This window comes from Pseudoliparis swirei, chromosome 22 (genome assembly GCF_029220125.1).
Source record: "Pseudoliparis swirei isolate HS2019 ecotype Mariana Trench chromosome 22, NWPU_hadal_v1, whole genome shotgun sequence".
NCBI classification, from domain to species: Eukaryota; Metazoa; Chordata; class Actinopteri; order Perciformes; family Liparidae; genus Pseudoliparis; species Pseudoliparis swirei.
In genome coordinates, this window is record NC_079409.1 from 16203888 (window position 1) to 16264616 (window position 60729).

The 60729-nt window shown below is 43.3% G+C and overlaps 2 protein-coding genes across 6 annotated transcripts in view; both read left to right on the forward strand.

Annotated features, from left to right (window-relative positions):
• The window catches only part of mal2 (mal, T cell differentiation protein 2), a 4601-nt gene extending 3310 nt beyond the window's left edge, over positions 1–1291 (forward strand). Inside the window, exon 4 of the mRNA XM_056444917.1 lies at positions 1–1291. This exon is cut by the window's left edge and continues 113 nt beyond it. The gene's annotated coding sequence lies outside the window, so the exon portion shown is untranslated.
• A 5363-nt stretch (positions 1292–6654) lies between these two features.
• LOC130212724 (protein MTSS 1-like) lies at positions 6655–59680 on the forward strand. Of its 5 annotated transcripts, none has more exons than XM_056443867.1 (17): positions 6655–7144; positions 8888–8949; positions 13565–13638; positions 37177–37261; positions 38669–38760; positions 39062–39136; positions 40174–40185; positions 45056–45210; positions 45472–45579; positions 45965–46062; positions 52062–52326; positions 53835–53948; positions 54348–54599; positions 54800–54985; positions 55230–55389; positions 55521–55778; positions 56074–59680. In XM_056443867.1, the coding sequence occupies exons 1-17, from the start codon at positions 7073–7075 to the stop codon at positions 56619–56621; spliced, it is 2616 nt and encodes an 871-aa protein (XP_056299842.1). In that variant the 5' UTR covers positions 6655–7072; the 3' UTR covers positions 56622–59680. The 5 variants fall into 5 exon arrangements, with proteins under 5 accessions (XP_056299842.1, XP_056299845.1, XP_056299844.1 ...); XM_056443870.1 differs by having other exon boundaries at positions 52197–52326; XM_056443869.1 differs by lacking the exon at positions 53835–53948.
• The last annotated feature ends 1049 nt before the right edge of the window (positions 59681–60729 follow it).

The following is a 60729-nucleotide window of genomic DNA, read 5'->3' on the forward strand; positions in this document are numbered from 1 at the left end:
TGTATTCAAACATCAGTCACACCGTCCAGATCTCCACTGACAGTCCTGCTGTTCAGTTCAGTGCAAACTTTGTTATTTCCCAATGGAAAACTAATACCATCAGATTTCTGAACAATGATAACTCTGGAGGAGTTCTACTGCTGTGCTGTTGAAAGGTTCAGGTAGTCACAGTCTGGGCTGTTAACGGTATTTTGATGGCAGGGTTAAAGATCCTAACATTTACTTGTATGTACATGGTTATATAGAATAATTTTGCAAGTTATGAGTGATACTAGATATGGTTTTGTTTGTTTTTCCACTTTGTGAATTATATAGATATTGCCCCATTTCCTGAATAGCATCCCCATTGGAGGGAACACTTCCCATTTCCCAGAACACAAAATAATGCCTATGTATGCTACTTGTAGGCTATGCACTGCAGAATATTTATGTGATGGCGCAATTTAAAACCTGAATATTGCCCCATTTCCTGAGTCACATCCTCATTGGAAAAAATATTTCCCCTTTCCTATATTAGAAGAAAAACGTGCCTATACATGCTGCTAATGGGTTATGCACAACAGAGCTTTAATGTGATGGTGCAATTTGCCTGAAAGAGCATAAAAGGCCACATGAGTGTGTCCTCCGTCCTCTGGTTAACGTGTTGCTAAGGAGCTGTAAACAAATTGTAGATTTAACACAACTGATTACAACAATCAGTTGTGAGCTGATCTTATATTTAAATGTCAAAGTTGTTATTTCTTGTGTGAGCTTTTTGTAAAATTGTATTATCCAGCATCAACAATGTAAGTATTGTACATTCCAAGTCAACAATAGTCACATAATAATATCTGCTAATGTTTAATGTTTTTCTCACTGCTGTCCTATGTGGCTAACTCCACTGTGGCTTATCATTTAGACCAAGACTTTAGTTAAACAAATCATGCTATTAAGTTCTACTTGAAACTAATCACTTAATCTTACTTTCAAGACAAAAAACCTTTGTCAACTATCTTATTACAAACAGTGATCATGATCTAGTAATGAGTCATTTAAATTTGTATAGTAGTGTGTGTGTAGGGTCTAATCGTTTTTGTAGATGTGTTGATGCATCATAACATATCACAATTATTAACTATCTTGCAACATCATTACTTGTAGGCTACTTACAGATTATTTGTGTTTGCATCAGACTAGTAAATGTTATTGATTTTAAAATATGTCTGTTTTTTGACACCTACTTTCTGTTTGTTATTGCCATTTGTAATGTCTTTATTTTAGAGCTACATGAATAAAGTCTTTGAAAAAGAAAGCGCTCTTGTCTTTGGATCATTACAGGGTGCATTGTTTTCTGCCACAGTGTCATTCTGTCTGCTACCACTAGGCGGCGCCAAAGTCCGAACATTTTATTTCCTACAGAGAGGGGCTTTATGAGAGCAGACTGTCCCGGGCAGTATCGATGCCCACACTTCCTCAGGTTGCACAATTCAAAGACTTGGCCAAGTCAACAATGCCCCTTTGTTTATCTGTGAAAGTAAACCTTGGACTATAAATAAGAAGACTGAGCTCGCGACTTGTTTTCATTTCGTCCTTTCTTTTGCAGATGTTTTGACTTATTTCAACTGTTTTCAACCTTCACTTGAATACAGGAAATGTTCAATTAATTCAGTACTACAACAGGAGTTAATGTGGCAAACTTTGAAAGAAAGGTCAGTTTTTCAATAGAAACGGGAATGTCCTCCTCCTGTGTTTGGATTCACGTTCATATATCATGTTACATTTTAACTCACTGCAGTACTTTCTTATAGCTACTAGATGTCGCCCGTTATCACCAGCTGCTGAACATGTTTATACAGAAGATTCAAGATTCAAGATTCAAGATTCAAGATGTTTTATTTGTCACATACACACACAGGGTGTGCAGTGAAATGAAAGTGGCAATGCTCAGCAGGAATGTGCAAGGGCAACAAGTACACACTATTTACAAATAAAAAACAACACAATATTTACAGTAAGTGTGTGTGTGTGTGTGTGTGTGTGTGCCTAAGAGGGGCAGTTGTGTGGGTCTATGTGGGGGTCCTGGTGAGGTCGGAGTTCACAATCCTGATGGCCTGAGGAAAGAAACTCCGTCTCAGTCTCTCTGTTCTTGCAGCGTGACTACGGAGGCGCCTGCCTGACCGCAGCAGCTGAAACAGTCTGTTGTTGGGGTGGTGAGGATCCTTCATGATCCTGCCGGCTCTGGTTCTGCACCTCCTGGTGTACAAGTCCTGCAGGGTGGGAGTGTAGTTCCAATAGTGCGCTCAGCCGAACGCACTACTCTCTGCAGAGCCTTCCTGTCCTGAGCGGAGCAGTTGCCAAACCAGGCTGTGATGCTTCCTGTCAGGACGCCCTCTACAGCTCCAGAGTAGAAGGACTGAAGGATCCTCTGGGAAACTTTAAATTTCCTCAGCTGCCTGAGGTGGTAGAGGCGCTGCCTTGCCTTTCTCACCAGAGTGTCTGTGTTTGTTGACCATGTCAGATCCTCGGTGATGTGGACTCCCAGGTATTTATACCGCTCACCCTCTCCACAGTAGTCCCGTTAATCCCCAGTGGTGAGTACGTCCTCTGTTGTTGTACCTTCCTAAAGTCCACAATCAGCTCCTTAGTTTTGGTGACATTCATGATGAGGCTGTTGTCCGCACCAGAGTGACAGATCAGCAACTTCCTCCAGGTAGGCCTTCTAATGGAGATCAGGCCCACCACCACTGTGTCATCCGCAAACTTGATGATGGTGTTGAGCTGAACCTGGCCACACAGTCATGTGTGTACAGGGAGTACAGTAGGGGCTGAGGACGCAACCCTGGGGGATCCTGTGTTCAGGGTGAGGGATTTGGAGGTGTCTGCCCACCCTGACCACCTGTGGCCTGGCGGTCAGGAAGTCCAGGATCCAAGCACACAGGGGGTGTTCAGTCCCAGCTCAATCAGCTTGCCGCCAGTCTGGAGGGACTATGGTGTTGAAAGCTGAACTATAATCAATGAACAGCAGTCTCCCCTCTGGCTGTCCAGATGAGAGAGTGTGGTGTGCAGTACCTGGGAGACAGCATCATCCGTGGATCTGTTTGGGCGATAAGCAAACTGCAGCGGGTCCATGGAGGAAGGGAGGAAGGCGCAGATGTAGTCCTTTATCAGCCTCTCAGCATTTCATGACCACCGAGGTGAGGGCCACCGGTCGGTAGTCATTCATACATGCTGGAGAAGCATTCTTGGGCACAGGGACAATAGTGGATCTCTTGAAGCAGGCGGGGACCACGGACTCAGCCAGGAGAGGTTGAATATTGTGGTGAACACTGGAGCTAGCTGGTTAGCACAGGTCTTCAGTACTCGCCCAGATATGCCATCTGGACCTGCAGCTTTCCTGGTGTTCACCCTCAACAGAGCCCTCCTCACACTGTGCTCGGTCACAGAGAGTGTGTGTTCATCCCCAGCGGTAGAACTCACCTCGGCTAACGCTTAGTGTTGTTGTTAGCCGGCGAGCTAGCGCTGTTGTTGCTAGCCTCAAACCGTGCATAAAATGAGTTCAGGTCGTCCGCTAGGGATGCGTCGGCACTCACCATTGCGCGGGGTCTGCTCTGGTAGTTTGTAATAGTCCGTAGCCCCTGCCATAGGCGCCTGGTGTCGCGCTGCTCCATCTGTGATTCCACTCTGTCTCGGTACCTCCTTTTGGCGTTCTTCACCGCCCTCCTCAGTCCATAGACCGCTGCCTTGTACTCGTCCATGTTGCCGGATACAAGACCGGAGTTATAGGCAGCAATGCGGGCTCACAGCTTCACGGATGGATCTATCAACCCACGGCTTTTGATTAGGAAAGACCCTAACTTTTACCGTGGGGACGATGGTGTCCGTTAGCGTTGTTATGAGGCTCATTGCTACTTCCGCCACTCGCTGACGTCACTGGAACTGGATTGGATCATGTCCCAGTCGACAATACTCAGAGCGTCCTGTAGCTCAGCCTCTGATTGGTCAGACCACCGCATCGTTCCTCGTCACTACCGCTTCCCGCGATCCTTTGTTTATACTCCGGAAGCAGAAAAATGGCGGCATGGTCTGATTTCCTAACGGAGGAGAGAGACAGCCTTATAGCCTCTCTTGAATGGCGATAGCAGTGGTCCAACGTTCTTTCCTCTGGTAGCACACGTAATGTGCTGGTGAAAGTTCGGCATGACTTTTTAGGTTTGCCTTGTTAAAGTCCCCAGCCACCACCACAGCCGCGTCGGGATACTTGTTCTGATGCCGACATAACACATCATGTAGGTCCGATAGTGCTACGTCGGTGTCCGCTTGTGGTGGAATGTAGACGGCTGTGGTGATGACCGAGCTGAACTCCCGGGAAGGTAGAATGGACGGCATGAGATCGTCAGATGTTCCAGGTTCGCGAGCAGGAACGAAAGAGTCTTAATGTTCTTGAGGTCGCACCACATGTTGTACATGATGAAGCAGACCTCTCCACCCTTAGATTTACCAGACTCTTCCGTTCTGTCTGCACGGAAAACAGAGAAGGACTCGGTTGGACATATGACTCGATCCGGCACCAGCGGGTCAGCCAAGTTTCCGTCAGACAAAAGATGTTACAATCCCGCATGTCCCGTTGGAATTTGATCCTTGCCCTAAAATCATCCATCTTATTTTCCAGAGACTGGACGTTAGCAAGAAGGATGCTGGGCAGAGGTGGACGGTGGGCTTGAACTCTCAGTCTGTTCCGATCCCCCTCGATGTTTTCGTCGTCCCCGTAGTAGCGGCTCCACTGCTCCTGTTGTGGTTCGCCACGATCTCTGCCGGCCACGCTGGATCGATGGAAAAAGTGGACAAAAACCCTTGTTTTGCGCAAAAGTTTATGTCCAAAAGTGTGCTGCGGTCGTATGTTGTTAGTGCCGATGTGTTTGTGGCAAAGAAAATATTAAAAATAAACACAAAAACTAAAAGAGCGCACAATCTCCGCGGAGCTGCCGCGACGGCGACTGGACACTGCCGCGCCATCTCAGAAATAGTAAAACGTTGGGATTATCAACAACAACAAAGTTTGAGGAACTTTGCAATATTGTGCTTGTGTCATATAACCTCAAAACTAATGAAGTCAGAAAAAACTGGCAAGGAATACAACACTGTTTAATTATACAATAGTCTGATACTATAGACCACTAGTTCGAACATATCCATCAATTGTTTAATCGCTGTTGTGTGCAGTTAAATGCACATTATAAAAAACATCAAGCAACTTATGAACGCGCTTTACTTATCATGCGCTCGCTCCTGCTCACCTTCACCTCCCATCGTCGTGGAGTCAAGTCAAACAGAGTATTACAGAATGTATTGTGCTATTCCTTCACAATAAAAAACAACAACAAACTAAATATTTTTTACAAATCTATAAAATCCCTTTGAGATTATCCTACTAGAATTACATCTGTTTTACTGACTGCAAAATACTTATTTTCTAATGTTCGAGTTAAATTATATTACAAAGACTGTCAAAATGCCGTAAAAGTCATTAACACAACAACAAAAACACAGTAGGCTACAATAAATCATCTCTGGCCAAATCAATCAACTCAGCTATAACACCGTAGTTTGTTTGTTGGTTACATCTTCGCACTACTGTTTTGTTTTGTTTGTTCATTTTATATTATTATTATGTTATGTGCATTTTACTTAATATTATATTCTATTCTTTTTTATAAATTGTAAAACAAATTATATTGTATTGCTTAACCTGTATGTACAAATTCAACTGTAGCGGGAAAAAACTTCTATCTATCTATCTACATACCTGCATGCAAACTCATGAGGGGCGAAAAAGGCGACAACGGGGGAGAGCGCGGGTGCAGGTGGCTTTTTTTTGGTCTCCACACCACATCCACGTTGTTCGATGACACCTCAAAGATTTTATAACTACGGTCTTTTGATTGTTCTGACCGCAAATCTAAATAATAATAAACATTTTAAGAAAAAAAGGTCCTCTGAATAATTCAGTGATCGGGCCCTAATAATAGTAATAACAACTTTACATTATCATTATATATAATATGGTTAAAGTCATTCATGAACCAACTTCCTTTTATTTTACTTCTGTGCTCTGCTAAGCTTTGAGCCTGTTCCATGATTCTGTTCCATGATTCTGTTCCATGATTCTGTTCCATAAACCTGTTCATGATTCTGTTCCATGAGCCTGTTCCTTCGACGTGTCCCATCAAAGATGTTTTATTGCGAAGATCACCACATCGCATGTTCTCCTTGTCTCACTCCAATCTCATAAACGCCGGCCGTCCAATGTACCCGCCCCCCCTACCCCAAAACAAAAACTCTTCGGATCTACACTATTCACGTGGATGACCTATTTTGATTTTAAAACGGCGAATTTCGCCGAAAGGTGACACGTTTGCAGGTATGTATCTATCTATCTCCCTCCCTCCCTCCCTCCATCTCTGCCTACCTACCTATCTGTCTACTATCTGTCTGTCTGTCATCTATCTATCTATCTATCTATCTATCCATCTATCCATCTATCTATCTATCTATATGTTTTATTTTGGTGGAACCGGAAATGCATCTTTCCCTTAATTCCGGTAGACTTGACTGCTGTTTCTTGACCCGTTTTTCTCACACTCAGTCAGTGTTGAGAAGGCGGTCAGAAAACTCGTGAGCGTCGGCATTTACCTGTCAAGATACGGAATAACGTTCCAAGCCGAGCATTGGGAATATTTCTAGTTTCGAATAGAAAACTGCAAAACAGTAGGTTCACGTCCCAGCCATCGGTATGAGCGGGACGGCGTGGAGGGGAGAGGGGGATTTAAATGTCTCTTTCGCCCCTGCTACTACCTCCTTTGATTTGAACTAATCGGGGCACCAGAGCAGAGCCGAGCTGCTTTTATGCTGATTTGAGCGTTTGACTGAGATAAAAGTTGGTGTTCGTCGATTACGGAAACAACATAATCTTTACACGGAACTTGGTCCGCTTTTGTTGGTATTTCGGGGAGTATTTGGCTTCCCTGGGAAGCAGTGGTGGTCAACGGAGAGCGGCTCGCCGAGTCGGGACTGCCCGCTGGAAGTGGTCCTGAAAATGGAGGCTGTTATCGAGAAGGAATGCAGCGCGCTCGGAGGACTGTTCCAAACTCTTATCGGAGACATGAAGGTAAGCAGAATTAACTTTTTTTCCCCCCAACACATCGTATGTCACCGGAGAGACAGACGGACACGAACGTCGGGTAACTTCTCAAACAGCGGTGGAGTTAGCGGTTCGCTTCGGCAGATAACGTGACGCTATTCTACGTGAGTTAGCCAGGCGGACTTCTGGAGAGCGTTTCGCCTCATCTCTCCTCAGACTTCTGAACCTAGAAGTCGGTGAACAAAATGGAGTGACGTGAGAGTCGAGTTCACTTGAGATATTATTCTCAGCTTGTATGTTAGTTTACCTGGTCTCAGGTGAACCTACGGACGTTTTCGTTTTGTGGTGACGTCAGCTAACTAGCGTGCGTTATTACAACGTTATATATTATGTATTACGCATACTATCTCCATTAGTTTATACTATTAGCCATTCCTTGCATTCTAATCGCAGGAAAACCGAAAACAGGTTAGGTTTTCTCTTTTTTGTTGACGTCCATTTGTCCCAGTGTGAAGTGGAGGCAGCAGCCATCACTGGCTGCGCGGAGCAGTCGTCACTCGTCAGTCTCGATGTTATGTTGCTGTTACATCTGAGCTCGGTCGATGACACGAAAATGAGCATTTCTCCAGCTGTTGTAACGTTTCTTGGAATTGGAAAAGGAATTCTGGGAATGTAGCTATCAGGGTAGAAACCGACCCGCGGGGTCTCCAGGCTTTGACATGTGGAGGTCAAATGGCCAGCCATCGGGTCTCCTGGAGCCAGGGCGTTTGTTATGAATACTGCTCAGACATTCAGCACTTCTCAGCGTCCCACGTCTCACTTGACTGGGTCGTCATGCCCCCCTTCGTCTAACCACGCTGCCAGGAAATACAGTGAAAATCAGCAGATGCTTAGTGTATTTGCTTTGCCTGGACTTAAGCCATACTCACTCTCACTGGTGTCTTTTATTTGAAAGCGCCACGGACCGGGCTGTGCACTCGAATACACAGGGATGGCTCACTCAACCCAGGCTGTCAACAAGCGTGTTTGATATCTGATGGCGATGGCCACGACAGAGGGAGGCAGAGTGAGCTGACACAGGGATACGCCACATGCAAAGAGGTGGCAGACATCAAAAAGTACAAGAGTGATGTCAGGGGCAATGGGGGGGGGGGGGGGGGGTACTGTAGGTAGAGAGAGTTGAGCTGGTTGTTGGGTGTAATGTTTGACAGAATCACTTGACATTCCTCAGACCCCTGACAGTAGTAGCACATCAGTGGCGAGCGTGTGCTCATGATATTCATCACGTGACCTGGTGCTGTCATGCTGCAGTGATGCAATAGGCCACTTGCTCTCTGTGATGGTTTTTGAGAGAAGGCTCTTCAACTATTTTCAGCCCGGGACCTAGATTTTGGTAAATTTAGAGTCCCATCGGGAACCGGGCCCATTATACCATGAACTAGTGCTCTTGTTGTGTGGGGATCTTTCAAATAGAGGCCGGTGACCCATTTTGCAAGCTATCGCATTACAGGATCTATTCTATTCTCCCATAAGCAGATAACCTAGAATTAAGAACATGTTTAACAAAATAGAGGGTAGGGGGGCGGGGTTGTGTGATAAACTTAGTCACATGGATGGGATAGTCCTTGGACTTGTTCTCTTTAGCCCTGCAGGGGAGGTGAGGCCTCCGTTCTGAGTCATGTTGATTAAACGGTTGTGTAACTCAGGGAAAAATGAAATCTGTCCAGATGATTGAGTCATCCTTGTTTGTGTCTCTTTTCCCCCCCACAGAGCAGCTACCCTATTTGGGAGGACTTTATCACGAAGGCCGGCAAACTGCAGTCCCAGCTCAGGTGAGACATGTGTACTCAATCCGTCAACATACTTTCTACCTTATTTGGACTTTTACATTAGAAGTGAGTCGATTTCCCTCTAAAGAAGTTTAAAGTTGCCACTAGTCCTGAGCCTGACAAGCACTGACGGTCTACATAAAAGCCTAATCGCTGAACAATACCATCCGGGGGTTATTATGTGTCCTTCTCCCTTGTTTAGTCTTCGTTAAGCCTGATTTAATTTGTTTTTAATTGCTGTACATTTTCACACCTGCCAAAATGATTCCAAGCCATCTGTTAACAATGAATGCCAATCCCAGCCACCTCCCCTAGTTGGTTTTAAGTGGCCACGTGTCAGGTGACAAACAATTTATGACAGCTGAAATAATAGCTTATTGTCCGGCAAGTACTGTAAATATGGATGTCCTGTGGTCTAAATTATACTTTGATGAACAATGCATGGCAGTTCTCTAGCCATGTAAGTGTCCACGTGTCCTGAGACAGACTAACAGTGACAGGTGGATAAAGGCTCCGGGACCGAACAATACTATCCGGGGACCACTCAGTGTCCCATTCTTCCATTTCCTCAGTATTAGGCTGATTAATGGTGATATGTTATTCAAGTCTCTCCATCATTCAGGGGTTAAATGTGTGACCCTGCCATGCTAAAGCTCTGGGGATTATCTGTAGCCAAGGTCATGAAAAGGTCAAAATCTTCTTTTTACCATAGCGCGGTCAATTTATATCGAATTGGCATGCAACTAATGCCAAAATGTTCATAATTTAATGCCCAATCTTGTGATATGCGAAGGTATGCGCTCTACCGAGTGCCCGTTCTAGTTACACCACTTCTTTGCTGCATCAGGATTAATCAGATGCTGCTCCCGGAAAAGATCAGCTCTTTCTCTTCAGGATGAGTTGCGTGTCATTGAGATAAAGATGCCCATATTTAAGTATTTTTGGCGTGTGATCCAGGTAGCAGCAGTTGTGGCATATGGCTGTAACGGTGCCCCTGCTGGAGCATGAAGAGTGTGCTATCTGCGCTTGCTCATGGTGACCTACAAAGAGGGCCTTTTCTGTCTGCTTTAAAGCCTGTATCCAGCAACAACAACACTATTTGGCCTCATAATTTCATTAATTAATTTACCAACGTTCCAACACAATGAAACATTGGTATATTATATGATATGTCTTGTGTTGTGGCTACACGTGTGCGACTATCTTCCTTCACACCCAAACTAGCCCCTTCGACGACAGCATAACCCACACCCAAGGACCTCTCTAATCTGCTTGAGGACTAGGCTCCATAGAAGGGCACATACACACACACACACACACAGTAAAGCACAAACACACCCACCTTCCCTCCTCGGCCTGGATAAGTGACTATCCAGCAGTTGTAGCGGCATATGTCTGTGTGTCTAATGACGTCCTAAAGTAGGCTACTCTGTAATTTTCGACCCTCTGCTCCCCTCTCACAAAGCAACTAGGAAATCAACCAATTACAGTGTTGGGCCTCTTCTGTCATTTTTTTGGTCCAAATATGGTGTTTTGTTCTGCCCATTCTGGTTTTAAGCAACACACACACACAGCTTTGAAGAAAGAGGGCAGGGTGGAATATAGGCTAGCTGATTTCTAATCACAGTCCTCTTTTAACTTGTCGGTGTTTGGTCTGTTTCGTGGATCATGGTCGATGCAGCTGCAGAGCAAGGCGTACACGGAGGCCTCTCTTCCTCTGCTCCAAAAGAAGAACATTTTGTGAAAAACAGACGACCTCAAAACTTCAAATTCAGTTTTTGAACTGTATGGCTTTAAAGCGTATTTGGACTCAACTAGAAGCCCTAAAAGTGTAGATGGTAAAAGTACAAGTAGATTGATATGTGGGTAGATCAACAGATACAAATGGTACAAACATACATGCGTAATACAAAAATCTCTCAAAGCACATTATCTCTGTCATGATGATTTCTACGTTCTGTCAAACAAGGGGAGTTAAAGACAACCTCTTTCTATGATTCAGATTTACTACAGTCACATTCCAGTCTCTGTTGATCTAAGAATAGATGGGGGCAGCAGTGCTGGATATATCATTGTCAGAAATAGCAATCTGCTATACTACCCCAGGGTATATGGGGAGTTTAGATTGGCTTGGCCAAGGCCTTGTGGAATAGATGTAAAAGTCGTTTGTCTTGACTCCAGGACGGGGCCGTTTGCAGACTTCCAGGCCGACGGTAGCAGGCAGGTCGTTGTTGGGGCGGAGCTGAAGGCGTGCAGCAGCAACGAGGGGTTTTCATAGCCACACAAGTCATATTTTGTTTTGGCTGACTGTCGGAGATTAAATGAAAACCTGATTATTCTGCCGTTGGTGCAATTTAGTATGTTACCTAATTTCATAGTCAATTCAGCCAGAAAAAGGGAAAAAAAGATTTTGAATGTGTAATTATTTAATGTCTTGTCAAATCATGATTTTTCCATCTTATGCTAACAACCTTTCCCAGGTAATACTAAGGACAGTACTGGAAGGTGTTGTGAATCAGTTTGCGAGTTCCTCTTTTTTCTTGTATAAGAATGAAGCAGATTACAGCAGATGGTCATGGCTAGTCATCGTAAACCTCTGCACATTGTACTTCAGTGGGTCGGAGCCACTAACACTAAAAGTTGCCTTCTGTTAAAACCACGTGTTTTGGATTATTAAATTGACTGATCAAGACATTTGTTGCACGTGCATGTAAATTATTATCAATTGACCAATGTGTACATGGGATATCTTAGTGGAGTTGAAGGTTGCTTGGGTGGCTGCACGGGGCTTTAAATAGAAAGGAATCTGTGTGTGCCCGTGTGTATGTTTCCTTTTCCATTTGCAGGACACACCCTTGGATCTTCTGGTCAGCATTACAACAGCCAATCATATGACGTTTTTGAGTGATAAAAAGTTCCATTATTGACTTAATGCTCAGACTTGGCTGTCACTAAAATGTAGAATAATATTTAGGCCTGAAACTACAGGTTTGTTTATCAGTTGTGTTCTGTTGTTTTTACTTTTCTTTCGGAGGAGGCCCTTCTGAGATGTTAACTGTCATTCTATTAAGCAACTAACACAGTCTTGAGACAGTTGAGGAAACACATTAAATAAACATGCAATAAACCTTGAGTCTATTTGAAAAATGTCCCTTCCGTAAGTCAATTCGAGAGAGCACGACTCAGTGGCTCTGTGGTCAGCACTGGCTCTGGGCTGGAACCAAACGGGCGATCAGCCCCAGATTCTTTTAAAACATGAAGTGCTTAGCCTCAACCGATGTCCCCTCGACGCCTCACTTATACGGCAGTACTCCCCAAGATCTGTAAACAGACTTTGATGTGTTAAACCGATACTCTTCCCCTATAAGGATATCACCTCACCCCAGAGGCCATGCATCAGGAGCACGACTGCAATTGGCTTGAATGTGTCTTCAAGATACACACACAGTTAAAAACATACTCCGTTAACTCATAGAAATAGATGTGTGATGGTGTAACAATGTTCAGGATTTGTCACACTTTAGAAACGCCACCAACCTGTATTCAGCTATTGTTCTGCCCAGTTGTGAAAGCTACCTGTAAAGGCTTGTTTTTGGAAATTCACAAGTTGTGTCATGATGGTTTTCTGTTGGCCCATGGAATATAACAAGTGTTTGCGACTCAAGTTACTCAGGGTTAGAACAAACATGCTCTTTTGGCATGGAATTTTTTTTCTTTCTTTTTTGCATGCATGACTGTTGCATTGTCTCTGTTGTGGAGATCAGGTATCGCACGTGTACGTGCACACACACACACACACACACACAAAGAGCATCCTCTCCATACTTGTGATCCTAATCATGAGAGCGCTGTTGTTTCTGAAGTAGGTGAGTTAGTATTTCCCAGTTAACCAGTCAGCTGGGCGCCTTGTTGCCAGCGAGCAGAGTAACTGGTGAGTCAGGCAGCAGACAGACTGGATACCAGCAAGATAGTATCTATAATGAGTAAAACAGCAAGTAATCCTACACCAAATTTCCACCACTTTTTTTCCCATTTGAGATTGCATTTTAATCTTCAGTCTTTTATGTGAAAGCATTATATTGTACTGCAATGTGTAACGCCTTGGTAAAACATAAAAGAGGACAAAAGCAAGTGTGATCCCGTTTTCCATGTGAGATCAACAGGGTGATCCTACATTGATTTTCCATTGACCTGGAAGAGCAGCAAACTCAAAAGCTGCTCTGCTGAGCCGGACAGATTGCAGCACTAGACTTCGACATTCCTCACACAGCAGGGCCCGTTTAAGTTTGAACTTACTCCGACACTCGCAGTAAATATTATACATTCTTAACATTTCAAATGATTAGGGCTGATGAAGGCTTCATCATCTAACATGTCGTACAGAAGTTATAGATATGCACTCTTGTATCCAAGTGCTGCAGTTGAGCGCCCACCTGCGTCTATGTTGTCTTTGGCGGAATTAAAGCACTGCTTCTGACGTTATTTATAACACCGAGTTTCACATTTTTTACCCACAGTTTTATGTTTTATAAAACTTAGTGCCTTCCATTGTTTCTCCTCAGTAAACCGTGATGTATTTACTTCCAGACTGAACTTCTGTTTCACTCTTTTCTCCCAGGGCGACGGTGGTTGCCGTGGCGGCTTTCCTCGATGCCTTCCAGAAAGTGGCTGACCTGGCGACCAACTCACGAGGTAGGACCACGCACCCCGGTGTACAGGCGCGAGTGTTTGACCAGTGGTCTTCTACTGCAAAACAATCCGTGAACTCTGGAAGGAATCCGTGTTCTGCTCAGTCTTGATAGACTCAGTGTAGCACGGGGCTGAAGGGGTTAAATCGTTGAGCTCACAGTTAAACAGTGTGTGTGTGTGTGTGTGTCTGGGCACCTATGTGTCTGTGTGTTTGTCTGCGTAGCCCTACTGTGCACGTCCAGTCTTTCACCCCACTGTGCCGAGAGGTTTTGTGGCTTGTTTGCTTTATCGTACGGGTAGTAAATCCGTCACTATGCTGTCTGGAAGATCTGCTGCTGGCTTTTGTCTTCGACCTCTGCACCCTTTCCCCGGCGCTCTGCCCCTCACCCCCACACATACTTCACCTCTGCTACATCTGGACTCTCCCGTAGAGTCTGCTTCTACTCCACCACTTTATGTGTTTGAGAAGGAGAAAAAAAAGGAGGGATTGAAAGATCTTATCCTCCCCGAGCTTTGACACCTCAGACCTTGCTTCATATTAATAATACTATTAATAGGAACTGAGACAGGCACACGCATTCATCACCTCACGTACTGTAGTGAAGCATCGCGGGGAGAGAGATGGAGGAGTACAGGGAGTCATCATTCTCTTGCTCCTTTCTTCTCTGTCTCACACACACAGAATGGATGATTCCTGCGAAGGAGTCCGATTCTCTCAGCTGAAGAGCGTCATCTCTCCTCTGCTCTTTCACCACTTTCTCCCACCATGCTCTCGACATATCGTAGGTCAGCAGTATTGTATTACGCCACCGTCGTTTTGGTGCTCTGTTGCTCCGGCTTCGCTGTACACCCGAGCTCCTCGGCACACAGGCGAGCATGGACAATGTGTTTTGGTGCACTGTTGGCTGATACACATCAGAGACAGATAACCTGTCCACCTGATTATCCTACCAGGGTCTTTTTTAAATCTTGATTACAGATCATATTTTCATTTTGGGGCTACAGTTGTTTATCTTTGCAAATTCCTCAGACGTTTGTATCAAACCCTGAACCTCAGACTGCACACTGTAAGGGCAGCACCGTGTTTCCACTACTTAAGCCTGTACGCCTTTCTTTTTTGATTAACATACGTTGTATGAGTTTATGAATGCTTTGACGACATAATACAGCAAGTAGCTTTTAATAAGCGTAACTCTAGCTGTGTTCTTCCTTATCTTTAAATAGTTGCGTTTGTAATGCTCTGCAGACGAGCGGTCCTTCTGTAGCCGCCTCGACCTGGCGAAGCTATCAGTTTACTCTATTGTTCATCGACACAGCGGAGGAGCATCGCGGCTCGTGTGTCCTTGTGTGTGTGCTTGCGTAAGTAGGTTTGATGTTAAAGAGCATCTGCATGGTTTTGTGTCTACATCAGATAAAGGAGAGCACTGAAAGACACGCCGTTTTCTGTCTGCTTATCATGATCGGTCAGAGGCTGCTGCTGCTGCTGCGGCCACAAGACACAAAGACGATGGGCTGCTTTCCTTCATCTTTTCTATCTTCTCCATCGTCTTGCTTCTTCTTGTTCTGTGCGTCTCCAGGTCCTGACCTGCTCCCAGCAGCCATGGACATCATGTGTGTGTATGTGTGTGTGTTTGTGTGTGTTATGGAGCTAAAATTTAAAAAAGGAAACAGAACTTATCTACCCACCACCACACCATAGAGACCGCCAACTGTTAATGTCCTGCTATTATTATAATAATAATAAAGGTGCACTAACATAAAAGTAACCTGCTACTTGACAGTGCACCTGTTGAAGGTTATTCGGGCTCCTAATCAGGAGAACAAGGCTTTCGGTCGCCTTTGGTCAACATTGCTTTATTGTAGAGCTTTGGATATTTTGGCAGCTCATAAAAATTCAAGGGTTGAGCGCTTGACTCGGCAGACTTTGATATGTGACAGTAGTTATGTTTATAGGGGTTTAGATGAAAGTTACCGAGGGACCCTTTTATCAATGTTATCACGGCAGCTGCATCAAGCAGCATGATCAAAAGCTTGAAAAACAAAAGGAGGCTTTTCTAAACCTCAACCGTGGACCGCAATGGTGTGTTCTCATCTACACCTTGATTCATGTTAAAGGCATACCAACCCTTTTATCAGGCCTTTTTTTACACTTTCATTTAAGGACTAGACCATTTTAGATTAGATTAGATTCAACTTTATTGTCATTACACATGTACAAGTACAGAGCAACGAAATGCAGTTTGGCATCTAACCAGAAGTGCAACAGAAAGTATCATAATAAATACATGATATCCAGGTTATAAATAATGCGGAGATATAAATATATATTCCTGGGGTTGCTAAACTAGTGCAAGTATTCAGTGCATATTAACTATATATTATTTTCTTTTCCCTCGGTTCCCAATGTGGCTAAAACCTGGAATAATTACTAATTAAGCATTATTTTGCAATGACAGGTAAACCGAGAGCAAGACCTGAGATGTTCTCGCTCTTCAAGACATGAGTTACAGACGATGCATACGATGTTCTCGCTCTTCTTAAATTCTCTTTCTAAAATACATTTCCAGTCCTTAGTACTAGCTAAATATTTATTTCCATTTGTAATTCATGAAAGGTGGATTCAAGGTCTTCAAACAACTCAATACCCCAATGATTTCTTTAAAATCAGATTATTAACATACATTAAAGAACAGGAAGACACCTTATTCACAGAAGAGGAAACTTTCCTCAAGATTTTCTTTATTATTTATTTTTAAATATGATATAATCTGAACAATAATTAAAATAGCTTTTGATATAAAAGCTATAATTGATTGGTTCATGCGAGACACACCAGGTGTGTGGAACACTCTTCCAGTGTCCCCACCAGTAAAAGCTCTTTGCATAATCTAATCCAGGGTGTCACAAACCCTCGACTGAGTTTTGGACAACAAAAGTCAGTTGCTTCATTTACTTATCAGCTTTGGCATGCTGTTTGTGTTTTTGCATTTGTTTAAGTGATTTATTGTACCTGATTCTTGAAATCCAGATGTATTCATGAGGAGAAAAACACTTTGGATGCTGGGTCAGTTTTGGCATTCCATGGATTAGGTTGACAATGCCCAATTAAACCAAAGTTAGGGTTTACAATAAATGAGGATTAAGATGCAAGGATTATTTTGTTTTGTCAAAAAATAAACTCTGAGTGAGTATCCTTCTTTTCATTGTCAAGATTTGTAAAGGTAAAGATCAGCTTACCAGTTTACAGTTGAGTGAAATATCATAACCGGAATGCCAAGTGGAGAAAGTTTGAATGAAAGAAAGAACGAAAGAAATACTTAAGTTTCCAGACAAAGCCTTTGCTTTCCACTGTTGGGCTCTATTATTCAGAGTCTATTGGAGATTACAGTGAACAGACACATATGAGACGTGCATATATCGCTAAATGTACACACACACACAATGAACAGAGAGCTATGCACTCATAATCATAGATTCTTACAGATCTGTATATTCAAATGTGTTTAGACAAAGACTTGTACGTTCACGGCCACATACACACACACACACACACATACCGGATTAGCTGAAACCACCTGTTTCGCTGTACTCTGTTGCGGTCGGTTCGGATTTGGACTTTTTCCCTGCACAAAGGGCTCACTTTTCTTTGTTTCCTTCTGATAAAGTACATTGCCTCTCGTTGTTTCCCAGCTGTATTTTTAGCCTGCGTGTTGTAGCGTAGGATCTCATTTACCCAGTATTTTAAGTTTACTAACTCAACAATAAGGGCCCAGCTGGCTAGCCCGTTCCTTCACTCCAAAAAACACGCAGGACACAAAGCAAAACACAAAAAACACAACCCGGAATACAGTTCATTCAGTGTCTTTCAAGTTTTATATCGTTCTTCGGGTCAAAAGAAACGAACACTGTCCTTTAACGGAAAACCCGACTCAAAAGGAGTCTGCAGATAACTGAAATATTTCTCTTATCACGTTAATTAAATAACATATCATTTCCAAAACCACAATGAAATAAGTGTGTGGGGCAGTGGGATGTGTTTTTCCGGTTTCACCCACTCTCGCTCCTCGCTCTGGTCACCATGTTGGTTTTCCCCCAAATGTTTGTTGGTTCCCCCCTCCTTTCCTGCTCACAGGTGCTCTAATTTATCAACTTTTAGGCTCCACCCACTTTTCCTGTGGGGGGCGGGATAAGGCTGTCCTCTGCTACAGTGTTTTTCTTTCTTATGTTTCCTGATAAATGTTTTTCAGGTCCATTCTTACGATGTCAGGGTTAACTGTACATACTCATCCCGTAAAATAAAGCTTCTCTTTTCATGATCGTTGTCATGTATCAAATCCCTGGGCGCATTCATTCATCCAGTTGATATCAGATATCAGTCTTTCATTTTGGTGTTGTAAGTCTGTCACACTTTGTGCCCTCTCTGCTCTTCTCTTATTCGTTCTCCTTTGCCACATGTTGCAGCACTTTCCACTCTTTCCCTCTCCATGGGTCACCTTTTCTCTGACCTTTTCACTCTGTCTCTGTAGCATCTATTTCATAACCCTGGCCCCAAAGATGAAACCATTACAAAAGACATGTATCCATCTACTGTTGGCACAAACGCACACCAGGGTGGTCACATCACGCACACACAGAGTTGCTTGCCTTGGAGCAGCGTGCCAGTGTTTGCTGTAATGGTTCTATTTGATTTAAAGTCATGTGATTAAACATGTTTTGGGTCTGACTTTACAGAAGTACTCAGACATCAGGCCACATGGAACACCGTCCAGGATACTGACGAACAACAGGAAAACATAGTTAAAAGTGATGCATTCATCTTCTTGTTTCACATTTTATAAGCAGAGTTTGAGCATATCATATTATAATATTTAGTCGTTGTGCACCACTAAAGCTTTTTTCAGCAGAAATAAACTCTTTTAGCACTTGATGGAATCTGTTCATCGAGCTTGGTTACTTAGGAACTAATAAAGTAAAACGAGCAGCTCACATTGAGTCGCTTCACATTCTGTCAATAATCTCCTTACCTCATTATGACCTCCACCAAATGTTACTTCACTGCAGTATAAAAAAAGTAGCCACTCGTGGAAAGCCATATGAATTTCTAATAAAGTCGTTTTTGTAACTGTTTTAAGAGAGAATCATAAAGTTCTAAGATCCAATATTTTTCCCGCCCCTCCGAGTAACCAAGTGGTTTAGACGGACTGAAGATGGAGCTTTTTAAACCAATTACAGGGTACCACTTTAGGTGAAAGACAGCTATATGCAACATAACCAAAAGGTTATCACAACCCCTTTTACAAGCAATTTTACAAGCAAAAATAAAACAATAATTAATAACACAACTTGGTGTTTTGCAATCTTCATTTCAGCTCTTGTTCAGCTGTTGTCTGAACCATATTATCTCCCTCTGAAAACTTGAAACTGCACTCGTCATTGGTCAAGAATGAGACAAAGCCCTTTTGTATCTGTAAAGAGAGAACAGAAAAGGCGAACGAATAATCCTTTCTCTTGTTTCATCAAGTACTGTTACATTTTCCATGTAGATCCCCTCTTTCCCTCGGTTCTCTACCAGATTATACTTCCGTCATAGTTTCCTTCTGCATATAATGGGTTTGTGTATGTGTCTGTTTACGTGCTTGTGTATGCATCTTTCTTTTCTGCGTGTGTGTGTTTCTGTGTTCATACGAGTACTACCTCTTTGTTGGAGTCCATTCACCAAGTGAGTTAAATGTGACAGTCGGTGAGTAGTGAGATTTCTTTCAAGTCAGCCACGGTTACACAGCTGACGGCAACCATGCTGCCCAGGGAGATGAGGTCATTCCCTACAACAGACCAGACAAGGAGAGAAGATGTTACAAATAACACAGTAATGCCATTTTTACTCTTTTCAAGACGTGCATGGTGTTGGACTAAATAGACAGATGTGAATTATATAAGAGCAAACTCTCAAGGGCTTTAAACTTCGATAAAGTTGAAGGCCAGTATAACCTAGCCAAGGGTACTAGACCATAGTATGTTTCTGGTATGAAGACATCCCATCCTGAACCGAGTGCTTACCATCCTAGGTATATATACGAAGAGCAAGTTTGACCAGTTTTGAGGCTTAATTAAATAGCTTGTTTGAAAGAGTCTCATCTCGGAAACTGGCATTCTTGGTTGTAACATGTTCCAGAACATATTCACAGAGACACGCACGCAACACTGAATTTCCCACACCACCCATCGCATAATAGTTTGTTCAGTTATATAAATAACCGAGCCTGTGTCGCACGCTGGTTGGCAGCTGTCAGGACACTGTCTGGGCATGTTGAGTGAGTATTTGTGTGTGTTCATATAGAGTATGTTAGCATGTCACAGTGTCTACTGTATGTATCTTTCTCTCTCTGTCTGTCTCTCTCTCTATGTATGTGTGTGTGTGGGGTATATTATTCCCACTGGCTCTGTCAGCAGCTAGTGTCGAGTCTGTTTGGACACGTCTGACTCTGTGGAGATGAAATAGCCACCTGCCACGCAGGCGGCATGTAGAAGCCTGTTTGTGCTAATTAGACCTTACAAAGATGATTAAGTTGTCGAAACATGTTTTTAAATACAATAATTACTCCCGTTATTGAGAATCCTTTGAGCAAGAAAAATAATTATACGCATCACATCACCTTCAACAGCTCCTCATCACTAGAATTGTAAATACATGGTCAGATATTGTTGACATGGTATATGCCGTTTGATGTTTTATAAAGTACCCTTGTGTCAACAACAAACAGCGTTTTTTGGGTTTTCCCATCACAATTGTGGAACACGGAATATTAAAAATAAATGATTCTTTCAACAATTAGCTGTTTTTTATATATTAACCCCTGGACAGCCATAGAACACTGTTGACTAAAACATCTGCCTCCCAGAGGTTTACAAGGATCTTATTATCCTGATGTCATTATCTACATCCTGTATGAATACAATAAACCAGTTCTTAACCCTTGTGTTGCCTTAGGGTCATTTTGACCCAAATCAATATTACACCCTCCCCCCGCATTAGGATTAATTTGACCCAATTCAATGTTTAATGTCGGTGTTCTTTCGGTAGTCAACAAACAAACATAAAGTGCCTCACACTTAAACTTGGAAAACAATATTAATTCTAATAATTTTCTGGAGGTTTTAATTGCTGGTGTCAAATTGAACCCAAAGGGTAAAATATGTTAGTAAATATAAAGGTAACAGGAGGGTGAAACATTGAATCGGGTCAAAATGACCCAAAGGCGGGGGGAGGGTGTAATATTGATTCGGGTCAAAATGACCCTAAGGCTACACAAGGGTTAAACACATTCTGTTTGGAAAAAATACATATTTTGTCGTCTTTTCTGCAGTCCTGTTCACATCATACTTGCTGGTATCCAGCAATACTTTGTTACCCCCGTGTCTGTCTCTCTATCTGACTGCACCTGATTTCTTTCTTTTTTTTATTTGCATGTATATGACTGGGGAAACTACCTTTTTCCCTTGGACCAATGTTGAAAAACAAAACGTCAAAACCTCACTCGTACTGTTGACTAGAAGCATGAAGAAGTATGTCAGAGTGAGCCGCGGCCTTTATTTAACTTTAATGACTCGTCTCTCAGTAGACATGGAGGGGCAACGCATGGGGGTTGTGGAGTAGAGATGCTAAATGTCAAAACCTCCAGTATGAAGTCGTGAATTATAATTGTGTATACTGGGAGTAAAGTATCAATCGAGTAAAAATCGTCCGGTGTTGTTTTTCCCACATTGGTCTCGATGCCCTTTCCCAAGTTCTCTCAGAGCTTCATATGTTCCAGCTTGCTTCAAAGTGGCTGTGCTACATCTTTCTGACCTCTAAACACTGCCTAGCTTCAGCCCATTGTATGACCTCTCCCATTAACATCAATGCCGCCCCTCCTTATGGAATAGCTTAGTTCCACTGAGGCCCTTGAGTTCCTTCAATGAGTTCAGCACCTGAAAATAACTTCCACTTTAGAGGTGTGCATGTGCCTCATTTTGAACTATCTGCACTATATTTCTTCTATGCTTTGAAGTAGCATGTATTGGGGGGGGAAAAGGGACAAATGGAAATCCCACGACAGATGACATGCATATTGTATAGTTGTCTGTGCGGTGTTGCTGTGTTAGTGGATATCAAAGGTAAGTGGGGTTGTAAACTCCAGATGTCCCTAAAGATTTACCTTCTACTATTTCCAGTCATCTGGTAATTCACTTGGTGCTAATGCAGGGTAGAAGCTGTTACGAGTGCTATCTGTTATCTATGCCTGTCACTATTACAGGCATGTATGACATATTCACATATCACTCTTTTGAACTTTTCAGCTTAACTTTTAGGTTTGGACGTGAAACATCGGGATGCAAGAAGTCTAAATGGAGATGGAAGGCTCGGTAATTACTGTACACATGAACTAGATACTGTAGATCACTGTAACCTCATCTTTGAATCTGAATGAGTCTCAGAGGAGTAATAAATCAAGTGTGTGTTGATTGTCCAAGAGAGAAGTAAAATGTTCTGTGAAATTATCATGGACACTGAAAAAATCTTCAGTTCCGTGCATTCCAAGTTAGGTTGAGAAAGCCTGAAGTCTAGTTCTGCCAGTGATTTGCTCACTTCTCTAAGCAGACTGAGTGCTCTGCCATGGACAGACGCCCTTACAGCTTCACGAAGAAAAACAATCTGTCCGTTTCCTCATTGCCCTTGTCCGTTCATGGCTTGGCCTCTGTTACAGAGCACCCTTACATCCTGAACCAACCCACTGTCTCATGGCTCCGTCCTGTTGAACAGATCAGACCAAGACCAGCCTGGCTGTTTACATTTCCTGCACTCCGTCCAGCTCAGACCTAAAGCCCATCCCCAGGACTCGCTCTGTGGCTCTCAATCCTCTGTTCTCTTCTGTTCTCTTCTGTTCACCCTGACCCCACCCTGTGACTCTTACAGATCACTGGAACCGGCAATTCAATCCGTTAACCGGTCAAATACACAGACCAACGTATAAACTTGCATAACAACGCAAGCACAGCGATACAACGCAAGTACAGATTCAATCATATAGACTAAACTGCACCAAATCATGTTCCTCCCTCAGACTCAACAGAGTATATCTTCATCAGGATGATTTAGTTCTGACCTACAAGGAAGTGTCTTTAAAAAAATATGCAACCATCTGCTTTAAAACAAACATCTGCCCACTCACATTGCAGTTCGGCTCCAAAATACCCTTGTCATGGGTTAAGGGACACAAATGTGTGTGTGTGTGTGTGTGTGTGTGTGTGTCTGTGTATGAGAGAGAGAGTGCAGGTTTTCGAGACAAGAGCAGGACAAACACCTCTACGTGTTTGACCCAGAAAAGAATGGGAGATTCCTCTGTGCACTTGACTCTGCGTGCATGCAGTGTGTGTCCACACAAGTGTTTGTGGATTTTCGCACTGTTTGCTCTCTGTTTTTGTTTAAACAAAAACCCGGTTAGACCGGTGAGCTTTGGATTTGGAACATCTGACATGCACGCAAAGCCAAATTCACAACACATGTCTGACAAATGAACTTCACCATAATAACTGTCTGCTGTGGTTTAATAGGCATTTATCAACCAAGTTGCCACATGGATACTCTTTTCAGGGGGGAAAATGCATCGGTAGACTTAGTAGTGTCTCTAATGTGCTAAGAAATCCCCGGGCTGAAAACATTTGGCATGTCTGCCTTTGTATGTCTTTGTGTGTGTGCATGAGAAAGATAGTCACACTTGTTTCCTTCCGACACACAATTAAGGGTCTGTCAGCTGACTGTGTGTGTGTGTGTGTGTGTTCTAATTTGTAACCTCACAGATGTATTTATTGTGGCTGTGAGGGCTAATTTGAGGGTTTTCTCCCTGTAAAAGTGAACACATTTACACAAGGCCACATCCCAGCAGCTCGGCTGTGACCCAACACAGTCTGCTTTTGTTCTCTACCTCCGTGCACGCACTTATAGACTCACTGGACTTCATGGGGACGGTTAAGCCTCCAGTCCGAGTGCTGCCCTACTACAGCCTTGACTCCGGAGAACTTTGTGTCTCGAAACTTCAGCTCTCTAAATGCACTGATTTTGACTCTGGCAGCTCCTGCAATGGAGATCCAACGCTGACATGTGACTTGTTTCTCATTTACCCTCAAATTGGTATTTGATCACTTTTTCCAGAGGCAAAGACATTTGTCCTCCTTCTCCAGAAACATTCTTTCTCACCTTCATTCCCCCCCCCCTTTTTGTTTCCTCTCCACGTACTCCTCCGTATCTACACCCTCACCTCCTGTCTGTGTCCAACTGTGAGACCAGGTGCACACGCAGCCGTTCTGTGACCGCGACCCATTTTCTGTTTATCATCAGGAACTTGATACTTAGTTGAAACTTCCCTCAAGGACAGAGAGAAAGATGGGAAGATAGAGAGGGGCAGAGACGGAGAAATGTAAGAACTAGGTTGCAGTGATGTGTTTTACTGGACTATAAAGGGCCACGGCTACTAAAGTTGACTGATGAATCCATTTGGCCTTTTTATTGGCATTCAATGCGCTGCAGCCATAACTGCACGAAAGACTTTACATTTAATTTGAGATATCTATATATTTAGATTGTTGAAAGTAATTTCCACTCCCAGCATTATTTTAGGGATTTTAGGGGCTACAACTTTTAATTCCACTGAGTAATCACAGCAAGATAACAAGTGGTATTTGTGTGATATCTGACTTGCTTTCCATTATTGATGATCTCTCAGATACATAACGCAACACTATCAGCTCTTGATATACATACAAGCTGAATAATCAGCTTTTTCTACTCCAAACTATTGCTATTATATTGGCCTTTAAAATTCTGCGACCCATTTGCCTCAACACTCAAAGACAGAAGCACAGATGCACAGTGGGACGCCATCGTCAGCTTCTTACGGTGTGACTGGGCAGGTGAGCCATCTGCTGCACCATGACCAGGAAGGTGAACGCGTTCCCTCGTCCAGTCAAGGTGACTTACACTGTGCATACATTGTGTCTAATATCTGTCTCTATATTCATTTGAAGCTAAATGTTTTTTTTATTTTATTTGGTAGAATAATGATGTCAGTGAATGTGTTGTAAAATGTACTAAACAAGCATGTTGCACAAACGTTGTTTAAATTGATCAAATAGGTATGAGCTTATTGAGGGTGTGAGATAGTATAGCCATTGTATTGGTTGATAGATAAGTAATGGGAAAGTTAAGTCCATGCAGGTTACTCATTCAGTGAGTTGACTGAGTTTTCAGCGTCTGGATTGTTCCCTATCATCCCATAGACACTTCATAAAACACTGAATGAATGATGTGTTTGTAGTAAGAGTGCGTGCGCGTGTGTTTGCGTGTGTGTGCGTGCGCGCGGATGTGGAGTGACATTCGGGTGGAGAACGTCCCCATACTAACTCTTTGACAGTATAGAGGGCTCTTACTCAGACACAAGCACACACATTATGCATGCAAAGGCTCAGACACACACATAGATGTAATCTGGTGCTCATTATTGCAAACAATGCAGTGTTGTGTGGTACTGACAAGCAGTGCAGTCTCTCTCATGTGTGTCTGGTTTAAATTATCATCGGTATCTCTCAGACTAGAGCCTCCGAGTCTTTCCGACGGAAAGGGAAGGTCACAGGCACGTACACATTTGAACCCCTGTTTGGAAGGTGACAAGTTGCCTTCATGTTTCTGTTCATTCTACTTTAGACTGCTGTGTGTCTTGCTTCTAACTGTGTGAGAGAAACACTTGTTTGTGTCGAGATACTCTCGAAGTAACAAGGACAGCCTGTGTAAATTGGGTTTCACTTTCAATTTTCCAGATTTGTCACATGTTTGAAAGTCACTTTGATTCAAGATTACCTTCCCGTTTAATTGTTGAAGGTCAAACTTTGATGTTTTCTCTGAATTGCTTCTGATGTCGAGGGACATTTGGGGTACAGTAGAAAGTTTCCACCATCCACAAAGGTACATGTAAGTCTATTGCTCGATTGTAACTGTATAAGTCAAGGCAAATGGTTACTTTGGCAAAAGTAAATAGGGGAACTTGCAGTGTATATTTAGTATATTGATTCTAATTTCACATGTACTTCTCCGTTTTATACCAGTTTTTTTTTCCAGAATTGAATTATTGCAATTTCATATGATATTTTCGCTTTTGCATTTAATCTTCAATTAAACATTTCACGCATTGCCTTGGGCTTGAATGCAAGAGAGAATAATACAGTGTTGCTCCTTGTGCACACCTCAAACTCCATTATGACTCGTGGGAATATCTTGAAAAAAGTTGGTCCCAAGTAAACCTCTTGCTAAAGCCCCCAAAATGGGGTGTTGACATTATTGAACACTGAAGCTTTTAAGGGCATGTGTCGACATGGTCTTGATTATCTGTATGTTTGAAGTATATGTTCCTGTTTTTCTGTGTATGATTTACACGAGCATGTTGAAACAGGGTTTTGTTCGCTGGTATTCTTTTCAAGGTACATTTGTTTTATTACTGTATTGCCATGTTGACAGAATTGCACATTTGAAATGAACGTGACAGTAATTCGGGCCACATTAGCGATGACTTTAGTTTAGCAAACACGACGTTCGTGACTCAGACCCATGAATCAGAACTTATTCAGTTGTTATTGCGTCAGTTATTGCAGTGGAAATATGAACATCTGTCCTCTTCACTTCAAGCGATTAACATCAGACTTTGAGCACGTTGCGACCATACGCTGATGAGATGCTGCTCCTCTGTACATACAGTGTCTCATTTGTCCGATAAATTAAAAAAATAATAGCTTTAATGTTGTTTTTTAAGTTGATTGGGTTTCATTGTGTGACTGTTTTAGGTTGCAGTTATCATTGCCACTGTTTCTAAGCTCTGCATAAAGACGGCAATACTCTAGCCCAAAAAAGCAAAACATTTAGAGGTCCTAGTAAATCCTTTCTGTCTATCCGTCTGTGGAATGTGTGTCAGACCAGAAAGGAAGATTAGAGAGAAAGTGGGGCACCCAAAAAAAGAGCAAGTGGGCTCTGGGGTAATCTATTTTCTCTCTCCATCTCTTTCTCTCTCTGGTCATCTTATGACACGCTTAAACCCCCTCCTTGGGGGATTTGATTGGTCAGATTCTGGGCAGCAGACTTAAAGCTGCTGTTGAGCTGTTACATGCTGTGGAGAATAAAATGCAGGCACTGGCTGCCAGTGAATGAAGCACCATACAGCCAGCTCTATTGCAACAATTGATGTTTTCGTGCTTCAAAAGGTTATTTATTCGCTCCTTATTTGATGTCCTACCTGATGCAGAAATGGCAAATGTGGTAATTTGATGTAGAGAGAAACCAGAAAGAGAGAAAACTGAACTGAGCACAGAAAGACTGGGATGTAGAATAGTGAACAACGAGATCAGAGAGCGAGCAGCTTAAAAGAAGAAATAAAGGGAATACAGTAGAAGAAAGGGGGGGGGGGGTCTTACATGACCTACATTTGCATTGCAGTCTGCAGCTGAAACATGTGAAACATCCAACATGTGCAGTTATGACATGGCACTGTAAGAGTATTGTACACCAGCAGCATCCATTACCATGGCAGGTCTGCCTGGAGACTGTGTGCTAGCATGGGATTTATGTAAAGAGACCACCCTGATACTTCTCTCTTGTCCTCACTCTCGTTCGTTTCTCTGTTCCTCTCATGCGCTCGACTCTTGTGCTGCATGTGGACTCTGGTGATCACATTACCATCGAGCACTGCTCTGCTTAACAGTGTGACTCCTTGCAGAAGTGCCAAGTCCTAAAACTCTGTGGCCATATCTGAAAAGGGGAACATTAACATCCTCAGAAACTCTTAAAACGGACCTATTCTTACTGCCTGGAGACCAGTCAGTGCATTTACATGATGGTATAATTCAAATCTTGCTTTAGTCAGACTATGCTATCTTCAAGTTTCAAGTTTCAAGTTTTTATTGTCACACTTTTTTTAATACAAATATAATCGGTTAATGAAATTCTTATGCAAAAAAAACACCCACAGCAGACTAAAAAAAAAAATAAGAATGAGAATAAACTATACACAAACACACAACAAAAAAGTAAAGTATATATAATATATATATAACAATGTAATAGAATATATCATGACATATAATATATATATATATATCTTTTGGGGATCATCTGTTATCCCAATATACATGGCAGTGAGTAATTCAATCATTGGCGAAGCATGTCATATCCGATACGATAGGTGGCGCTGTTTTCATTACAACTCGTGGTGATACAGCCATTTCCGCTTGACCTCTTCACCACCACCAACAACAACATTTCGAGAAAGATGGCGAACAGAGAGCAAGGCGAAGCTACATCCCTCTACTATTCTTCCATGGTGTTAATAGGAGTACAGCGAATGCAAATGGCGCTATTGGCTGAGTTGATAACGGAGAGAAGACGCCGTCGCCCAAGGTACACGGAGAATTTAATTTATCGTCTCTTTCGACTTCCGGGTCACGACATGGGAGGGAGGAGGGCGGCGGGATCTCGAGCATGCGCAAAGACGCAAAGTCCAGTTCCGAATCGAATTCAGAGTTACATGCCGCGAGAGTCGAATTATCAACTGGATCGGACCGAGCTATCCAGGGGTGTTAATCGGACCGAAGTCGGACCGCACATAGTCCGACTAAGGTGTTTACATGAAACGGATCATTCGATTTCAGTCCGACTAAGCCAATAATTCGATTGCATGTAAACGCACTGACTGTTAGCCATAATTAACTTAAACATTTACTTTTCAAATCATGACCAAGTGTGTTTGACAACAATTAAAGAACTGTGGGTCCAATAGTTGACTCAAAACATATAAAAGATAAATTCTTCACAAGCATGTGTGCGAGGGAGAGGGACTCAGAGGCATGTTTGACGTATTGCCGATATCATTGTTCCAGTGAGAGATCTCAGATGCAGGATGATGATGATGATGATAGTGTTAATGATGATCTATTGAGTAAATAGAAATCAATATCCCCTGTTAACAATGACTAAATATGCAGCCACTGTGCACGATGAGACATATCTCACAAAGCACACCAAAGAGTGAGACAGGAAAAAGGATGGTGGCATTTTGTAGACGGGAGCGAGGCGTTCTTTTTAAAAATCTTAATTGGTTCCCATCCATTGCGCGAGTCTCCATTCATACCACAGCGCTATGACTCATGAGACCGATGGTGAGAGAGGATACAGGAGTTCAGCGAGCATCCAAAGGAGAACGGGAGAGACGCAGAGCAAAGAGGGATCTGTCATCTATTGTTGGTTCTCTGTGTCCTCGAGGCCTCGTTAGCATTCACACGACAGAACCACACAGAGGTGACATACTGGCACACTCGCATTACCTCTGTCCGTCATGTGTACGACCTTCTCCCCCTTTATCGTAACAACAAAAATCAACATATATGTTCCTATATTCCCCTTTCTTGGCAGCCCACCTCTCCTACTCATGTCACTTTTTTCTCTCTTATTTTGCAATAAGCATTGGGTCAACAGAGTCAAATATATGTGCAATTTAGTGCAGTGTTCTTAAGTATTCGGGCTCTACAGTGACCGCTTACTGTCACTTCAGCTCTGTTTAGTGTACTTCAATCCAATGCGCGACATCTCGAGACCATCGCCGCATACGTCACTGCATTGAGTCTTCATGCTGCTCGTTCTTTCCACATCGGTAGCGAGATGACGAAATAGAGTGGAGGGAGGTCGTATGAAAAGGTCGGAAGAGAACAAGAGAGTTTTGGAAGATGGAGAAAGAAAGGGATCAAATGAAAATAGGAGAGGAAATTGGGAGGACAAGCACAGAGAAAAAGATCAGGGCGGAAAAGGAAGGGGAAACAGCTGCACGCAAGGAGGAGGAGGAGGGCCGATCCAGCCTTTGAGAGGAGAGGGATGTAAAGGAGAGACGGGCTCATTCATCACTATTCAGGATGCATACCACTGCATTGCAGTGGCACACTGACACACAACTGGTTCACTTTGGGTCTCTGTTGGTTTTTTAAACGTATAAATAAATGCAGTGAATATCTTAGTAGAATACACTTTTGAGTCTGTATTACACTTTGCTGTATTGCTGGTCCTTTGTCAACAGTCTGTCACTAAGCTACACATTTAGCTGACATTCTCTCTCGACATTAAGACACTTTCATGTTAGCCTGTAGTTTTTTGTGTTTTTTTGGTGCCTTGTTTGATTTGGATGCAAAACCATCAACAGACAAACAGCCTCATGGCTCTTGGTCTGCCTTCCCTCTGTCCTTCTCTTATCTATTCTGTTAGCCTTAAATGAATATGGTGCTATTTAGCACGAGAAAGGGCTGACTAAATGTAAACTGTGAAGTAGTTAACAGTCCTTATTGGTGCTGATGTTCTTTCACAAGCTGCTGTATGTTCACGGCCATCGGTTCAGGGCAGAGTGAGGACATGTGCTTCTACTTTACCTGTGCTAATGGGGCAAATTCAGTATTGGTTCTTTTGCTTTGGTTAATGTCAGCACATTTTCACCAATTTGCATGTGTTAGTGTCTGCTTAACACTGGCATTAGACGATCTAAATCCCTTAGTAAAACCAGCCAATGCTCAACTGATTGTTATAACCGATATCGTACAACACAAACTCAATTTAGATGTCACCATAAAAGCTGCAGTTTAGAGACATTCCCAAGGAGCAGAGCAAGTGATACAGCACCAACACTATTCCTACACGGCTCCACCACGCCCATCGGCCGTGGTATTACTCACTGCCAGTGGCGGCTGGTGATTTTTTTTGGAGGGGGGGGGGGCGTAGTTGGGCGACGCGGTTTAAATAGCACTCAACAATGAGAAGAAAAGAGGTTTTGAGTAGAATATTGTAAAAAAACAAAGCTTTATTTCAAGAACACAGCGTGCTCAACACTGTCCAACAACAACTATCAACACACTGTAACTTTGGGCATGAGAGGTTCAGACTAGCAGAATGCTATAAGAAACATTGGGTTGGGTTTCAGAGGTTTGCAAAATAAAAGAGTTTCACCCTCACATGAAAGAGGTTCAGAGCAGAATAGAGTCAGAAAGAGATCACATGTTACATTGGGTGTTTGACAGAGTAGACCCACGACTGTAAAGACAAGTAGCCTCCTCTCTTTAAAGTGGTCAAACTTCTCAATAACTCTCTGGTTAAAGTCAATCATGTCTGTAACCAGCCTGTTTCATTATTCTGGAGGGAATGTGTCTGTTTTTCAGAACTTCTTCGTTGTGTTTCGATGCCAGTTCGGTCTCCTGCTGCTCTGGGCTGCTCTGCAAACAGGGTTAGCTTCATGCTGTTAGCTCGTTAGCTTCATGCTGTTAGCTAGATAACTGCGGCAAGATTCATGCTTTACGCTTGTCGGACGCTCTGTAGATCCCTCACCCTGTTGTAGTCCAGAGAGTTTCAGTCCCAGGACTTTGGAACAAGACAGGGGAAACTAAACAGCGCATTACTCACTGAGCCTCCAGCTGACCAGCTCCGGTTAGCAACCTGCTCGCGTAGCTCCGTGGAGCTCTCTGGCTGAGGGAACGATACCGGTCTCTGATTTGCCGAATATTCCAGTCACGTGAAATAAGAAACAATGTCATTGGCCAGGGCGCAAATTTTTGCGCCCCAAGATTCACGTTTCATCCGCCAATGAGAAGCCGTCCTTGCCGAAACGACCGTGAAATGTTTGCTCGCTGCCGCGCACACACGTTGGGCCGGCGCCCCGAAAATGGGGCGGGGCTTCAAGTGGTTGTTGACAGGCTGACGGTCTCCCACACACATTTAGCGCGTCAACACGGTATATTTGCTATTGAAATGATTTGGTATATAATGTTTTTTGACAGGATATATTATATTTTGTTCTTCTTTTTTTTTCTTTTCATCTCAACATTTTAAGAGGGGCGGCGCCCTAGCGCCCTCTATGGACGCACCGCCACTGCTCACTGCACTCTTGCATCATTATTTTATTCTGTCGCGCCGCTCCTCTTTTCTTTCGACACCTCTGCTCTCTGCTCATCTTCTCCTCCTCTCCCCTCTGTCCCTCCTCCTGTCTTTGCGTGACAGCTGTTGGGTTGTGTGTCAGCAGCACTGGTCACACTGCAGCAGGTGCCTGTGTGTGTTCGCCTGCCCAAACGTATGCATGTGTTGGTGCCCAGAGAGGCTAGACTTACTGACTGTGGAGTGTGTGGGTAGGGGAAGCGACCGCTCTGTCAGCAGCTATTGATGAATGAAGACCATTAGAGCAGACTATTTTAAGCCCTTGACCTTGGAGCCCATGCATACTTGTATCCGCACATACATCTCCTCTTTACCTCGTACGAGTAGGATACAAGTTTCATTCAGATCGGTTTTTGATCTATAGTTTTGAATCATTCGTTTACTTTCTTACAGCTCCCTCAGGTCCCAGCATTCTTACAATTTTAACAATCGGGAACTTACTTCCTTGTTTCCAAAATTTAAAATTGTAGACTTTAGAGTGGGCCACACTGACAGAGCACAAATATAAATCAATGAATGAAATCCTAGCCTGTATCTGTGCTATGTGGGTGGCTCCATCTGGGCATGCCAACTGCTCGTGTGCGTGTGCATGTGTGCGTGTGCATGTGTGCGTGTGTGTGAACCCCGAGCCACATTGGATTGGAGGCCAACATGAAGAGGAAGGGTATATTCTTTAATGTAGCTGTGTTAGTGTTTTCTCCAGCTCTCTAATTAATGAGATCCCCTCTGGCCGTGTGTGTGTGTGTGTGTGTGTGTGTGTGTGTGTGCTGTTGTATGTATCCAGCTGTATGCTCTCCAGTCTCTTATCATTGTAACCACTGGCCCGTAGTTAACAGCGACCATCTGGTGCCCATACCAAGTTGGTTTTTAGCTAGCGGGCCTCTCTGATCTTCATGTCAAACCTCCAGCCACATCACTCTCTCTTTCTCCATTTTTACTCGACCCTTTTGCTCCAAAGTCTTTACCTTGCTTCCCTCACTGATTCGAATGTATGTAATAGACATTTAATATACACCTTTCCAACCATTTCCTCCCTTCCTTCATCTCTCCTCCTCCCTAAATCACTCACATCTCACTCTCCAGATCAGCTTCCCCTCCATCCCCTGAGGGTGAGATCTGAGGATGCAGACAGGATTTGTGTGTTCCACACTTTCATGAGATTAGAAACAGAAATTACCATGGGGCTTATTTTCAAAAAGGGCAAACCACTGCCTTTTGTCATGGAAGGGTTACATTAGTTTGTTTAGTGTTATTTTGTCCATTTATCATTCGCAGTATTATTAATAAACAGGACCAGTAGAATACTGTTTTTGACTTTGAGCTGAGCATAACTTATCATTCACATCATAAACATGTCTTTGATACTATGGTGTGCGGTTGATACTTGTTTGATATTGATGCCTGAAATTGTGCCTGAAGGAGAAGATGTCAGCAAACTTATTTAGCAAGTGAGTTCATTGCAAGACTAGCTGAAGACGGTGGTCACTCACATGGGGTGTTGTATCCTATATAATTATAGAGGCTACATATCATAGTAAGAGTAAATAATAAAAACATCATGTTTCGTATGTTTCCAAATTCCAATGCATTGATACAGCAACATTTTACTCTGCTGTCCTTTCGAGTCGCTTTGGTGCCTTCTTACAAAATGCTTAACACACACACACACACACACACACACACACACACACACACACAGAGACGTCCGCTGTCTGCGTCAGCACAGTGGGACATTCCAAGGAGCAGTCCGGAAGGGGGTTGAGGACAGAGACGGGCTCGGCGGCTCAACATCAAATTGCCATCCTCTCTCTTTCACACACACACACACACACACACACACACACAGACCGAAAACTATCACCGCTGTCACAGATGTCCCCAGACCACGGAGACAAACATTACCACAGAAAGCTGGAATATCACAGAGAGATGAAGTTTAGTTCAAGTTATATGAAAAGTAGCGGTTTCTGACAAGTATTAGTCTTACAACCGGACGCAGAGAGAACTGACTTTAAAGCCGACTGTACAATCTGGCTGATTTCCGAGGCCTGGGATGGTTGGTGTTTTACATGGCGTTGTCAAATTTGCATTTCTTCATCAATTTCCTCGTTGCTATAGTGCTGCCTACTTGCTGCTCGCTGGGTTTAAACAAAAAAAAGGGCAAACATGTCGCATTGTGCACCAAAGAGTCACGCTCCGAGTCTATAAGTGTCTGAGTCTGTTCGCTACTGTTTACGTGTTGGTGCTTCAGGGATAATTACAAGCCTCTGAAACAACCATGTCACACAGGAGCTATTTCTACTGACAGCCAGCTATGCTGCACTACACACACATCCATGTGAGTGTGTGTGTGGGGGGTAGAGAACCGACGCTGGCGATGGAGCTATTTCTATCCAGGGGTCAGTTGGTACTCGACAAAGTGGACGATGTGTGTTAGCAGCCTCTTTTATCCTGGAAGCAACAGAACGACGGCCCACAAGATCGGCCTGATATCCACTTTTGGCAAAGATCCTAACCGTTTACACTTCCTCTGACAACAGGTGATGTGTGAGCTCGTATAGATGTGATTGAAATCAATATCATAATAAGAAAAGTTGTTTTCATCGTATCACACATCCACTGTTTCCACACTAACTGGTTGTCATGGCAGAGGCCACATCGACCAGCTCCCTGCTGTGAGACGGAGAGACAAGTCTCTTTCACGCATGGAGCATCTGGTATTGCTGAATTATTTAAATTCAACAGCAGACTTTTCTCATGATTATCATGTTGCTATTGTGGAAACAGTTTTAGTTTCAAGGCTCAGTTACCTGAAATTTCTTCAATTTTATGCTCATGGAATGGGAGAAGATGTTATGCCAGAACCACGTCTATAAAGGGCATGCCTTCAAAGGACATGCGCTATTCAGTGGAATCTATTCAAATGGAAATTCAACTATTTCATTATCTCACAAAATCTAACGAGTGCGAGCTAGAGTTTGATCTATCTATCGCAGCCTTACTGGTGACACACCTGTGCGTCGAGCCAAGAGCACATTTTTATGCTCTTCTATTCCTCCCATCAAATCCAGGAGTGTGGGTTTGTGAAACCAAACCCTTTTTTTTTTGGGAAGGCGTGGGCTAATTAATGCAACACATTTGCCAAGACTAAATCCTATGACTTCCTCCGTGTGGCCTCCTCGTGGCATTGCGGCATCTCTCCGCCACACCCTCTGGAATAACAAGCAGTCGTCGTTTGGGTGAGATGGGCAGATGGATAGGATGACTAAACAAGTCAACGCAGGAATGAATGAGCATTATGGTTCTGTATAACAGAAAGGCCTTTTACGGCATGTAGTAGCCACACCCTCTGCAATAACAAGCATGTGGGGTAAAAAAAAAAAGGAATGAATGGATAGAGGAAAAATGTTGAGGACAGAATGGTCTCAATGGGACTGACTTGAATTATGTCTCGGTGAAATGTAGGAGAAAGTTGTAATTTACCATCTAGAATCAGTGTTAGTTTGTCTCTGCCTCGTCCTCCTTTCACTGGCCGTGGAGAAGAGCAGGACAGATGCAGATTGTCTGGAAACCAGTTTATAATCACAGTGATTGAGAGACATAACGACAGATGCTGTTCCACTGGTTTCGTTTTTTGAAGTGGTGTTTACAAGGGTAGACATATTGTTTTCACCTTGATGAATTTGGTTCATTGTTGCAGACATGTACACAGTTTAACCCTCCTGTTACCTTTAGGGTCAATTTGACCCCATTCAATGTTTAACGTCGGTGTTCTTTCGGGTCAATTTGACCCCAGGCTGTTTTTCACTGTGTCAAACATATAAGAAATATCAACTTTTTTATTTATTTAAAGGGCTATTTAGGTAGTCAACAAACAAACATAAAGTACCTCACACTTAAACTTGGGAAACAATATTAATTCTAATAATTTTCTGGAGGTTTTAATTGCTGGGGTCAAATTGACCCCGAGGGTAAAATATGTTCGTAATGAGACGAAAGCAGATTCTTATGTTGCCAATTTGACGACACTTGTTAATAAAAGGATACGTACGCACATGAAAATACTTTTATCCTCCTAACATTTCTTCACACAAGACCATGTGGAATTTCGACATTCAGCAATAATTTGTAGCACATGCTAAACTTTCCCCGATCTTTCCCCCACTCCAGCTCAGCCTAAAATACACTGTTCACACAAGGTAGCTTAAAACAATGTGTTGGATTAGATGAGTCTGAAATACAGTTGAGACTGTTACAATTGTCCTGGTGCACATAGTGTTCCCAGTCTAAAGGATTTTTCTTTTCTTTTGTATCATCCAAATCACCATATGGGTTGAAGGCCAACTCTGCAGCCTCTTGCATTTGTTTTGGCCGGATTCTGCCGATGTAAAAGACAATTTTGTGTGTGTTGTAAATGTGAGTGAGTGACAGCTCTGCGTGTGTCTCTGCATGCAGCAAGAATGACAAGAATGACAGCAGAATGGCTTGCTCTGTTGGGGTCAATTCACACTTCGCATGAGATCATCACAACCAAACTGGCTTTAACACACACACACACGCACACACACACACACACATATCATGCACACACAACCTGAGAGGATCACTCTGCTTCTGATACACTGAACAGAATGTTGCAAGAACGCCACAAAGTTCCATACGTGATATCTGTGCCGCCACCATGTCGCTCTCTGACGCGCACACACACACACACACACACACACACACACACACAGTTGTGCTTCAACCCCACTGAGAAACAGACTGGTCACACTGAGCAGTCAGACAATAGTTCTGTCAATCAACGTCAGACCCTGCTTAGCCGCCGTGCCTGCGGCCTTGCAGCAGCTAGTTAGACTGTGAAGGAAACTGACACGACCCTCCAGCACATGTACACGGCTCCAGCTTCTCATCGCTTCTCTTGACCTGAATGTGTGTGTCCGTGTTCCTCGCTCTGTGTTTCCCACTGATTACCACAGTGAACAGAGTGGGGGTCCATTGTTACAGGTGTTTCCTTTCAAAAGTCCAGACATTTATTTTTAGCAGCAAAGTCACTCTCAGTCTAGTATGATGAAGTATATGCTTGTATATGTTGTTTATGTATATATATGTGTTGTTAATGATGAATTAACAACATATAGACTTCTGTTCTTCAATATAATTACCGAACTGATTTTTGTTCAGTTTTTAGATATATAGCGATCTACAAGAGGCTGCAGGTCCGTGCTCAATGGAGTTCAGTTGCATTTTTTTCACCTTTATAGAAAATTGATGAATACCTATTAAAAAATTCTACAGCTACGTCTATATTTAGAGGTTCTAACGTTTGATGCCAATGTTAAAAAAAATGGTTTTGACGGTTTCAATTATGACAATTAATCCTGAAAACAGACTTTGTGTCCAAAGATAATGTTGTACACTTAGATCTCTCTGTTTATTTCCACAATCATGGACATTTTAATCATGTCCATGTAAATAATATATTTTGTATTTGTTGTGTCTTTCAGGTGGGACCAAAGACATTGGATCAGCATTGACCAGGATGTGCATGAGACATCGCAGCATCGAGGCTAAACTCAAACACTTCTCCATGTAAGCAACATTACACATTCTGTATTGGTGTCCTGTTTTACCCTTTATTTTTCTCTCCTTAACTACAACAATATTGACATTTTCTACAGGATCTAATATAATATATTCATTCTACATTTTGGTGAATAAATGTGATATTAGACTAGATCTTGTTTTACATTTTGAATATTGTAATATGAGATGTGTGTTGTCTTTCATTGGTCTTAAAGACAGAAAAGTGATGTGATTTTGTGAATTTACCAGATTATTATAGCTGTTCTATTTTTTTCCTTTCCACACTTTATCCAAGTTGCTGATGATTATTTATCAAAAACCTCATTGTGTATTTTATATCTTTTGAAAGCATCAATGCTCAACGAAATTGAGGTATTTGGTCAAAAATGTTGTGATATTTTAATGTATCTGTATCACCCAGCCCTGGGTTGTACTTATTGAATTTTGCAGTGTTCTATATTACAAACACTTAGTGTATTTTCACCCAAACTTCGCTAACAGTGCCACTCCAATCATAAGTTCTGCATTGAAATTCTTATCTCACCACATCTTCCATGTCTTGACATTTGGTGTGTGGGTGGGTGAGAATGCCCCTTGTCGTGGAATGCTGGTCAAGAGACGAATTGTCTGGCAACACAAGCGTCTATAATGTTTCAGTGTAGTCACACACACACACACACACACTACACAAGGCTCTCTCTAATTTCGGTTGGCATTTCAGTAAAGATTCCACTCGGATCTCCATAGCAGGGGCTGTACATAGAGGGCGCGTTGGGGGGCTTGGGGGGGGGGGGGTGTTACCACCCACCCACGAACACGCGCACTTTGGAGAGATGTCTGCAAGAGGAAGAAGTCTAATTTGAGTTCTATGCAGTAAGCCTGCAGCTGCCTACCTCTCACACCCGGAGCCTCTTCAACACACTCACAAATACATCTCAAATACACAACGAACACAGTTGGGTAATGATTGACAGACGTGACTGCGCAAGCTTCTTATTTCCTCCTGTGACACACAGTCAGACGTAAGCAGACCTTTTCTTCTCCGTCTGTTTTTCTCCCCTTTCGTTCGGCCTGTTAATGATTGGCAGACGGGACCGTACAGTGTAGAGACAGAGAGGCAAACCAGACCTGATGGGTTTTATGTATGGCGGTCTCTCTGCTGCTTTACAATCAGGTGACGGGTGGACTGATAAACTTGCAATTTTACATCATATAAATAGGTTGTTGGGCTCTACGATCGGTCAATAAAACATATTTTGGGATTTTCATTATTTATGAAAACTGTAAACCCAGGCACTTATTGTTATAGATGAATTTCAATTGGGTAACGGTTAGAATTTGAAAAGGTTAGTCTTGAAGTTAACTGGTCGAGCTGACCTCATATTAGAAGTAAGTATCCTGGTGTTTTCACAGGGCTTTCCTGGAGGGTCTGATCAACCCTCTCCAAGACCAGATGGAGGAGTGGAAAAGAGGAGTCAACACTTTGGACAAGGACCATGCTAAAGGTAGGACAAACACATGTAAACACACACACACACACACAAGAAAGTAACAACATGCTGACCCGGAAATGACTTTGACAGGAGGATACATCTTTTACATTTACACCAACGCAAAGGCCTAATGACAATGTTGTTTTTTAATTTTATGATGACTTAAAACATAGTTTGACATGCAGGTTGTCGTACCATTTTTGTTAATTATTCTGTCCCACATATACATATATATAATAAGTGTATGAGAAACTGTACCGTGACACTGAGTTGTTCTCACAGTCTAATCTTTTACCATGTCCATCTAAACCAGAGTATAAAAGAGCCCGGCAGGAAATTAAGAAGAAGTCCTCGGACACACTGAAACTTCAGAAGAAAGCCAAGAAAGGTAAAATACTGCTAAGTGCAGGTGATCTAATATTATTAAGGAGACAAGTCTTGTATTAACATTTTAAAACTCAGAAGGTGAGGGATGGGACACAATGTTGATATTTGACACCCTGGGGATGAGACTAGGCTTGCATGTCAGAGAATGTGTTCCTTTAGTTATCCTCGACTAGTTTGCAATTTATTCAGAATCAAATGAAACTACAGTCTATTTCTCAAAAGATTACCTAAATAACATATTATGCCCAACTTGGAAAATGCACAAATTGTTATTATGAGGTTTTTATGAGACAGCAGGGATGTGTATAGAAGTGTGCCCTTAATCAGACTGCTGCAGATCTAGTAAAGATAAACACAACCTTACTTGGTAAGCACTCTCAGAGGGAAGGCCTTTTTCTTTCTGCTGCGCTCTCCTCATATACACTCACCTACCTAGGGAAAAATGCCATACAAAAATAAGGGATTGGATGATTGTGCTTCCAATATGTTTAAGATGTTGATCATTTAGCTATGAGTCATGATACGTCTCACATTCCTAAAGTCAACAGATGGAAAAAGTATTTTATTCCTTGTTATTACTAATATGTAATAGATTCAAAGCTAAACTGCCCAAAATACATCGGATTTTGCACATAGTGATGATTACTCACATTGAAAACGTGGATCATATTCCTACCGCTGTGTACATTACTTTGATTATCGTTATGTACTGTTGGCATACGCTCAAGACAGAGCATACAATCAGTCAGCACTAGGATTGTTGTCATGTTCCTCTGCTTTTTGTTTTCAATTTCGGAAATGTGTCCACCAAAGGCATGAATAAATTAAATTCTAGCGCTATCATCTGATACTGGGTTGGAAACACTTGATATTGATAGTGCTTTCAAATCTTGTTGGCGTCTCAAGGCATTAGACTGCACCTTTTAGGTGATGCATTAGTGTTAAGTGCTGGCACTCTTTCAGTTGACTTGGATCTTTTCTTCCTCTGCCTGTCCCCTGTGCTTCTGATGCCATCCTCCTCCTTATGCTCCACTGCAGCTGATAACCTGGGTAAGTCAGTTTGTGGAGTGGACATCCTGTGCAGGTTTTGTTTAACTTTATAATACATAACCAAGCATGTTGGTTGCATTGTGAAGAAGAATCCGATATACAAAGATTCACTGCGTGTGGACTGCGAAATATTTGCATTTTGCAACTACTGTTTACAGTTAATCATTATTCCCTCATGTTGACACATATGTAAAGTTTGTGAAGTGTGGGTCCCCTATAGGATTTTACTTAATGGTTAAGAACTCCATGACCCATCCTTTTCTACTGCTGCCTCGTTCTACCTCCTCTCCTTTGTTTCGTTCTGGCTCCCCATTGTCTGTGGTTCTGGCTCAGAGGCCCATGTTGTTAAACACCTGGAGTGCCTGTGAAATGTTCTTGAAAAAGAAGCTGAACAAGAAATCGAAGCACGCTCCATAACCGAGCCTCTGCTCGTACCCACATGACGGTTGAGATAGAAAATTGAATTTATTTCAATGAATCCGTCCTGCCGTAACAGTAAAAAAAGATGTGGTCAGAAGAAGAGAGGAAAACAGCTTTCTAGAACTTGTCTTTTTTAATCAGAGGTGTTCCCCTTCCGTGTGGTTTGTGCAGGCCGGTGTCTGTTTGTTTCCTCTACTCACACACATGTTCAACGAGCCACCAAGTTACATAAGCAAAAACAGAAAGTGTTGCCCGGACAAAAAATGCTAACTTTGTAATAATCAGCTTTAAATGCTTTTGGATTTTCATTGTTTTGATGACAAACTGTGTAGATAACCTCACTTGACCTACCTGCACCCGTTTCACCCAAACTTCTGTAAACTCTGTGATCTTTGTATCACAGAAATACACAGATATGTAAATCAAGTTCAGGTATAGACTAGTTTTAGTCACTATAAAGGAAGAGCACCCCATTTATGCACAGAAGAAACAGCCCATCTGTCTGCGTGTGGACATCTGATGTGTTATGTGTCTTGTTTCTTTGACCGAAGACCAGTAACAGCCTGTGACTGCAACCTAATGAAATGGAATCATTGATCATGGGAAAGCTGAAGAAGCGAATCTCATTTTGTGTTTGTGCACAATGTGTGCGGACTATGCGAGCCCTGAACCTATTCATCTCGGCTTACTCACTGAATTTCTGGCAAATTGAGTTTGGAAAAAACAACTACTGATAATCAGTAAGATTTCTGAAGAGACTTCAGCCTGATTCAAGGTTTTTAACCTAAACATTTTTGATAAATAATACACAATATAACACAGAAACTTCATAACCACTCATCTACTGAATGTGCTGTGCAGTATTTTGTGTACAATCCCATAATGTGTCTGTGTTTATCCCTTTTAAGAAGTCTCCTCCACACATATCAGAGCTTCTCCTACCTGCTGCTCTGGCTGTGTGTGTGGATGATCATATTAGCTAACTATTCACAATAACCTGCTAATAATATCTAATAAAGTGATGAGGCTTCCCTAAATTGACTGGTAAAAGGCATGACCATTTATTGATTCGATCAAAAGACCTCTGCAGTATATTATCGCTTGGTCATCTTTACGGTGTGAATCCAAAAATACAGTCGACACTGCGTGTCACGGGCAAGAGTCGTCAAACATTGAAAACTGATGGCGGTTGTGAAATAATGTTCAGCGTTGATTTGTTTTCAATGCAGTTGGCGCTCTTTGACCTTTTAAGGAACCTCAGTGTTTGCCTGTGGTTGAGCAGAAAGAGGAAGTAGCAATCAGGGGCTCGCCATTCTCATCGTGGCACAGATGCACACGCTCTGGCCCAGACACCAGGAATGTGTTCAGTTTAGCGCTAACGACCCCTCTTCTCACCACAAGTCGACGTCTCGTGCCAGGATGCGCCTGCATTCTTTGCAATGTGTGTCATTACGCCTTCTACATCAACAGGGGCGTCTGCCTCGAGCTGATTGAATATTGATACGATGGCTTTTAGTTAAACATTAACTATATTTTTCAGTTGGTTTGTCGTTAGTTAAAAGGAGTTAATATTTGCACTTCCTAGTCAGTTTCTACATGAACATGTACCCCAAGCGTATCTATCTTTAGAATCACTGACTGAGCGTAAATTAAGTCATTTTTCACAAAGATTCACACTTTTTTTAATGTATTTAAATGAGTGATGTGATAATGTGCATCTTGATTGGTCAACTTTTAACAGACACACATGAGGAATGAATGGGATACTAATATGATAATGATAAACACTACTCTTATGGCCACTGACAAAACACTAACAAAGAATATATTTGACTCAAACAAAGTGCCTCAGCTGACAGGAGCGTCTTTCCAAACCCACGGCGGTTATCTTGAGAATACTCGTGAGGAAAAACTGAATTCAGTCTGATCTTTTGTTTTACTGCATGGCTTTGGGGATACTTTTCTTTGTTGAGGCCAACTAAGGCCGAAGTTTTTAACATCTTTTTATTCATTTTCAACAGAGTAAATGGAAGCATGTCACGGTGCTATTAGAGTGAACCCAAAAGCACGACTCAGACAGGAGTAACAAAGATGACTTTGTCTCTGGTTGAAAACAGGCTGGGTCAAAACCGGGAGATCAGTCGAAGAAGCAAACAAGTCCAAAAAGGGGCAGGGCAGAGAATCAGAGGTCAGGGCAGGCAGGTCAGGAATATACTCTAATAACGCTGGAGAACATGGCACGAAAACACAAGACAATCTGGCAGAGGACAAGTGGAAGTGAGGGAGCTAAATAGTGAGGGACTAATGAGGGGATGGGCTGCAGGTGAGAAGGGCGTGAGGACCAGGTGAAGGGAATGAGGGACTAACGAGGGAGTGATCAGAGGCAGGTGAGGGGAGTTGGATTGACGAGATGGGAAGCAGGATCTGGAATGACATGATACTTAGTGACAGGATGAAAACAACTAATAATAAAAGGAAGGTGTGGAGCTAAACTGTTACAAAGCAGGGCTGTGATGAAACAGGAATATGTCTCAGTGGCACGTAACAAATATATGAGCATTGCAACAGTGAAGCATCTTTTGTTGTCTTGGCAGGTATTAAGCATTGTTTCATAAAGAGTTGAAATAATATAGTTTACCTCCAAAAATGATCGACCAGCTGTTCATAACGAGTGATCAAAACATTATTTGAAATGTCAGCCCTGTTTAGTTTACAAATTATTTCCTTGACAACAGGAAAAAGAAAAGACACATTTTTCTTGGAGGAAAGGGAATAATAACAAGTTTGTTCCTGAAGTGGAAACCAGACGAATGACTGTGGCCCGTCTGGCCCTCTCATACTACCAGCTCTCCACAAAACCGTGTACAAACTAATTGTATGCTTTTCTGCTTAAAAAGTGGTCGTTGGATCTAAATGAGACTAAAGATATAGACTGCAATTTGGACTTCTACTTCAGCATGGTCTCCAGAGTTAAGTAATATAGTAAGAACTGCCATAACACATGCATAACTCACATTCCTCTGTGTTACAGCCACCAAACTAACTAGATACATGGATTCCCTCCATATACTCAGTAGAAGAATGAGAAAAAACAAACTGTAATTGCACATTCTTCTCACTTTGGGAACAAACATTGTCTTAAATCCACCACAGTACATCGCTGAGAGATACACTTCATGCAATATCAACATTCACACTGCACTGATTCAAACAGCTCCGTGCTGTCAGCTGTTGTGGCAGTGAGGGCGTAACGACGGCACGTGTTTCCATTTGCCGCTTACTGTTGTGCCAGTGCGTGAACTCACTGACACGTCGTAGAGGGAAGCGCACACACGCTTATGTTTTACATTTTTGATGCAGTTGGTTTGCCTGTGTAACTATCAGCCTTTCTCTGCGAAGGATTTGCATGACATGGATCCAAATGTCGACTAAAGACGGCAGTTTGTTATCTTTGCCAGATGCAATAGCAAACAGACGGACCGGGCCACAAGGTTATTCACTGTGGGCTAACCTTGATGTATCAAAGTCAAGACTGTATGTATTTGTGTGTGTGTGTTTCTCTGTAAGTGTAGTTCAAGTGGTTAGATACCTTAGAGGCCCCGCCGCATGTACTCTTGGGCAGTCGCCAGCCTTCCTGCCTCCTTGGAGAACTCGATTCTGCTTCAGGGTATCCTCTCTTAAAATGCTGCGATCCCAGATGTAAATGCATGCCACCATAGACGCACTCCTACGAACACAACGTGAGGCACAAACACGCACACGGTGCTTAACAACAGGATCACCATGGGACTGTAATGGCCCGAAGACCTTTCTGAATTTCCATTCTATGCATATTCAAACACACATAAAGACAGCACATGGGCCATGTGGTCTTGGAGAGACCTCGCACACACCTCATTCGTGAAGGTACAGAAGATTCTCCTAACCCTGTTTATTAACCGTGTTTGACAGAGTAACAAAGAGATGAGAAGTTCTCCCTCTTGGGCTGTCTCTGGATACTCGATTGAAGTCCAAGACGAGCGACAGATTAGCCTAACGTAGATACCAGGAGGCAGGACGCACTTCGTGACTAGAGTGGCCCTTCATGTGGAGGTGATACAAAGTAGTGGCGACATTCAAATAATATCTCTGAATATAGCAGTGTCCACAGTGAAGAGGTGAACATGTAGAGCAGTGGTAACAGTCTCAGCCAACACGAGAGAGAAGCGTGGAAAAAACACCAAATGTTCTTTCACTGCCACGCGATCATATCGCCTGTGATCATTCATGCATGTTCCAGGGGCATAAATATATTCTTTTTGGTGTTTTGTGTGGTGAATAAAGTTAAAGGAAGAATGTGTTCCCTCAGGTTGAGTAGCAACATATATTTTTTTTAACATTGTGAAATAGTAAATGGACCAATCGTGCGTTTCATGAAGAGTAATGTATCTATTATTTTTGTGTGCCCAAGGTCGGGATATCCAACCCCAGTTGGACAGTGCCATGCAGGATGTGAGTGATCAATACATTCTGCTGGAAGAGACCGAGAAGCAGGCCGTGAGGAAGGCGCTCATAGAGGACAGGCAGAGGTTCTGCTGCTTCGTGGCCATGCTGCGGCCTGTAGTGGTGAGTACAGTGTGTGTGTGTGTGTGTGTGTGTATGTGTGTGTGTGGGGGGGGACATTTCGCCTCACTCCACACAGTGTCTTTGCTTTTTGTTTTGATCCCACAAACCTAGAAACAAACCTCTACTAATAGATGTATATTCTTTCACCAGGCCATCATTTAAGACCTTTTTAAAGATAACTTTCCCCCCCCCTGTTGTGTAACCCTGAGAATGAGAGCTCATTCGACCGCTCGGCTCTCTTTCTGCCGTTTATTCTTTTAGGATGAGGAGATTTCGATGTTGGGAGAGGTCACCCATCTCCAGACTATCTCTGATGACCTCAAAGCCCTGACTTCTGACCCACACAAGCTTCCCCCTGCGAGTGAACAGGTGAGGACATATACCAAAGATGAAACGGCCCTTGGTTACACAACCAACCTTCTCAGTGGTAGTGGGGTAGAGGGGCCCAACTCAACCGCAGGTCGTGGTTCGATCGCCCCCTCCCCCCTTTAGCTGCAGTCAAAGTGTCGCACTGAAAGGCACTGAACCCCCAGTGCTTCGCCGGGCGCACACCCCGCTGCACACTAATAACTAATAACTGAGGAAAATATAGAGAACGAATTTCCTTGGGAGTGGATAAAGTAAAGTTATTATTATTATCTTTTAGTCCGGGATGATTTAGGATTGGTTACGTTTCTGGGATTAAATACAGCTGTGTTTAGAGCTGTTCCTCTTCACAATTATGCCCTGGAACTAATATGTCCCTCCCTCTCAGGTGATCTTGGACCTTAAAGGCTCAGACTATGGTTGGTCATACCAAACACCACCCTCATCCCCCAGCACCACCATGTCCCGGAAGTCTAGCATGTGCAGGTAGGCCCCTACAGCCAATCAGTCCTAGCCATGAATAAGGAATGTCGACTTTGTCCTTAAAGTACACATCCACCGACTTTACCCATAAGAGCCTTTTGTGATTCAGTGTGTCACAGTTATATTGGATAGAAAATGCATTTAGAAAGCAGGGGAAAGAGGAGGGGAACCAACGTACAATGGATGGTTAGGTCATGTTGGAGATTATTTGTTAGCATGACATGTACACCATACATACATGTACAATCTGTCCTGTAGAGCCTCTCAATGGGGATGGAGACAGTTTCCATCAGTGTAGAACAGTGGAGACAGTTTCCATCAGTGGAGTACAGTGGAGACAGTTTCCATCAGTGTAGTACAGTAGAGACAGTTTCCATCAGTGTAGTACAGTAGAGACAGTTTCCATCAGTGTAGTACAGTAGAGACAGTTTCCATCAGTGTAGTACAGTGGAGACAGTTTCCATCAGTGTAGTACAGTAGAGACAGTTTCCATCAGTGTAGTACAGTGGAGACAGTTTCCATCAGTGTAGTACAGTAGACAGTTTCCATCAGTGTAGTACAGTAGAGACAGTTTCCATCAGTGTAGTACAGTGGAGACAGTTTCCATCAGTGTAGTACAGTAGAGACAGTTTCCATCAGTGTAGTACAGTGGAGACAGTTTCCATCAGTGTAATACAGTGGAGACAGTTTCCATCAGTGTAGTACAGTAGAGACAGTTTCCATCAGTGGAGTACAGTAGAGACAGTTTCCATCAGTGTAATACAGTAGAGACAGTTTCCATCAGTGGAGTACAGTAGAGACAGTTTCCATCAGTGTAATACAGTAGAGACAGTTTCCATCAGTGTAGTACAGTAGAGACAGTTTACATCAGTGTAGTACAGTAGAGACAGTTTCCATCAGTGTAATACAGTAGAGACAGTTTCCATCAGTGGAGTACAGTAGAGACAGTTTCCATCAGTGTAATACAGTAGAGACAGTTTCCATCAGTGTAGTACAGTAGAGACAGTTTCCATCAGTGTAATACAGTAGAGACAGTTTCCATCAGTGTAATACAGTAGATACAGTTTCCATCAGTGTAGTACAGTAGAGACAGTTTCCATCAGTGTAATACAGTAGAGACAGTTTCCATCAGTGTAGTACAGTAGAGACAGTTTCCATCAGTGTAATACAGTAGAGACAGTTTCCATCAGTGGAGTACAGTAGAGACAGTTTCCATCAGTGTAGTACAGTAGAGACAGTTTCCATCAGTGTAGTACAGTAGAGACAGTTTCCATCAGTGTAGTACAGTAGAGACAGTTTCCATCAGTGTAATACAGTAGAGACAGTTTCCATCAGTGTAGTACAGTAGAGACAGTTTCCATCAGTGGAGTACAGTAGAGACAGTTTCCATCAGTGGAGTACAGTACAGTTTCCATCAGTGTAATACAGTAGAGACAGTTTCCATCAGTGTAGTACAGTAGAGACAGTTTCCATCAGTGTAGTACAGTAGAGACAGTTTCCATCAGTGTAATATAGTAGAGACAGTTTCCATCAGTGTAGTACAGTAGAGACAGTTTCCATCAGTGTAATACAGTAGAGACAGTTTCCATCAGTGTAGTACAGTAGAGACAGTTTCCATCAGTGTAATACAGTAGAGACAGTTTCCATCAGTGTAGTACAGTAGAGACAGTTTCCATCAGTGTAGTACAGTGAGACAGTTTCCATCAGTGTAGTACAGTAGAGACAGTTTCCATCAGTGGAGTACAGTAGAGACAGTTTCCATCAGTGGAGTACACTAGAGACAGTTTCCATCAGTGGAGTACAGTAGAGACAGTTTCCATCAGTGGAGTACAGTAGAGACAGTTTCCATCAGTGTAGTACAGTAGAGACAGTTTCCATCAGTGTAGTACAGTAGAGACAGTTTACATCAGTGTAGTACAGTGGAGACAGTTTCCATCAGTGGAGTACAGTGGGACAGTTTCCATCAGTGAGTACAGTAGAGACAGTTTCCATCGGTGGAGTACAGTAGAGACAGTTTCCATCAGTGGAGTACAGTAGAGACAGTTTCCATCAGTGTAATACAGTGAGACAGTTTCCATCAGTGGAGGACAGTAGAGACAGTTTCCATCAGTGGAGTACAGTAGAGACAGTTTCCATCAGTGTAGTACAGTAGAGACAGTTTCCATCAGTGTAATACAGTGGAGACAGTTTACATCAGTGGAGTACAGTAGAGACAGTTTCCATCAGTGGAGTACAGTCGAGACAGTTTACATCAGTGAAGTACAGTAGAGACAGTTTCCATCAGTGTAGTACAGGAGAGACAGTTTCCATCAGTGTAGTACAGTAGAGACAGTTTCCATCAGTGTAGTACAGTAGAGACAGTTTCCATCAGTGTAATACAGTGGAGACAGTTTCCATCAGTGGAGTACAGTAGAGACAGTTTCCATCAGTGGAGTACAGTAGAGACAGTTTCCATCAGTGTAGTACAGTAGAGACAGTTTCCATCAGTGTAGTACAGTGGAGACAGTTTCCATCAGTGTAGTACAGTAGAGACAGTTTCCATCAGTGTAGTACAGTGGAGACAGTTTCCATCAGTGTAGTACAGTAGAGACAGTTTCCATCAGTGTAGTACAGTAGAGACAGTTTCCATCAGTGTAGTACAGTGGAGACAGTTTCCATCAGTGTAGTACAGTAGAGACAGTTTCCATCAGTGTAGTACAGTGGAGACAGTTTCCATCAGTGTAATACAGTGGAGACAGTTTCCATCAGTGTAGTACAGTAGAGACAGTTTCCATCAGTGGAGTACAGTAGAGACAGTTTCCATCAGTGTAATACAGTAGAGACAGTTTCCATCAGTGGAGTACAGTAGAGACAGTTTCCATCAGTGTAATACAGTAGAGACAGTTTCCATCAGTGTAGTACAGTAGAGACAGTTTACATCAGTGTAGTACAGTAGAGACAGTTTCCATCAGTGTAATACAGTAGAGACAGTTTCCATCAGTGGAGTACAGTAGAGACAGTTTCCATCAGTGTAATACAGTAGAGACAGTTTCCATCAGTGTAGTACAGTAGAGACAGTTTCCATCAGTGTAGTACAGTAGAGACAGTTTCCATCAGTGTAATACAGTAGAGACAGTTTCCATCAGTGTAGTACAGTAGAGACAGTTTCCATCAGTGTAATACAGTAGAGACAGTTTCCATCAGTGGAGTACAGTAGAGACAGTTTCCATCAGTGTAGTACAGTAGAGACAGTTTCCATCAGTGTAGTACAGTAGAGACAGTTTCCATCAGTGTAGTACAGTAGAGACAGTTTCCATCAGTGTAATACAGTAGAGACAGTTTCCATCAGTGTAGTACAGTAGAGACAGTTTCCATCAGTGGAGTACAGTAGAGACAGTTTCCATCAGTGGAGTACAGTGGAGACAGTTTCCATCAGTGTAATACAGTAGAGACAGTTTCCATCAGTGTAGTACAGTAGAGACAGTTTCCATCAGTGTAGTACAGTAGAGACAGTTTCCATCAGTGTAATATAGTAGAGACAGTTTCCATCAGTGTAGTACAGTAGAGACAGTTTCCATCAGTGTAATACAGTAGAGACAGTTTCCATCAGTGTAGTACAGTAGAGACAGTTTCCATCAGTGTAATACAGTAGAGACAGTTTCCATCAGTGTAGTACAGTAGAGACAGTTTCCATCAGTGTAGTACAGTAGAGACAGTTTCCATCAGTGTAGTACAGTAGAGACAGTTTCCATCAGTGGAGTACAGTAGAGACAGTTTCCATCAGTGGAGTACACTAGAGACAGTTTCCATCAGTGGAGTACAGTAGAGACAGTTTCCATCAGTGGAGTACAGTAGAGACAGTTTCCATCAGTGTAGTACAGTAGAGACAGTTTCCATCAGTGTAGTACAGTAGAGACAGTTTACATCAGTGTAGTACAGTGGAGACAGTTTCCATCAGTGGAGTACAGTGGGGACAGTTTCCATCAGTGGAGTACAGTAGAGACAGTTTCCATCGGTGGAGTACAGTAGAGACAGTTTCCATCAGTGGAGTACAGTAGAGACAGTTTCCATCAGTGTAATACAGTGGAGACAGTTTCCATCAGTGGAGGACAGTAGAGACAGTTTCCATCAGTGGAGTACAGTAGAGACAGTTTCCATCAGTGTAGTACAGTAGAGACAGTTTCCATCAGTGTAATACAGTGGAGACAGTTTACATCAGTGGAGTACAGTAGAGACAGTTTCCATCAGTGGAGTACAGTCGAGACAGTTTACATCAGTGAAGTACAGTAGAGACAGTTTCCATCAGTGTAGTACAGGAGAGACAGTTTCCATCAGTGTAGTACAGTAGAGACAGTTTCCATCAGTGTAGTACAGTAGAGACAGTTTCCATCAGTGTAATACAGTGGAGACAGTTTCCATCAGTGGAGTACAGTAGAGACAGTTTCCATCAGTGGAGTACAGTAGAGACAGTTTCCATCAGTGGAGGACAGTAGAGACAGTTTCCATCAGTGGAGTACAGTAGAGACAGTTTCCATCAGTGTAGTACAGTAGAGACAGTTTCCATCAGTGTAATACAGTGGAGACAGTTTACATCAGTGGAGTACAGTAGAGACAGTTTCCATCAGTGGAGTACAGTCGAGACAGTTTACATCAGTGAAGTACAGTAGAGACAGTTTCCATCAGTGTAGTACAGGAGAGACAGTTTCCATCAGTGTAGTACAGTAGAGACAGTTTCCATCAGTGTAGTACAGTAGAGACAGTTTCCATCAGTGTAATACAGTGGAGACAGTTTCCATCAGTGGAGTACAGTAGAGACAGTTTCCATCAGTGGAGTACAGTAGAGACAGTTTCCATCAGTGTAGTACAGTAGAGACAGTTTCCATCAGTGGAGTACAGTAGAGACAGTTTCATCAGTGGAGTACGGTGGGGAACAAGGACATGAAGAAAAGCTCTGGTGTTCTACGAGCTCTGTCTGCCACCCAGTGGTCAATATGGAATAGTTTGCGAAAGCTTTGTCCTAGTTTCGTTGTATCTCTGCTCCGTCTCCTCTTTGTTGGTGATTGTTGTTTATTAATTCAATCCACTGAAATCAGTTAAAGTGGACCCACTTTATCGAAAGAACGACACACATACATAAATCAACGGATGAATGGATAACTAAGAATAAACTAAAAGGATACTTTTGTTTTAGTAGCTGTTCGGACCAGGTCGACTACCATTTGCCGCCTGCTTCTTGTTCGTTTCCCAATGATATTTGTCTCTGAATTGTTCTGCGTCAAAGAAAGAAATGTTATGTGAAGCCCGGGTTGTGTATTGCTGTGCATTTGTCAATTTGGGGGTGGTGGGATTTCTGTGATTGAATCAAAACTTAGATTACATGTTCTGTCCTGATGGGAGTGTGTCGTTGCTCTCCAGGTTCTCAAAGCATTTAAAACCCACTAGAGAGGATTTATTTAACAGTTCCATTCCACCACCAGACAGTTTTCTCTTGATCCTAAGATGAATGATTTTTAATTCACAAATCATCATGACACTACGGCTTTTATGCTATTAATGCGTTGCAATTTATAAATGTCCCTCATTTTTAGTTTGTACATGATTTGGTTCACATTTTGCAATACACCATTCTTATGTCTGCTTCAGATATTCAAATCGTAACTTCTCAATTTACACAGTAATTAGCTGCTTTTGCTTTTCTCGAGTGCTCCTTGTGAATATTCTCAAAGGCACGACTGTAATTATTGTTATTATGGTGTCACGCCTCTCATGTTGGTTGGTGGTTCTGACTGCATTGGCCTCAGTCACTGCCTGCTGCATCTTGGTGTGCTGTGTTAATTGTTTCCCACCCTGTCTTTTCCCAATTCCCTGCCTTCATTCCCTCTTTTTTTATTCCCTTTATCTTTCTTATTCAACCTTCCTTCTTCAATCCATGTCTTTGGGTGCACTTGATTCTCTTTACCCCGCCTGTCACTGCCACACTTCTCTGGTCCTCCCCTCAACCATCACTGCTTCCCCTTTCACAGTAGTCTGAACAGCGTTAACAGTAGTGACTCCAGGGGATCCAGTGGCTCTCACTCTCATTCTCCTTCCTCCTCTTCTTCCTCTTCCTCCTCACACCACCTCTTCCACCACCATCACCCCCGCCAACGGTACCGTAGCTCCACGCTACCCCAGCAGGCCCCAGTCCGGCTCTCGAGCATCTCCTCCCACGACTCGGGCTTCATTTCTTCATCACACGACCAATACACGTTGTCCAAGTCATCCTCGCCCATGGCAGCTGAAACAAAGGTAAGAAAAACACTCAGCTACCCACACTTTTACCTAATTGTGCCTTTAAGTATGTGCAGATGGTTGAGACTGCAAAGCCAAATGTGATTTTTTTTCTTCTAAAGTCATTGTAGTAAGTGACAGAGGGAGAACCCCAAACTAGCAATCCACAAACCTCTTTTCTCACACATCTTCCTCTGAGAGGCTGTTAGCTGGCAGCGGTACGTCTATGTGATCATGGTGAAGTCATTTTACTGCTATTATTATGGCATAAATGCCCAGGAAATTAGTCGGCCTCCATTCTATCCCAGGGCAAAACAGGTCAGCCCCATCCTGCTATTAACGAGCCGACTGCTGTGACAGACTGCGGTTTGGCTGGAGCGTACCGCGTGTTGTATTTTCATGAAATGTATCACAGTCAAATAATTATACAGTGTCAACGGGGTATTTTAAAGGCACCAAGAGTGTTTCTCTATCGGCAGGTCTCATTCTGTCAGTTGTATCCAGCCGTCTGACACATGGTTCCAGATCATTATCAATGTGGTCATCCAGAGGTTTATCTGCATGGGGTTTGTGGTTTGAGATCAACCATGAGAAGCGGCTGCACAAGCTGACATTTTGTTTGCACGCCAGCAACCAGAGTTCCCCTGTGCAGAACACATTGGCACAGTTAGACTCCACATTTTTATGACGCAAAGAAGGTGGTTTGGCAAGTCCCTACTCGACCCATTTACAGTAGAGTCTCAGGAACCAGCCTTACTCGTGTTGCCTCACTCTTGGTGTGGTTACAGTAGTTTATGCCTGAACGAGAGCAGGATAAACGGGGCTAACGCCTTCACAAGGGGTCAATCAGGATGGGCACATTTAATGTGGATCTCATTCACGTCCATCCATTTTCAACACTCACTTCTATGGAAGGTGTAGTTATGTGACTGGCCGAAACTCCTGGGCAGCATGCAAAAGATTATTTCCCAACAGTCATATTATTAAAGGCACAACATTTGGGATGTTCCTAAATATACAAAAACAGCGTGAATCCAGGAGGTTGTGACAAAAATATCAGGCGGCTCGGAAAAAACCAGAATGAGAGTGACTCCGGGGTTCTCTTTCACCCGCTGGCAAGCGCCGCGACCGACAAATCCCACTCGTTGTGCCTTTAACGTCAATAAAATAACCAGCGCTAATAGAAGTCCCACATGTTGAGTTTTATGGGGATACTTTCAATGTTCTAAAGAAGAAGACCGTTGCTTGTGCTTCCCATAACAAAGCTTCTGATGTCCATGCAATTAATTCCGGTGTGAGTCCCGGTGCGCCTTCTTGACAGCGGTCGTTTGCCTGTCCTCCTCCTCACTAACTGCTGAGCCCCGTGGATCGTCTCCTCTCTAACCAACGGCTTCTCTCTGCTCGTCTACCTGCTGACGTGTCTGTCTTTGCAATTCTTCCCCAATCTCTCCCCCCCCCCCTGCTCACCCCCCCCCCCCCTCTGGTCTCGTCCCACTGCCTGCTTGCCGCTGCTCTCGCTGTCCCAGCCATGTCCCAGTTCCAGCTCCTCTGAGGTATCAGAAACTGGGCAGCTCCACAGTGACTGCAGCGCCCCCTCTCCTCTAGCTGCTGCCAGTGCACCTCAGCACGCCACTGACAAGGTGAAACACACTCGTCCACCATAACCGTCACTCCTCTTTCACGCCGGAGTGGCAGCATTACGCGCCCACAGCTTCGTCACACTGAACTTCAAACGGGGCTGTGCATAGCATCCACTTCATCAGAGAAATGTTGAAGGCGCCTCCAAACCCCCCGGCATGTGCATCGGTTTCTCCAGTTTTCATTCAGTTCAACATTTGTGTCCATTTCCTTCGTTCTGTGTTGTTTCGACACGTATTGATTCATTATTATTTGTTGTTCATTTGTGTGATTTCAGTTTTGTGGTCTGTTTTGTTTTTATTTTACACTGTTTATCTTTTCAATAATTTATCCTGATTTGTGTTTGCTCCATGTTTTGGGCTTTCTGTTCCCATCCCTCCTCCCGCCACACACACATCCAGTTGTCCAACGGCTTTGACCACTACAGTCCGGCCAATTCCCCTTACTTGCATACCAACGGGGGGAGTTTGGAGTCAGGGTCAGGCACTGCCTTTCCCTTCTTCCCTCCTTCCTCCTCATCCTACACCACCTCCTCCTCCTCGTGCCCCACTCGTTCATGGTCACGTCCGGCCTCAGCCTTGCTGCCTGACCAACTTCACAACGGCACGGTGGGATCCCCCATGGTGCCTTCATCACGGGTCCCCAGCTGGAAGGTTGGTTCATCATCTCAGTCCGGATGTTCGACTTGTTCCCATCCTCCTTTGTTCGACATGCAACCCGTGCTCATTTTGTTCACTGTTGTTTGCATCTAAATCTGCAGCTGAAAATAACTGACAACTATTGTTAGGGGCTCATCAGAAGCACATCAGAGAAATGTAAAGTACCATGAACACTGACATGTCTTTCTTTACAGGACTGGGCTAAACCCGGCCCTTATGACCAGCCCATGGTCAACACACTGAGGAGGAAGAAAGACAAGGACACGCCAGCTGCGAGGGACACTAATGGCAGTGCCAGTATGCCGACCTCAGCGCCAGCCCTGGCTGCGCTACAAACATCGGTGGAGGAGAAGAACAGAACTGTGGCTGCACCTCTCAAGGTCAGTTTTAGTCCCCGTCTCTTTCATTCAGCCGATCTCGCTTCATGCCAGGTATTCTATGTATCTTATTTATTGCACATATCCACGTTTGGCTTCCTCAGTTACTGTTTTTGTTTCACCTTGTGTGTATTGTTACCTGTTTATTCTTTTAATGACTTAAATACATTTTGCCTGGCTGTGTCCAAGCAGTGAGACCTCAGGCCCCATACCAAAGGTTTCTTCTTTGATTTGGTGTCTGCTCCAGGCTGGTGATATTGAGGCCCATGAGGAATTGGCTCTGGCCTTATCCAGAGGTCTCGAGCTCGACACCCAGAGGTCCAGTAGGGACTCCATCCAGTGTTCCAGTGGCTACAGCACCCAGACCAACACACCCTGCTGCTCTGAAGACACAATACCATCACAAGGTAACGCTCTTGAATCTAGAATCCAACGGTCAACCATTTTTAAGTACGCTGCTAAACTCTTTTCCTTCGGTATCATAACGTCCAATATCTTGTATCAGTTCATCGTTAACATCTCTTTTTGTTCTTTCTAGTCTCAGACTACGACTATTTCTCGATGGCCGGGGATCAGGAGCCTGAGCAGCTGCATTCTGACTTTGACAAGTCCTCCACCATCCCCAGAAACAGTGACATCAGTCAGTCCTACAGACTCATGTTCCAGAGCAAGCGGCCGGCCTCCACAGCCGGCCTGCCCAGCACACAGACTCATTACCATGGGCAGGGGGCCTACTCTGCAGGGCCCTACCCCCCCACACCCGTCCACACCGGGGCTTATCCGTCAGCCTCCGCAGGTACAGAGGCACTACAGCACTCACATCTTTCCATTTTCACTTGCTTGCCGTTGCATGTTTGGAAGGTGTCGTCTTAGTTTATGTCGATAACTCCCTTTTAGACTCACTTACTAAATACTAAATACTTCATCGGAAGAATATTTCATGTTGTGTTATTTTTGTCATGTCCTTCATGTTCTTCTTATTCTTAACACATTACAAAGACTGCTGTATAACGAACTGAAATGCACTTCAATATTATTTCAATGCATTTTTTGGTAATTGTTAAATTATTGTTTGTGTTCCATCGTTGCAGGAACGTTTTCAGGTCAGGGACTATTTTCTGGATCCAGCACCTATAATGCCTCTGGCTCGTATTCTACGGGCCACGGTCCTGTCATCATCACCCCTGGGGTTGCCACGATCCGCCGCACCCCCTCTTCAAAACCCTCCGGCCGTCGGTCAGGCTCCGGGGGAACAGGCCCCATTCCTATTCGTACGCCTGTCATCCCAGTAAAGACCCCGACAGTACCCAATATGTGTGGAGCAGTAAATGGGAGCAGGAGTGTCGGGGAGGTGGGAGGAGGAAGAAGAGGAGGAGGAGAAAGCTCAGATCCTCCGACATATGCCGGAAGGGAGGATCCTGGCACGCTGCCCATCATGTCCTGGAGTGGTCAGGCTACAACCAATCCTCCCCCTGCAGCCCTGTCCACCCAGCAGCACCTGCACACTGACATGGGGCAGGAAGGAGCAGGTGAGGAGGCAGGAGAAGAGTCCGAAGGCAACATGCTACTGGCCATCCGCAAGGGGGTCAAGCTCAAGAGGACCCTCACCAACGACCGCTCCGGACCACGCGTCCCATGATGACTCGACACAAAAGACACGCGTGGGCTCCGGCTCTCGCCTCCTCGTGTTCGTCGATGAGATCCACCGCTTTGGAAAAGAAATGTACAGAATCAAAAGGAGCGATGCGCTCCACCTGTTGGCCATGCCGCGTTCCTCATCCTGGAGATGTTTACCTGGGAGAGGCGCTCACTGCAGAAGCCATCTCCATTCAATATTCACAATACATAGATACGCTGTAGTTCAGCGTAACACTTTCTGCATCGGCAGATGATGCCGCAGAAATATTTTAAAGCCAAGTTTGTTAGAGTATTGGTTTTGACCTGAGGAGCAACACCTTCAGGGTAAGTGGAGCAGTTATATGAGTAGACGGATAAGACCTGAGACATTAGCTCCTCAAATAGAGGCTTTTGGCCAAAGCACTAAGATGTATTTTGCAAATCCGAGCCTGCAGCGTCTCGTGAGGATACGTGTGTGAATAAATACCAAGAGAAGGACAGAGCAGCGTGACACTACGGTGAGTTTCATTCTTTAAGAAAACCGCAAAGACACATGTGACACATGCGTCCAGTAACTTCCTGACGCAGAGGGCTGGACGAGGACTCTGTCGTCGGCCTCTTCTCGGTGTAAAAACACTCGGTGTGTATTATCTGTACCAACGGCCGTTGTTTGGGGAGCGTTTTACCATCGTGGGACAAACACTCCTTCCGGCTGCCTCCACTCGACGTCTCGCGCGTCGCCCTGATGGATTACTGGAGGGACGGCCTGACGCCGCGTCGTTGTCCCCTCGCCGGTAAAATACTCGTCACTCGAGAGCCGACGGGGACCGAGCCGTGAGCGATACGGAGAGCTGCTCGAGAAGCACGGATGAACTTCCGAGTCAGAGTGGCCGGCGACTACAGAGCGACGAGAGCGGCACGCGGTCGATGCCGCGGCGGCGACGGCCACGACGAGTTACGAGCGCTTTTAGTTTTAGCGTTGACATGATTTGTAAATAATTGTGCGTGTCTCTGCTGCTCCGGAGTGTGTTGGTGCTTCTTACTCTGCATTTCCTTCTGCTCCCCCACAGCGTCACAATCCTTACGGTTCACATCTTTAAACCGGATCGTTACGGACTTCACGTCATGATCATCAAACCCTGTGACCGTGAGGTTTTCAGCATTTGTTTAATCTGCCATGTCTACATGCTGAGCTTTGTAGAACTCCTCAGTGCTTTGTGTTTATATCTGAGCTCTTATATATTAGCCCCTTGTTTTTTGTAGCATTTATTAGCCGTACTATACGACCCACTGTGCATCGATTGCTCAATACATTACTAATAAATGTCAAAAGTACAGATGTGCCTTGTCAAAAATTCAACATTAATTCAAATTGATATATATATATTATTAGACATTTTATCTGATTTCTTATCAGAACAAATATTTGTTGTTGTTGTTTCTTCGGTTATGAGTAGAACGCAGTGATGGGTAATGCCGGACCTGTTTTATCGCTCTTTGTTGTTGCTTTGAGACACGAGCGGCGTGCTCATGTCCACTTGAGCCATTAGGTTTTTATTTTTACATCCGCCAACTTTAATTCTAGTGCCATAGAAGGTGACAAGTAGCGACATGCAGATTTAGTTTCAATAAAAACGAGGCGATTAAATCAAAATGCGTCTCGGAATTGAAGAAGGTCGTGGGAGATGTGAGGCCTCAGAGAGCCGTACGACTCGAGTCATCGCCTGTGTTTTGATTGCGAGACCACAGCTACGTCCAGATGTATGAACATGTTTATTAGGTTATCCAATAACTCACTTTTCTTTTCATTTATTTTCTTCTGCAAAAGTCTTTTTTCTTTCTTTTTGTCCTCAACCTATTTTTATACGTATATATAAACTATCAGAGTAATAGAGTTGTTTCCTCTAGCCATGCATGTCCTATCTGATGGTGTGTTGTTCCATCAGTGAGACGTCCATGGCCGTCCCGTATGTCCCGTATTTCACACGTATGCGTAGCTGCACTTCATTCTGATCATCGTATGAATGCTGGCTGGTTTCAAGACGACCAGCAGCTGCAAACTCCATGTGTTCCTCTGACTTCCAGAAGTCAGAGTCATGATTTGAAAAATGTTTTGGTTTTATTACGGTGAAGCCTGCATCAGTATTATGGGTTCAAATGTTCGGGGACAAATGGTATTTGCATGATGTAAAGCTGATTCCAGACCAGTTTCTGTTAAGTCAAGACAGTGAATATCTTCAGAAGGAGTTTGCCTGAATCATCATTTTATAATTATATAAATTAATATGTTTCTGTTTCACATATATGTTATAGCGACTGAGCTGAGACTGGTGACATGCAAACGTGTAACTGTTCCCTGAAGATGATTTTAGTTTGTTTGTAACCCAGTTATTAATAACTGCTTTAAGGCAAAACATGTTATTGAACTGTTAATCTGGTTGGCATAGAATATTATTAGATTTAAACAAAATGCTCACTGTCAACAATGTGTGACCTAATCTGACCTACGCTTTCCAAAGACATTTTAGCTATATTTTAAACAGGTTTTCTATGTATTTAATGAAATCCAAATGGACAATATGGCAGCAAAAGAAGTGATGATGAAAGGATGTAAAAAAGAAAGATGTCATCTCTGCCTGAATTAAAACCAAAGTGTCAGCGGAGGGATGCACCGCGTCCAGAAGCCCCCTCTACAGTCAAAGATGATATGACTTCCGAGAGCATTCAGTTCTGGAGATTGTTGATGTTAATATTTGTGTTTGTTTTTTGGACGTCCAACATGTCTAAACGTATATTATCAACCTGTAATTTAAATTGCTAGCATAAATATATATTATATCAGAGTTGCCAAAAGCCAGTGTATCCTATGATTAAGACGTTTATAGTTCGTGAGGTTTGGAAGTTCAACAACACCTTGTTTCTAGTTTAGTTTTTAGCGCATTACCCCCCCGAGGAGAGTTGACCTCTCCATCTCTCTGTACAGTTCAACAGGCTATAATGCAGTTTGTTTCAGGAAGTAAAAAGGTTGTTATTTTTGTGTGTAATGACAGCTTTAGCAATATAATAAAAATATACATTTTGCATTGGCTCATTGGCTTCTTGACTGTGTGCGTGACCTCTGTGTGGGTCAAGAGTATCAAACACGAGACCAGAACACCGCCAGAATATTGCGTCTGTCTTTCTCTCGGTAAACATCTTCAACCGATCAAGTTCATCTCATAGATATTCCTAAACTTTAAGATAAATAGTTGGCGTAAAACCCTCCATGTATTTGCTGTTCTGGAGTTGTTTACCGTGTCACGCTGCCCTTTAACTGCAGATTGCATTCGCTTGCCATCAAAGTTCAAAACTTTCTTTGACTTGAAAGTTGATCTTGACGGTTCATTTCTAACCTTGAAAGCAGCAGCTGACAATCAACCAGGTGAATCGTTTTGTTGTTGGACATCGATCTCATGGAGTAACTAGATCAGGGGTCCCCAAACTTTTTCCTGTGAGGGCCACATAACTTTTCCCTTCTCTGATGGGGGCCGGGGTCACTTTGTAACAGAACAAGTGTGACGATCGCAGGGGTGCCTCAATGTAAACATTTATTGTTTTCCAGAAAGCCACACATAACCAAATATTAATAACCCTTTCCGGGATCTTCACAGAAAAAAAAGTCAGGAAATAAATCACACTATTAATAAAAATAAATAATAACCAAATAACTAGGACTCCACTTTTTAGCTTTGAGAGTTTGTCTGCTCACATTTGGCCTTGCAAGTTATCATACTTGTCTTTGTGACGGGATTCATAGTGTCGGCGCAGATTATTCTTTGAATACCGCCACCGCCTCTTGACAGACAAACAGCCTTTTCTTTGCATTGAACAAAAACATAATCGTTTGACCACTGCAGGTTAAAAACCCTGCATTCTGAATACATTTTTCTCTTGCTTAACCTTTTCACCATTATTCCGTACTATTTGACGGGCTCGTCTAGGATTTGCGTGGCCAGACGGGGGAGAAAATCATAATGCGTCTCTTGTATTGTTCAGGGGGCCGGGCCAAATGCGGGCCTTAGTTTGGGGACCACTGAACGAGATGCATCGAGCCCGTTGTTTAGCTTTGCGCCCCGCCGTTCTGTGCTTGG

What these genes read in the sequence shown, in the direction of transcription:
- LOC130212724 (XM_056443867.1), top strand. Translation starts at nt 7,073, where the DNA reads ATGGAGGCTGTTATCGAGAAGGAATGCAGCGCGCTCGGAGGACTGTTC. An exon ending in CCATGGCAGCTGAAACAAAG is followed by an intron (nt 52,327 to 53,834) that starts GTAAGAAAAACA and finishes TCGCTGTCCCAG; the next exon opens with CCATGTCCCAGTTCCAGCTC. An exon ending in TTATCCGTCAGCCTCCGCAG is followed by an intron (nt 55,779 to 56,073) that starts GTACAGAGGCAC and finishes CCATCGTTGCAG; the next exon opens with GAACGTTTTCAGGTCAGGGA.